At 39.1% G+C, this 72,089-nt stretch overlaps 2 long non-coding RNA genes across 2 annotated transcripts; both read left to right on the top strand.

Annotated features, from left to right (window-relative positions):
* Positions 1 to 49,599: 49,599 nt before the first annotated feature.
* Positions 49,600 to 50,863, top strand: LOC110729240. The gene is made up of 2 exons (XR_002512866.1): positions 49,600 to 50,096; positions 50,650 to 50,863. It is a non-coding gene; the product is annotated as an uncharacterized LOC110729240 (long non-coding RNA).
* Positions 50,864 to 52,295: 1,432 nt separating this feature from the next.
* Positions 52,296 to 54,871, top strand: LOC110729239. Its single transcript, XR_002512865.1, has 5 exons — positions 52,296 to 53,491; positions 53,565 to 53,871; positions 53,951 to 54,088; positions 54,156 to 54,266; positions 54,341 to 54,871. It is a non-coding gene; the product is annotated as an uncharacterized LOC110729239 (long non-coding RNA).
* Positions 54,872 to 72,089: the final 17,218 nt, after the last annotated feature.

Below are 72,089 nucleotides of genomic sequence, written 5' to 3'. Positions count from 1 at the left end.
CCTCTAAGAACTTACCAAATTGTTTATCAAACTTACTCTTCAGTTGTCTATTAGGGAATGGTAGTTTAATAAACGGGCTCTGCACATCTCCTCCCTTATTCTGAGATTTACCCTACATAGAAACATTAGTAGAGTTAGTATCTATTTGTAGCCTTGCAGGGTTAGTAGGATTAGCATTTGGTATAGAGGAATCTAGATCAGGAACTGGTCCATCTTCCTTTGGCATAGGAGGTCCATCATAATGTGAACCACTCCTTAGAGTGATTGCATTGACATAATCTGTAGGATGGATAGGTTGTGATGGTAGAGCTCCCTGCTGACGGGATTGTAGGGTAGATGAAAGTTGTGCAATTTGATTATCCATGATTTTATTGTGGGCTAAAATAGAATCAATTTGCGCATCCCTACTCTCCATATGCTTTTGCAAATTGGCAAGCATTGCTCTAATTTCTGTCATGGCAGGGTCGGAAGATGATGAGGGTGATGTTGGCTTTTCTGGCCGGAATTGGGGTGGTAATATTTTTGCCGTGATGGGGGTTGCTGTTGAGGTTGTTGTGGAGGTGGAGGGTTTTGTAAATTGGTACTCCGGTGCGAAAGATATGGATGGTTCCGGTAACCGGCATTGTAAGAGTTGGAATATGGGTTATTCTGCCTATAAGTTTGAAAGCCATTAACTTGTCCTATGGAGCTCCTACAATCTTGCTCCCAATGCCCTACAATTCCACAATTTTCACAAAAAGTTTCATTGTTAGCAACAGTAGAAACATTAGCTACAAAGTTAGGATTAGCAGTAAGATTATCTAATTTTTGACAAATAGACGTTAATTGAGCTTGCAAAAAGGATACGGAATCGACATTATATTTTCCTTTATTTTCAAACCCTTTTAGATTCTCGTATTGGGAATTGTGTATTTCCATGTCATCGATAACTTGTCCTGCATCGTCCACATTTAAATTCATGAACCTCCCACTAGCTGTAGAATCTAGAACTAATCTAGAAGAATTTCCAAGTCCGTTGTAGAATGCTTGGATCAATTGCCATTGTGCTAGATTGTGGTGGGGGTATTCTCTTTGTAGATCCTTGAACCTCTCCCAAGCCTCATATAGCGTTTCGTCGGCCTCTTGAGCGAAATTCTGAATAGCACTCCTTAATACCGTTGTTCTCTCTGCAGGATAATATTTATTATAGAAATTCAAAGCAAGAGTTTCCCAGTCAGTAATACCAAGTGCAGTTCTATTCAAACCATTAAACCATAATTTAGCTTTGCCACATAATGAAAGGGAAAAAGAATCTCCATGATTTGGTCCTGCGTGACACCGACTTGTCTAATGGAGTTACAATACTGGCAGAAATCTGCGATGTGAAGATTAGGATCTTCGCCCTTAGCTCCACAGAATTGCTTCCTCTCTATCATAGTGATAAATTGGGGCTTGATTTCAAACTGAACTCTATCTAGTGCCGGAGTGGGATTAAGGTGCGGGAAATCTGTCAGCTTTGGCTGCGAGTAGTCACTGAGTTTCTTCTGGGCCGTCATCTCTGATTCTGAATCTGAAGGAATTTCTGTGTCACTAGAATTAGAGGGAGGATCACTTCGGCTGTTGTCATCCTCAAGACCCGCCAGAATTTGTCTATAGATTTTCCTTTGCCTATGAAACGAGCGCTCGATCTTAGGATCGAATGGGATGTAACCTGATCTGGAACAGCTGGGCATAAGCAAGGAACTAAAAGACAAATATGAGAATTACCTCAAAGAACTAACGTTTCCCCGGCAACGGCGCCAAATTTTGACAGGGTAAAGTCGTATCCCCCAATCAAAAGTAATTACTAAGTCCTCTAACTAAAGTAGATAGGGAAGTAGGGTCGAATCCACAGGGAAACAAGCCTTTCTACTCCTAATTAATTATTATAATCTAAATTATCAAGGTAACCAATATTGTTGTAAATAAAGACTATACTACGAAGAATAAGATCGCAGGAAATAAAGTAGGGAGAAATTAAACATTAAAAGACCTAGGGCATAGGTTCACTAATAAACAATAATCCAAGGCAAATCTTAATAAGCAATCGCAATCATTAAGCATTGATTAATCAGATTATAAAGGGCTTTCGCTACGTATTATAATCACAGAGTTAATTTACCGGTATTAAATCTCATCTGTCGAATCTCGACTTAACCATATATAAATTAGTCCGCCTATTGAAACTAAGCCTAAACATAAATTCTCATCTGTCGAATCTCGAATTAATATTGCTAAACTCATACAATTAAATCTGGCCAAACTTAATTGCATAGAATTAAATCAATCAATAGGAAATTAACCAAGCATTGATAATCAACAATCACAAATTTACCCCTTCATAATATTTATTAGATCCCCATAAACCCGAGAAATAAAACTTCTCAAGCATCAACATATCTAAACTAATCAAATAAATAAAGCAAGACATAATCAAAGAAGTAAATAAAATAACTGAAATTAAAAGAGAAGAAATTGTTACCAAAAGAAATCTGGATTAATGAAAGTAATTAAGAACAAAGTTGAGGGAGAATTTAAGAGAGAGAAAAAATCCTAAGTAGAGAGAGAAAATCTAAAAGAGAAGATAATCCAAAATTACGTACATAATTCGTACTTAAACACTCCTAAAACAAAAAATAAAACAAAACTAATCAGCTACTTAGAAAAACACGCGCCTGATTGGGCCCGCCTTTTTACAACGCCCATTGCTGGTATGTTGCGCCCGATTGAGTCTACACTCACCCGATCGGACGCGGCTCCTTCTTTGAGGCTGCATTGCGCGCACTCGCCCGATCGGGCGTATGCTTGCCCGATCGGGCCCGGCTTTTTCTTCGAGGCTTGGATTTCGATTGGGCTCGATTCCTCGACCCAATCCGAATTTCCTCATTGGGTCTTGATTGCTTGATCCAATAGCCCCAGTATCACATACTGAGCCCTTAATCACCGGCTCTCATTGATCCTGGGCTTCAAGAATGGTTGTGTCCTTCTAACTTCTATAGTTGATCCATGAAAACCCGGGAAAATGCTCCAAAAGTGCAATTTTCTGTAAAACTCAACCAAAACTAAGAAAACACTAGAAAACACAAATTAGTAATAAAAGTGGCCCTAAAGAGCCAAAAACACTACTAATTATGACCACGGGACGGGGGTAAAACACTATATAAATTGGACATATCATTTGTCTAAAACTAATGTATGTGGAATTTCTGAGAGGGAAGGTTTAGAAAAAGAATAGAGAGAGAAAGCTTCTAGATTTTAGAAAGAGAATAGAGAGAGAGAGAGAGAATATGGTTTCCAATTATGATTGTTAATGATGACTGTGAATGAATAAAAACAGGGAAATACGACCAACGACAAGAATTAGCACCAGACGACAAGCTTAGCACCATGCGACAACTGTCAGCGTCAGACAACATATATTAGCGCAAGGCGACAACTTTGTCGACTTGCACTGAGTCAAAAATACAACGTGCTTTGTACGTGGAATCATCTTCTCAATACGATTAAGAAGCTAATTCCGCGTTTATCAAATTAAAATCATGTTTGTGATAAATCACATATTTTGTTCAAAATAAAACTCTTTAAAATATAATTATCAATCATAATCTCATTAGAATTTAAAATAACCTTCTAGATTATTCTAGAATATTAAAATCAATCCTAATAAATTTAGGAATAATAATTAATAGGCCATCCACTAGATCATTGGGCCACATATAAAATCCATTTTAGGCCATATTTAATTTAATCCATAACTTCATCATTATTCATCGAAATTGGGCTTATAATATATCGTTTGAAAGCTCTTTTTGAACCCAATCCAACTACTATATTATTAGAACCTTATCATGGACCAAACACAATTGGATTGACTATTTTCATAAATAGAGTGTAAAAAGAAATATTTTCGAAAATAGTAGAAGAGATATAAAAACATCCACATCACTAGATTTTTCACACTTTCACTTCGTTCGATAATCAAATGACGTGAAAAATATTCATCATTGGGTTTTTTTTTGGGAGACACTTTTGTTGGGGTTTGGCGAGTCCGACTCACCGCGGAAACAACCCCGACCCAAGGAACCATTCGTAATTAAAAAAACAATAAAGCATCAATAAATAAACACAAGGAAAGGAAGAACGAATCATACTCTTGAAGAGAGCTTCGCCCTCTCAAAACGGGTTGTTACTTGAAAGCCTTGAGCACCGCAAATGTCGTGCCTCCAATGGTATCCACCCACAAAGGACGAACACGACTTTTTAGGTCCGCTACCTTGGAGTTAGCAAGGTCCGACCAAAACCCAAGTGATAATTGAGTTTAAGAGTTTTTCCCAAAATATGGAATGCTCTTTCTAACTCCCACTCAATCACTTTACTCCAAATCCCAAGGTTGGTATTTATAGAGGAAAGTATGAGTGGGAATTTCTATCCCATCAATGTGGGATCATGAAATTCCACAAATTAATTTAAAGCTAAATTAAATTAAAATTGCAAACTAATAATAAATCTACAAGTGGCATTACCATGTGAAATGGGTTGGTGAGGACCACATGGAGAGTAGGGGACCATACTTGCTCCCCACTCAATACTCTCCTTGTGCCACATGTCCTTATCCACTTGCTCCCATATTCCTCAAGCTTCCCCATAGTGACCGGTCCTATGGCCTAGCCATGAGCCAAGCCTCACACCAAGATGCGGGCTGCTGCTGTGCGCGCAAGCCACGCACTTGGTGCGGGCTTGCTGTTGAGCGTGGCTGCTAGTGCGCGCGCTGCTAGCACGCCTAGCTTGCGGCAGCTAGCTGCTGCACGCACCACGTGCACGCGGCTGCTAGTTGATGCTGTGCATGGCTGCTAGCATGGTGCGCTAGCACACACCTAGCCAGCCATGCTAGGCTCGGCTTGGTGCGCTTGCTAGCCACCTATGCTTGGACATTTTTGCCCCTATCATTCGGATGCTCGGGGCACTCCGATGCTAGGGGTATTTTGGAAATATGGTCGATTTAATATTATTTTGCGCGTCTCGTCTTTTTATTATTTTTTACCTCGACTTCCGACGATCGGTTTCAACGCTCCAAGCTCGAATTACCGACGTCTAAATATTTAACACTCGGGCGACGAATTATTTTCTTCCGAATTAATTCGTCGAGTCGGTTCGTATATTTTGCTTGGGTGTGTCCCGAAGGGTTCAGTCAAGATTAAACTGTAATATTAATTATATTAATATTACTGATCGGAAGCGACCTCCACCCAGGCATTCCGATCACTTGACCTTACTGAATATATTAGTTTTCTAATAAGTCCGAACCTGCGATTAGAATAATACACTTGTTCGAAGGACACCATTCCTTTCAATCTCCCACTTGTCCTTCCGGACAAGATTGCATTTAGTGTATAGCCCCTTTCCTATGTCTTCTCATGTCTCTTCATGAACTATAGAGTAAGATTACTCGTCATCTCTGTTACGTCCAGAAGTGTTTTTCGAAATCCGAGTTTGACTGTCAATAAGAAGATGATTTCTAAAATCCATCTGAGCACGGCCATGCATTTTCACAGTCTCGCTCTTCGAGAGGCCTTGTAAACAACAAGACATGTTCCCTATTGTTAGTAGGGGGACATTTCCAGTCTTGTAATGTAGCTTCTCTTACTAAGAGGACCTAGCCGCCCGATATCTGTCGTTATAATCCCCAGTTACGACAGACGTTTGGCGGATACCAAAGCGGACTAGTACTCAAACAAGAGACCTCCCACTACTCATGGTCAAGGAAAAGAGTTCCGATAGTAATAATGTGAAAAATACTTATGACGAATTTAAATCTCTTAAAGTATTCTCATAGGTCGATCTAGTATGGTTCTAAACAAATACCTGTGCAAATGATTTATATCCTCATAGCACAAGAAACGGTGCTATAAATCATACTACACACTAATCTCCAATGGTCATTAATCGTCCACAAAAATATGACCTTGATTAGGGATAATTTTCGATTAAAATATTCAATGTTCACTTAATAGGTGTTTCTTTATCCAAGCCATTGACTTGATACCCTATTTTGAATATTTATTAAAATCGAATAGACTCATTACTTAATTCTAAACCACAATTAAATAGAGACGGAGTGAATTAAATTGCATGAAAAATTTTAATTACTCCAAAAACTGAATGGTTCATCATAGTGCTTTACATTAACATTGTCCAAAATTTAATTAAAACACTATAATATGGAAATCAAAGCCAGTTCGCGACATGCTTGATTCCCATTGCCTCAATGTGTTTGTTGTGCTTCACTCGAGACAAGGGTTTAGTAAGTGGATCGGCTACATTGTTATCTGTTCCCACTTTGCCAATTCTGATTTCACCCTCTGTCTTCCATTCTCGAATCATGTAAAATCGCCTCTTGACATGTTAGACCTTCTGATGTTCTCATGGCTCTCTAGCCTGAGCAATAGCTCCATTGTTGTCACAATGGAGGTCTATTGGACCCTTGATGGAGGGTACAACACCAAGTTTACCAAGTTCCCACTTTGCAAATTCTGATTTCACCCTCTGTCTTCCATTCTCGAATCATGTGAAATCGCCTCTTGACATGTTAGACCTTCTGATGTTCTCATGGCTCTCTAGCCTGAGCAATAGCTCTATTGTTGTCACAATGGAGGTCTATTGGACCCTTGATGGAGGGTACAACACCAAGTTCATCAATGAACTTGCGATCTAAACTGCCTCCTTGGCTGCCTCAGACGCTGCCAATTACTCGGCTTCAGTTGTAGAATCAGCGGTTGTGCTTTGCTTTGCACTCTTCCAACTAAACGCTCCTCCAATGAGACAGAATATGTATCCGGATTGTGACTTGGAGTCGTCTCTGTCTGTCTAGAAGCTTGCGTCGGTATATCCCTCAACAACCAATTCATCTTTACCGCCATAGACCAGGAATTTATCCTTGTTCCTTTTCAGGTACTTCAGAATATTCTTGGCCACAGTCCAATGCGCCTCTCCTGGGTCTGATTGGTATCGGCTCGTAGCACTCAAGGCATACGATACATCCGGCCTAGTACATATCATGGCATACATGATCGATCCAATAAGCGAAGAATATGGAATACGACTCATCCTTTCTCGCTCATCAGGTGTCTTTGGATACTACTTCTTGCTTAAGGTTATGCCATGTGACATGGGTAGGTGCCCTCTCTTGGCTCCTTCCATTTGGAATTGAGCTAGTACCTTATCGATGTAAGTACTTTGACTCATTCCTATCATCCTCTTTGATCTACCCCTATAGATCTTGATGCCTAGTATGTACTGAGCCTCTCCCAAGTCTTTCATTGAAAAACATTTCCCGAGCCAAGCCTTTATAGACTCTAATAACGGAATGCTATTTCCAATGAGCAAAATGTCATCGACATATAAGACTAGGAAGGCGATGTCACTCCCACTGAGCTTCCTGTAAACACAAGACTCATCTGGATTCTTGATAAAACCAAACTTACTGATGGCTTCATTAAATTGCAGATTCCAACTTCTGCTTGCTTGCTTTAATCCATAAATGGACTTCTTAAGCTTGCATACCTTCTTAGGATTGTTCTGGTCGACAAAACCTTTAGGTTGTGTCATGTACACAGTTTCTTCCAAAATTCCATTGAGGAAGGCGGTTTTGACGTCCATCTGCCATATTTCATAATTGTAATATGCAGCACTCGCTAGAAGAATTCGAACGGACTTAAGCATAGCTACTGGAGAAAAGGTTTCATCATAATCAACGTCGTGAATTTGCCTGTAACCTTTTGCTACCAGCCTTGCTTTATAAATGAATACATTTCCATCTTTGTCGGTTTTCATCTTGAAAATCCATTTACATCCGATAGATGTGTAACCTACGGGTAAATCAACCAAGTCCCATACTTTATTTTCAAACATGGAGTCTATTTCGGATTTCATGGCCTCTTGTCATTTTGCAGAGTCGGGGCTCGTCATAGCTTGCTTGTAGGTTGCCGCCTCATCTCCATCCACTACTAGGATGTCCTGATCTTCGGTTAATACAACACCGAGATATCTGTTAGGTTGAGATCTTGGCCGAGTTGACCTACGTAGGGTGATGGACTGAGCATTTCATTGTCGGTTTGACTTTGCATATTTTGACTTTGACCAATGTCAACAGATGCTACGTGAGCACTTTGATTGTCAACTTGTCCTTGTTGCTCGTCCTCTCGAACTTCATTGAGTTCGATTTTCCTCCCACTTGTCATTTTGGAGAGATGCTCCTTCTCCAAAAAGACACCTTCACAAGCAACAAACACTTTGTTCTCGGATTTGTTGTAGAAGTAATACCCTTTGGTTTCTTTTGGATAACCCACAAAGTAAACCTTGTCAAATTTCGGATGAAGTTTGACAGAAATGAGTTTCTTGACATATGCTTCGCATCTCCAAATCTTGAGAAAAGACAACCTTGGAGGTTTATTTGTCCATAATTCATATGGAGTCTTTTCCACCGCCTTTGACGGAGCACGATTCAGTGTAAGTGTCGCAGTTAAAAGTGCATGTCCCCAGAAAGAGATTGGAAGTTCACTAAGAGCCATAGTCGATCGGACCATGTCTAACAGGGTTCGATTCCTCCTTTCAGATACTCCATTCCATTGAGGAGTTCCCAGAGGTGTCAACTTTGAAAGTATTCCATGTTCTTTCAGATGGTCATCGAATTCTTGGCTCAAATATTCGCCACCTCGATCCGATCGAAGCGCTTTGATTTTCTTGTGGAGTTGGTTTTCAACTTCGTTCTGAAATTCCTTGAATTTATCAAACGATTCAGATTTGTGCGAAATTAGATAGACATAACCATATCTACTATAGTCGTCCTTGAAGGTTATGAAATACCGATAACCACTCCTTGCGGGTGTACTCATTGGCCCACATACATCGGTGTGTATTAGTTCCAACAAGTCACCGGCCCTTTCTCCCAACTTAGAGAATGGTTGCTTTATCATCTTGCCTAATAAACATCCTTCGCAATTCTCAAAGGATTCTAAATCAAATGAGTCAAGAATACCTTCTTGAAGAAGCTTATTGATGCGTTTGATGTTAATGTGGCCAAGACGACAGTGCCACAAGTAAGTTTGACTAGACGGTGTAGTCTTAGCTTTCTTTGCATTGGTATCAAACATTTTGTCTAAAAACACGTGAAAGTGTCATTCCATAAATATATTCAAGACATTAAAACAAAAGTCTTGGTTGATGAAAACGACGTACAACGTCGGAAATACATCAAAAGTATGGTGCATAAAACTAAATAAGTTCTACTTCTTTAGACAAAACATGAGATTACAAGTTTTCTTGGATAGATCACCTTCATCCTATTTGTGTACTCATTTCCACATGAAAAAGAACCGCTCACTTGGTTCCTGAAAAAGGAGTGTATTGTGAGTCAATTTTCCATAATCTAATACCTTTTAAAATTGCTTATATTCAAGTGTTTCAGATGATACATGAGGTTGAGGTTAATTTTCCTTTCGCCTCATCATCCAGATACTTGCTGCATTCTCTTTTGTAGTGTCCGGGGTTACCACAATAGAAGCAGCGCATCTTCCTCTTGTCTTTGAACTCCTTTTTCCTTGGTCTAAGGGAAAAGTCAGCCTTCTTGCAAGAATAGGTCTTTTAGAGCTCTTGGATGACTTCCCTTAAGAACAGTGTATCCCTATTGGCGCTGAGACGCATTTTAAGCCCTACATATCCCGAGTGAATAGAGCTAAGAAGCATGTGAGCCGCTTTCTCGTCTTCCACTGGTTTGCCAATTAGCTCCAGATGGTTGAATACCCTTGTCATGTTAATTACATGAGCTTGAAGTGGCATTCCGGGCTTAAGTCTCGCATTGTAGACTTTTCCCCACACCTCTTGTCTTTCTTTCGAGAGACAACCATCTTGCGGTGGCTTGATCCTTATTTTGGAGAGTGACCTAGTCACATCCTCCACATGACCATCATAATTGCCCCTAGCACTTTTGGTGACCCTCAAATTGACTACATCCTCAAGAGCTTTGAGCATCATGTCCGGAAAATATCCGGAGAAAATCTCCTTCCATTGAACCGGGATGGAGTTTTCCATGAGTTTCGAAACTCTCTTGCAATCCATGCTCCATTCTTCATGAGCTTCATCACTCATGATCTCTTTCAAGTAGAAACTGGGGATCGGAGTGTCAAAGATATGCTCTAGGTAGCAATTTCTGAGTGTCTTTCGGAGTTCATCTTCCCATTCCTTAACGTTCACCAAATTGAGCAAAAATGGTAACTTTTAGGGAAGTTCCGGGTACATAAGGTCGTTGTCATTAGTTGAAGACATGATTCTACAATTGAAAGAATTTTAATGAAAAACCATTCAAAATTACTTAAATAGGATTGAATTTTATTCATGCAAATTTTCAATACTTATTTAGCGTCTTATTTACACGTAAAATTGTCCCTATTTTGTGAAAATAAGGCGATTCCAAGATCCGAAGAAACAAAGAGTAGTTAAGCATGCTTTGGCTTGTCTTAACACTCAATCTTCTAGGGTACGCATTACCTTTCTAATGGCTCTAAGCCACTCTTGGTTAGACAATCGTCGCATCTAATGCATATTTGACGATGTATCTCTTTTGCCATGGTATGTGAGGACTCCTCACTCATACCGATGAGTTAAACCAAAACCAACGTGCACACCCGGTGTGCCTTATGAGCCTTGGAGAAGTGATGGCACCTCACTTTGGCGTAGCCTACCATCACCCTCGTTCGGTTGGTAAGTGTTGTTTTGGAAAGGAAAGTTTGACTCAATATTATTAGGGACCTAGGATTTCTATGTTGGTTGATTTAAGTGAACTTAACTAATCATCGCAACATAAAGAAAACCTAAACATGCATCTAACGAATAATTCACATGTATATAAGCATAAAATATAAAGAGAAATTATAGATGCATATTGGCAACTAGCATGACCCCTTGAATTCTTCAAATCTTCAAAAGGTCTTCATTTGCAATTCAAGGCTTTGTCTTCCAAGATACGCCGTCTTCAAGACTTAACCAAACTATGCAAATACTTGTGTCTACGACTAGGAATAATCTAAATATTAAGGTACAAAAACACTTAACGGTGCGTAGACCGTATTTAGATTTACAAAAATACATAACGACACGTAGTCCGTATTTTCTATCCTAATCGGGTCCCACTAGTTGCCATTTCATAAAACTTGTGTGAGAGAATATATATTCCATTCATCCATTCACTATTTGTGAATGGCCCATGCAATTTACAATATCAAACAAGTAAAATGCATTAAAACAACGCGCGCACTAGTAACTAATTTAGGTGGTTAATCCGATTAACACGCCTAATTAAAACTAGTCAAATTTGTTTAACCGATTATGTAATTGACGTCATTAATAATTGAAGCTCCCACTAAATTCCTTATTTCCCTTAATTAATCAAATTAATTAAGTCGGTAGCACCCAAACTTGTCAAAATAAAATTTTTCCAATGCCGCTCAAAACCGAGGCCTAGCCTCCCAAAATTTTAATTAAAATAAACAAAATTAATTAAAATAAATAAAACGGCAAAATAAGCAATATTAAGCCAACCGCATTTCAAGTGGCTTTCGCTTTAAACGTTTTGCCAAGGAAACTCGAATAATCGCACGTAAAATAAGCAATATTAAGCCACTGCCGCACGCACGCGCACGCACAACCTTGGCTTCTGGTGCGTGGCTGCTGCGGCCATGTGCTGCTGCCGCGCATGTGGCCGCACGCAAGGCGGGGAAGCCACCTTGGCAGCCACATGCGGGCTGCTATGCAGCCCGACTAGCCAAGGGTGGTTCTTTTCCTCGTTTTGCATGCCATGGCCTCGGGATTTGATCCCATTTCACGAGACATAATTAATTAATTCTAAATTAATTTTAGAACTAACTTAATGAGCAAAAAATAAAAATTTTAAACAAGTCTAACTTAATAAAATTTCAATAGTGCAAATAACCAAATTAATTCCAAGAACCATTCTTAATTAAATTGGTTTAGCTTGGTGCAATAACAAAGTTGAGGCAATTTCTCCCTTTTAATTTAATCAATTTAAATTAAACTTGAGAATTTGACAAAGTAAGTGGAAGTTGGAAGAATATGAACTTTAATGTTCAACTGAAAATTCCAACATCTAAATTTTGTGAATCCTTGAAAATTATATCTTCCAACATGAAGATAACCAAATTTCTATCACAAAAATTGAAACTTTATGTTTCCAATCAACTCAAAATGATTAAAACAACAAAGTTTAACACAAAATAACATGAAATTTAGTGGTTTTTAAAGTTTCAATCACTTATCACAAATAAAGATTGAATCTTTAACACTTAAGAAGCCTCAAAACAAAAAATTTCACACTAAAAAACAATTAGTTTGCAATTATGTGAAAATAAATCAACCTTTAAGCATCAAATACTACCAAGTAAGTGTGCTTTAAGGGGACTTAAAAATGCAGAAAATAATGCAAATAATCAACCACATAATCAACAAGTTATGCCATTAATTTCAAGGTTAGAAAAGACTTAAAATTTTTCGTCAAAAACGAAAAATCCCTCGAAAAATGCATTTCTGGTCAGAATTTGGCTAAAATCACAGATCCTTTGAGAGAAAAACCTTTCCAGAACACCTTTTCCACCTAAAATTCACTATTTTTGGGCGAAAATCTAGGTTTTGGGCCAAATTCGACATTAAAAACGGGATTAAAATAAATAAAACCGAGCTACTAATCTAATTAGCAACTTAAACCAGAAAAATAAGCCAAAATAAACCTTGAAAAACATGATTATAAAAATAAACAAGCGGGGCTCCGATACCGCTGTTGGGGTTTGGTGAGTCCGACTCACCGCGGAAACAACCCCGACCCAAGGAACCATAAAGCATAAATAAATAAACACAAGAAAAGGAAGAACGAATCATACCCTTGAAGCGAGCTTCGCCCTCTCAAAACGGGCTCTTACTTGAAAGCCTTGAGCACCGCAAATGCCGTGCCTCCAACGGTATCCACCCACAAAGGACGAACACAACTTTTAGGTCCGCTACCTTGGAGTTAGCAAGGTCCGACCAAAACCCAAGTGTTAATGGAATTTAAGAGTTATTCCCAAAATATGGAATGTTCTTTCTAACTCCCACTCAAGCACTTTACTCCAAATCCCAAGGTTGGTATTTATAGAGGAAAGTATGAGTGGGAATTTCTATCCCATCAATGTGGGATCATGAAATTCCACAAATTAATTTAAAGCTAAATTAAATTAAAATTGCAAACTAATAATAAATCTACAAGTGGCATTACCATGTGAAATGGGTTGGTGAGGACCACATGGAGAGTAGGGGACCATACTTGCTCCCCACTCAATACTCTCCTTGTGCCACATGTCCTTACCCACTTGCTCCCATATTCCTCAAGCTTCCCCATAGTGACCGGCCCTATGGCCCAGCCACGAGCCCAGCCCGAGCCCAGATGCGGGCTGCTGCTGTGCGCGCAAGCCACACACTTGGTGTGGGCTTGCTGCTGAGTGTGGCTGCTAGTGCGTGCGCTGCTAGCATGCCTAGCTTGCGGCAGCTAGCTGCTGCTGTGCGTGGCTGCTAGCACGCACCTAGCCAGCCATGCTAGGCTCGGCTTGGTGCGCTTGCTAGCCACCTATTCTTGGACATTTTTGCCCCTATCATTCGGATGCTCGGGGCACTCCAATGCTAGGGGTATTTTGGGAATATGGTCGATTTATTATTATTTTGCGCGTCTCGTCTTTTTATTATTTTTTACTCGACTTCCGACGATCGGTTTCAACGCTCCAAGCTCGAATTACCGACGTCTAAATATTTAACACTCGGGCGACGAATTAATTTCTTCCGAATTAATTCGTTGAGTCGGTTCGTATATTTTGCTTGGGTGTGTCCCAAAGGGTTCAGTCAAGATTAAACTGTAATATTAATTATATTAATATTACTGATCGGAAGCGACCTCCACCCAGGCATTCCGATCACTTGACCTTACTGAATATATTTGCTTTCTAATAATTCTGAACCCGCTATCAGAATAATACACTTGTTCGAAGGACACCATTCCTTTCAACTTTTGGGTTTTTACAGAAGCCCCCACTTTGACTGAGTTTGGAGAAACGCAAGTTTCAAAAACAAAAGTGAAAGTAGCAATAGGGACGGATAATGATTCAGAACGTTCTGCAATCCTAAATCATTCTTGTAACGCTGATACCTTCAAACTAGCGTTAGTTAAACAGATAAAAGAGTTGAGAAATGCGTATCTTACACTGTCGAGCACACGTCTCTGAAGTAACCAATTTTTGTTTGACAATCTTCTTCAAGATAGGGGATATCGCTTGAAAACTGCTCCGCTTGTAGCTTCCTCCAAAATCTATTGTGATAGTCTTCCACATCTTAGGGAACACCATCAAATTGCTTCGCTTGTAGCGATATTCTACCGTTTATGACCATCTTCCACAACCTAGGGAATAAGATTGAAGATAACTCCGCTTGTAGTCACCTTCCGTTTTCTGAAAACCTTACACATTCTAGGGAACATCGTCGAAGACTGTTGCTTGCAGCTATCATCAATTTCATAGTGACAATCTTCCACATCTTAGGGAACACCGCATATCAATGCTGCTACATCTTGAGCTATTTCCTTGAATCATGGCGACAACCTTCCCAATCATAGAGAATGTTGTCGAAGACCGCCCATCTCGTTCTATCTTCTTAAATGTAGGTGACAACCTCCTCAATCTTAGCGAACGTCGTCGAAGACCGCCTATCTCGTGTCGTCTTCTCAAATCTAGGTAACAACCTACATAATATTAGCAAACGTCGCCAAAGACCGCCCATTTTGTGTCATTTTCTAAAATCTGGGTGACAACCTTCACAATCTTAACAAACGTCGTCGAAGACTGCCCATATCGTGCCATCTTCTCATATCCATATGATAATTTCCACCATCTTAGCGAAAGCTATCAAAAACTGCTTCATCTCGATTCGTTCTTTTCTCAAATCAAATAATAACCTCCCCAATCATATTGAAAGCAATCAAAGGTTGTTTCATCTCGAACCATCCTTCTTAAATCCAAGAAAGAGACTCTTTTAATCTTAAAACCTCCTGTTGAAACCTTCTTGTTCTTGAATCTTCAAATCTTCATGTCCTTACTTTTAGGAGTAATCAACCTTTGTAGATTTGGGAAGAACTTTATCTTAAGATTCTTCGATCTTCAAGTTAACCTCTGTAGAAATCTCCATCCTAGGAATCTTTTGTGATTATAATCAATCACTAATCAAATGAGTTTTAAAATTTTCTTAATCAATATGCAAACGATAATTTGATCGTCATTAGGTCGATCATCAATCAAGAACGTAATTGTGTCGACTACTAATCAAAGGTGTCAAAATCTGTTCATTCGATATGATCGTCATCGGGCCGATCTTCAATTAAGGTGCAATCGGGCCGATTACCAATCATGTCAATTTTCTTATAGGGGCAACCTGGCGTACCAAGGAACCTAAAATTGCTGCATGACGTCCACATAATCTAACATGGGGGCCACACATCTTGTCTCTGTACCAGCGCGCGTCAGTGCATACCGTCGCTAGTATTTTTCTTTGTCTCTAGGAGACAAGCTTTAGCGCCTGACGAAAACCTTGTCGTCTAGCGCTGGAGTCGCTGGTGCTGCTGTTCATTGCTTCGTTTCACTACGAACCTTTAAATTGTTCGTTTCCTTTCAACTAAATCCGCTCAAGTCTTTTGCAAATTAAAGCTCTTCATCTTGAATTTACAGATCCATGTAAGTTTTGCTCAAACTCCTCTTATCTTGGAGAATTCCATGTGTTTATATTCGCGATTTTTTTTACAAAATCCGGGAATGTTCTTGCTCGCTTGTTCTTTGAAGTGATAGCTTCCCATGCCTTGAAACTCTGTCGAAAACCCTATCCTTCAAGATTTTACCAAGACCAAGTAAATTTTCGTAGAGATCTTTCATCTTGGGATATTCGTGATTATGACAAATTACTATTCCAAATGAGGTGCTTGATCAAAATCCGGATGTGCTCAATCAATTAGGTTGATCTTCAATCTAACTGCGATCAGGCCGACTCTAGTTGATTTGATAAGCCATTTGCGTCCTTTTGCATCAAATCTTTTGTAAAGGTTGCTCGTACCTATATTTATATTTTGGACTATAGGACTTTGCTCATCTCTTTTTAGGGTTGACCTAAGACTTAGTGTTGCTTGATTCATTGCATAATTCTTGATGTGCTTTTAACACATATGACTTGACATGACTCGTCTCAAAGCGTTTTTACATACATGGCTTGACATGACTCAAGGTATAAACTTGAATTAAAGTGATTGACCGACTCGAGGTCGACTCAACTCGATGTGACTCGTGTGTGCAGAATGTCGACTTATGACTCAATGTGTATATGAGTTGTATGACTTGAAAAACAAAAAATTTCCGTCATTTTTGTGGAGGGTACCGACTTTCTCCCGAAAAAGAACGTCGCAAAAAAGAAGAAGTGATGTTTTTGAAGGTGCATGTTGAATTAACTTTAACAAATGTATGTGTCAATGTCCTATCTTAGGGTGTGTAACATCCTAGGCTATATCCATGGTTGATTTTGGATGAAAGTTTTTAGGTAACTTAGTCATGGAGGCTAAGGAATTCATACTTCGTGATGCAATTATGACAAGGTATGCTTCCACGTTATGTTAAGATTTCGTGACAAAAGGTTCCTAAGGGAAGTACTATTTGGTCATGTATCTGTGATGTGTGTTAAAGTGATACTAAAGTTAGGCTGCAAAGGCTAACGGTATGGAAAAATATTATTTCAAGAAGAGTCAAATGGTGTTGACTCTCAGGCTAGGTAAGCTAATGATGTAGGGATCAACCCCCCAAGTCTAGCTCTAAATGGAAAGGGATGAGCATTGAAAATTCCTTGATACGATCTTGGTGTAAGTGCGTGAATATGAATATGAATGCATTTTTATTACGGTCGCACCCCAATGTGAGGTTGCCTATGTATCCATTAGGAATAAGGCCGAACGTAGCTCTAGCCGAACCTCGCACAAGTGTGTATATACCTCAAAGAGGTCTTTGAAGGGTTGTAACGTGGTTAGGATAAAGGTAAGAAGAAGGGGATAAAGGATCAAGACCCTAGATATGCCCCTAAGGTGTGCAACCTTGCTTCTGAAATCTTTATATTTTTATGCTTGAGGTTTCCTCACTTTTTTAACTCTCTTTCTTTTGTTTTTTGCTCTCTTTTTTTTTTTGCTTTTGCATTTTTTGGTAAGCGTGGGCAATCCCGATCATACGGTCTATCACTCGGCATTCATGTTTCTCAGGAACGGTACCAAGCACTCGACAAGAGACGCAATATGAGAGTCTAGACGTTTTCTTATCAAAGATATATTCATATCAAAGACATTGGAACACTTGCCCTTTTACACACTTTTATATTGTTTGCCTTTTGCTATTTTAATCTTTTAAAATCACTCAAGCTTTTTTATTTAGAACTTGCATAAGTTGCACACCATATCTTCCCAAGGTTAGGTATATATGGGTCGAAGAAAGAAAGATCTATCGTTAGGCAAGGCTCAAAGTGGTTTATCAAGAAATGATTGTATATTTGAAAGGTGAAAGGTGATATGATAGGCTACAAGGGGTGCCTCTAATCATAGGTATACCTTTTTCTTAGTTCAACATATATTTTATTATTATTATTATTAATTTTTTTTATGCAATGCAATGCGATAATCATATGCAAGAAAAGAAATACTCATTTTATTAAAAGGTAAAAAGGAAAAAAAACCTACAAAATAAGATCTAAGGAAAATAAAAGGTGCCTATGCAAGACTTATTGGGGAAAGGATGAATAAAAGAAATAGAAAAAGAGGTCACGAAATCTCGTCATTAAAGCTCGCCTCTTGTCTTATGCTTTATCATCACTCGCTTTTCTTGCGAGCTGGAGGTATGGGAAGCTTGTTATTATCGATCAAATATTGGATGGCCACTTTTAGCTTCCAACATCTCTCAGTAGTTTGACCCCTACCTTGATGGTACTTGTAATGTGCATCTGGGTTCCAACTAGGAAATCTCTTCTTAGGCGCGGGATCTTGAATAGGTTCATTAAGAGTAATAAGTCCCTTGTCATGGAGTCGATTGAAGGCAGTATCATAGCTCATCCCAATAGGAGTGAACTCTTTCCTTAATAGCTTTTTAGATCCTTGATTATCTATGGCTAAGACGTCATTAAGATCAAAGGTACTAACATTGTTACCAGAGTAGGCGTATTCGGAAGAAGAAGGATTGTCGTTCTTCTTTCCTTTGCAGCCATTGTTGTTGCTATTGTTAGTAGCTTTTTGCTTTGCAATGTCATCTTTGATTTCAATACCTATGTCATAGATGGCTTTGAAAGTATTCAAGTTATGTTGATATTTCAAATGCTTTGAATACTTGTCTTGAAGGTTCTTGATGAACATCCTTACAGACTCCTTTTAAGTAGGAACCTTGACCATATTAGTGGAAGTTTCCCTCCACTTGTTAAAGAAAGAAGTGAACCCTTCGTTTTCATTTTGCTTTAGCATCTCAAGTTGTCTATGGTCTGTTTCAACTTGAATGTTGCTCTTATATCTATCAATGAATGCATTTATTATTCCATCCCAAGTAGAGGTCTTCTCTTTATTAAGAGAAAAGAACCAATGTTGACAAACGATTTCAAGAAATAGTGAGAACAAAGAGTGAAAAATATTCCTATCAATCCCCTTAATGTTAATTATAGTTTCAAAAGCCCTTAAGTGAAAATAAGGATTGTCCGTTTGCTTGAACCTAGGGATGTCATTGGCATTGAAATTCTATAGAAGAAGCTCCTTGTCCACCGACACCCCTTGTGAGCTAATGCCCTGGAATCTATAGTCATTGGATAGTTTTCTCAAGCTTTCTTGCATGAGCTCCATTTGTTGTTGCTTCACAGGGTCATTGATTTGAAGGGCCATAGCCTTCATTAATTCAGTTACGTTAGCCACGTCCTTCCTAAGTTCATTGACTTCTTCTTGAGTTGTCATTATCTTCTTCTCTTTTCTTTTCCGACTAATTGGTTTGTCAAAAAGTAGTACTTGAACAAAGGGGTTATCCTTGATTAATCTCCCTTCTCTTCTTAACCAAGTGTCGTGGTGAGGAAATTGGGGAAATCTATAGTTAATTATTTGACTCAAACTCTATTCTACATGCAATAGATGGAAGGAGGTTGGAAGAATGAAGATTGTGATATGGAGAAAGCATGTAGAGAATTTAAAGATGATATAGATGGGGATATATAGAAGAATTTAGGAATAAAGTGGACCCTCAACTCAAATGACGGAAAGAACTACTCGTGCATGAACCTAAGACATGGTCATGGTTACATGTACACAATGTGTGTGCAAAGGCTAGTGAGTGCAAGTGACATGCTTTGACTCTTGTGTGAGACCATGGCACTATGTGCTTAGACTTAATTAAATACTTGACTAATGTCATTAATAAACTGATTAGGCCGATTAAAAAAACTAATTAATTAAACTCGTCGTGAGGACTCGAGCAAAAATATGGACTATCGCCGGAGCAACATGACTATCGCCAAATGCTAAGGACCAGCGCCAGACGACAACAGTGTCACCTGGCGCTAATCACTAGCACGTGGCGCTACAATCCAAACCTCGGCGCCGTTGTTGGAACATTGGCCTGGGACTGTTTCTAGTATTTTTACTTTAAAGGGACAAGCCTAAAGTCGTACTAGGTCAAGTTTGATAAATTTTTTTTACACTTTAATCATTCATATTAATTAATTTAGGAAATTCCTTTAGTCATTAATTAATTCATTTAAATTCATTCACAAGTCAAACAAACGATTAGTGGTAACACATATAGGTTATTCACAATCAAATAATGCACAAGTAGTCAAATAGTCACACTATGATGCAATGAGTTTGCAACCTAACCTGGCTCTAGTTTTCTAAAGTTCAGGATATGGGTTAGTCAAAGAGGGTCCATGGTTATGAGACCGGATGCACCCCGCAAGTTACACTCGCTTCCATGGTTTGGTGAATTAAACAAACTCAGATGTACCCTTCGTTGCCAGGAGCGTTCAATTGGGTAGATGGAGCGTGAATTCCCAGATGGTTATGGCCATGTGTAGTACACATATGGGTTTCAGAAAAAGGGAAAAAACTCAATAGGGAAGTAAAACCGAGCAAACAGTAATAAAAACTAGTCGAAACAAGAAGGTAGATTTCTGGCTTGGTAAAGGAAGAATTTGGTGCGAGACAACAGTGCTTGTCATCAGATGACGGCAATTAATATCGCCCAGCCACAGAGCCATCGCTTGGTCATGGCGCTGTTTTCTCAACGCTAATTCCTACATGCCTCGGGATCTTTTTGTTCTTGAATCTTCCAATTTTTCGTAGCGTTATTTCAATTTTATTTGTGAAAGATATTTTCCTAATTTCTTACGTGTAAAAATCCTATGTTTTTGACGCATTACAGATGGTCTTTCCAATGCGAACTCTTTTATGCTTATGTCAATGCTGTTAATCAAAATTACGCACATGAAATACTTAGAACTTTTTGAGTCTCATTCACTCATTCTAAATTATTGCCAAAATAAATTTTTAAAATTAAAATAGAAATCCTCCATAGTGGAGTCGCCAAAAAACAGTAGGGAATATTTCAATCATCCCAAACTTGAGCCCCACTGTGATCATACACTTAAGCTGGTGGCGTCCAAAGGGAAGGAAGCTAGAGTAAAAGAGTCCCCAACAAGTTTTAGGAATTCGTAAATCGTTCACAGGGTGAAGGTTACACCCCTTCACGGTCCAGGAGATCGCTAACTTCATAGGCATGGAACCATGACTGGATATTCGGGGATGAAGGTACAAATCCAACCTAAAACAAATTGAACTTGCCCTAATAATAGGCCTCTAATTTATTCTTCTCATATTCATGTGTGCTTTCTGACTAACATACAATCAATATATTAACCCTAAACCTGTTTAATCTATGTTGGTTGAATATTAATGCACAAACAAAACTATTATTGGCGATCACTTGAATTATAATCATATTAACCTAAACAAGATTATTAATTTTCTTATTGAGTGTGATTACAAGTACAAATTTCCTTTAAACATGCATAAAAGGTATGATCAAGCAATAACAATAACGATAATATAATATCAAGCAACATAACAATCATCATCATCATAATAAAGCATAATAATGTTAGCAAGATCTTAGGCATGATACTAACAAAATTAATAACAAACCCTAGCATATCACTAAACATTAAAAATCAAGCTTTATCCCTAACATGATACTAAAATAATATCAGAAATATTAGTTAATACCCTAAACATGATACTAGGAAGCAATAAAAACATCCTAACATGATACTAGGAAGCAACAAAATAATCTAAGCATGATTTCTATATCAAAAGATCAATAAATTAATTAAATTACTTACTTCGATACCTCATATCTCTTTCTAATAACAAAATACACACGTTAGTAACTTCAAGGAAAATATTATGTCAAACAGTCAAATTAAATAATTGAAATAGAGATTTGGGACCAAACCCTCAGAAATTATCAACCTTTCACGTCTAGGGCGAAGGCAACTTTGAACTTGGCTAGGTGTGTCTACAACTAATGTATGTGAAATTTATGGGAGGGAAGGTTTAGAATAAGAATAGAGAGAGAAAGCTTTTAGCTTTTGAAAAAGAACAACAAGAGAGAGAGATGATGGTTGTGAATTATGATTGTGGATGATGATTGTGAATGAATAAAAAAAGGGAAATACGACCTTATTTATAGAAAAATAGCCCAAAACCCAAAATAAGTCCCATTCGGAATAAAATACCTCTTGTCGCCAACGACACGAATTAGCACCAACGACAGGAATTAGCGCCAGGCGACAGTTAGTAGCGCCAGGCGATAGCTATTAGCGCCAGGCGACAGCTTTGTCGTCTTGCGCTGAGTCAACAATCCAACGCGCTTTGTACACGGAATCATCTTCTTAATACGATTAAGCAGCTAATTCCGCGTTTATCAAATTAAAATCATGTTTGTAATAAATCACATATTTTATTCAAAATAAAACTCTTTGAAATATAATTATCAATCATAATCTCATTAGAATTTAAAAGAACCTTCTAGATTATTCTAGAAAGATTAAAATCAATCCTAATAACTTTAGGAATAATAATTAATAGGCCCTCCTCTAAATCATTGGGCCACATATAAAATCCATTTTAGTCCATATTTAATTTAATCCATAACTTCTTCATTATTCATCGGAATTGGGCTTATAATATATCGTTGGAAAGCTATTTTCGGCCCCAATCCAACTACACTATTATTTGACCCTTATCATGGACCAAACAAAATTGGACTGACTATTTTCATAAATAGAGTGCAAAAAGAAATATTTTTGAAAACAGAAAGAGATATATAAAAACATCCACATCACTAGACTTTTTACACTTTCACTTCGTTCGATAATCAAGTGACGTTAAAGATATTCATTACTGGGTTTGGGTTTGGGGAGACACTTTTGGGTGTCTACAATGGACTAATGAGCTAATTCATGTCCTATGGGTCATCCGAACAACTAGAAAGGGGCAACTCGTGAAACCTCATTTCTCATGGTTTACGTATTAGGTTTTGGTAAGTCCGACACACTACGGAAGGAAACCCGAGCCAAGACCACACTCACAATAATTATAACCATAAAGCATAATTAACTGAAATACAAGACTAAGAAAGAGATTAATACCTTTGTAGCGTGCTTCACTCACTTAACTGAGCTCTTACTTCTAAAGCTCTTAGCCCTGTTTACACGAGGACCTCCAATGATGTCCACCCGTAACCCGAGCACTGAAAAATGGTCTATTGCTTAGGAGTTAGCTAAGCCCAACCTAAACCCGAGTAATTATTTGAGTTCAAAGATTTTCACAGTGGTGATGCCTTTTTCAACACTTATTCAAGTGAATAATCCTAACTCCCAAGGATGGCATTTATAGGCAAAGGCTCTCAAAAATTCCCATCATATAGCTTTCCATGTGGGAAAAATGATAGAGTGAGAAAAAAATGATTTAATTTAATTTAAATTAAATTAAATATTCATGCAACTAGCTAACAACAAGTGGCACATGAACAAGGAGGACAGGTGGGAGGACCACCAAGCCTTAGGGACCAAGGTTGGTTCTCCACCCACCTTGCGCCACATGGCAGCAGCCACCTTAGGAAACAAGGTGTGCTGAAACGGCAGCCTTGTGCTCTAAGGCTGTGTTGCTGTTGGGCCTCGTTGCAAGGCCTGGCTAGCTGCCAGCCTTGCTGCTGGGCCTCGCTGCTCTATGCGGGCTATTGATAGGTCTTGCCGCAAGGCTCGGCTAGCAGCTAGCTTTGCTAGGCGTTGCGCCCAGATCGTTTTTGGAAGAGTGCCCGAGGACGAATAGAACTTAGATTCCAGCCCACAATAAGGCCAGCCATCGTGCTGAGCCTAGTATTGGGCGACATGGAAGCTTTCTTGGCCTAGCATGCTAGCTAGGCCCTTGTGCTACAACCATCATCTAGCATACACAAGGTCACCTAGCATGCTAGGCCCGAGTGGTGTGATTGTTATACTTGTTACACGTTCTTGTCCGAAGTCTTATTCTACCTTTGAGGTATATCAAGACCTTTACGCTAAGAATCAAGGCCTGGGTAAATATATTGTTTAACAAATTAAGACAATTTGCTTAACTTTCGATGCTCGGTTTTGACACTCCAAGCTCGAATTTCCGAATTAATTCATCGCGTCGGTTCGTTAGTGAAAGGAATGGTGTCCTTCGAACAAGTGTATTATTCCGATATAGGGTCGGAATTATTTGAATGCTAATTATTAAGTCAGGTCAAGTGATCGGAATGCCTTGGTGGAGGACGCTTCTGATAAATAATATTAATGTATAATTAATATTACATCTTAATCTTGACTGAACCCTTTGGGCCACACCAAAGCAACTAGCGAACCGAAGCGACGAATTAATTCGGAAGGAATTAATGAGTTGCCCAAGTAATTAATATTTAGACGTCAGAAATTCGAGCTTGGAGCGTCAAAGCCGAGCATTGAAAGTCAAGTCGAAAATAATAAAAAGACAAGACGAGAAAAATACTAATAAATCAACAAAATTACCAAAATACCCCTAGAATCGGAATGCCCCGAGCAAACCGAATGTTAGGGGCATATGGCCTAGCATGGTAGCTAGCATGCGCACGCAGCCGAGCCTAGGCTGGCTGGTGCGTGTTAGCGCACTTGTGCTAGCATGGCTGGCCGTAGTCATGTGCGCGCATGGGCTAGCAGCCAGCCGCAAGGGTCAGCATGCATGGTGCGCCAGCTCGCAACTGTTAGCAGCATCATGGCCACACCTTGCGTGCTTGCTAGCACCGGACCTTGGTCAAGCAGCCCGCATGCAAATGCGTTGCCTGCTGGGCCAAGTGTGCGGCAGCAACAATGCTGCCCACACTTGTCAGGCTTGATGCCCAAGTGTGGCTACCACATGTCGCAATTTGAGAGGTGGGCTTATGTGTGTAGGTGGCAATTTTTGAGGAGTGCTTGGGGAGCAAGATTGGTCCCCCCCCCTCTCCAAATGGTCCTCACCTAACCTCTCATGTGAGCTTGACACTTGTTGATTTATTAGTAGCTTGCATATTTATTTTATTTTAGATTTAAACTAAAATAGAAAAATAAAAATCCCCCACATGGAAAGATGATGGGAATTTTGTGAGCCTTTGCCTATAAATACAAACCTAGGGAGTTGGGAATTCTTTATTTGAGTAAGTGTTGAAAAAGGCATCATAGTGTGAAAACCATTGAACACTAATTATTGGGGTTTTAAGGTCAGGCCTTGCCAACTCCAATGCAATAGACCGAGTTCGGTGCTCGCTTTGCGGGAGGACTTCGAAGGAGGTCGCCGTGTGAGGGGGGCTAAAGGGATTTCAAGTAAGAGCTCATTTTGGTGAGCGAAGCACGCTACAATGGTAATAATCTCTTACTTAGCCTTGTTTTTATGTTAATTATGCTTATGGTTATAATTATTGTGAGTTTGGTTTTGAGGTCCGGTTTCGTTCCGCGGTGGGTTGGACTCACGGAAACCCAATAGTGGTATTAGAGCCAGGTGCATTTATTTTTATAATCATATTTTTGGTGTTTTTATGGCCTAGTTTTTCTGGTTTTAAGTTGCTACTAAGATTAGTAGCTCGGTTTTATTAATTTTAAGCCCGTATTAGAGCTTATATCAGCCCCGAACCAAGATTTTCGCCCAAAAATAGTTAATTTTGGGTGGAAAAGGCATTTTGGAGATGGTTTATAGGGTGAGTTTTAGCAAAAAAGCGATCAGAAATGCACTTTTTGAGGGATTTTTCGTTTTGACGAAAATTTTTAAGTTTTTCTAACCTTGAAAATTCATTGCATATTTATGGTGGTTATGTATTTTGTTCTTTCTTTAATTTATATGCAATTTTAAACATCTTTAAGCATGATTTCTTGGTAGTAATTGATGCTTGAAAGTTTTGTTTTATTTTTCACATAATTGCAAATTAATTGCATTAAGTGTGAAATGTTTGTTCTTTGTTGCTTCAAAGTACTAAAGATTCAATCTTTAATTATTTTAAGTGATTGAAACTTTGAGATACTAAATTCCATGAATTTTTTGTTGAACTTTTGATTTAATCATGTATTAAGTTGATTGGAATCATAAAGTTTCAAACTTGTGATAGGAATTTCATTTATCTTCATATTGGAATATATAAATTTTCAAGGATTCACAAGTCTTAAAGTTGGAATTTTTATTGATATTGTGTTCATGTTTCCAACTCCCTTTTTAATTTGTCAAAATTTCATGATTAATTTAAATTAATTAAATTAATAGTGATTGATTGCCTTGATCATTTTATTACACCAAGTTAAACCAATTTTATTAAAGAATGGTTCTTGGAAATAGTTTTGGTTGTCTGCACTTTTATGAATTTTAATTAAAGTTAACTTGTTTAATTTTTCATTTTTCTCAATAAATTGGTCCTAGAATTAATTATTTATTCGCGCAAAAACTCGGATTGTAAATCCCGAGAGTGTGGCACGCAAACCAAGGTAACACCCCTCGGCTAGCCGAGATGCTATGCAGCCCGCATGTGGCTGCCAAAGTGGGTGCTGCCTAGTGCGCACCACACAAGGGCAACGTGGCTAAGTGCCTAGCCATAGTAGTCGCACAAGAGCACCAGCCAAGCAGCACCGCGCTGCGACTGTGAATGCGTGCGTGCGTGCTGTTGCGTTGCGAGGGTTCGTGGACAGCTGTGCGAGCTTGGTGCGAAGGGGCAAGCAGCCGTGGGGCATGTTCCTAGTACTAGGTAACCTGTAGCAAACGCTACTAGGCTGGACCTAGCTAGTGCTATGTGGGGTGGTGGAGGCACATGCGACAAGCCGCATTGCATATGGTACGCAAGTAGTGTGTGAGACACTTGAGTGTGGTTGGCTTCGTGTTTGCTTATTTTACAGTTTTAATTATTTTATTAATTTAATTTGGTTTTAATTATTTTAATAAATGTTGGAGGCCATGCCTCGGTTTTTAGCGGCATTTGCAAAATTTAATTTTGGAAAATAATTGGGTTTAGCAGCTTAATTAATTGGATCAATTAAAATGGATGCAGAATTTAGTGGGAGCTTCAATAATTAATTGCTCTAAATTACATAATAATTTAAAAAACTTTGACTAGTTTTAATTAGGCATGTTAATTGGATTAACAACCTAAATTAGTTACTAGTTTACGCGCGTTTTATGCTTGTTACTTGTTTTATCGTTGTAAAATGAATGGGCCATTCAAAAATAGTGAATGGATGAATGGATTGTATATTTTCTCATAGGTTTTATAAAACTGCAACTAGTGGGGCTCGATTAGGATAGAAAATACGGACTGCGATCCGTGATGTATTTTTGTAAATGTAAATACGGTCTGCGAACCATTGAGTATTTTTGTACCTTAATATTTAGATTAGTCCTAATAGTAGATACTAGTATTTGCATAATTATTGTCATGTCTTGAAGACGGAGGTTCTTGGAAGACGAAGCCATGAAGTTGCAAAAGCCATCCCTTGAAGACTTGAAGATTCAAGGGGTCATGCTAGTTGCCAAATGCATATTTGTTTCTGTTTTTGATATATATTTATGAGCATATATATATGAATTATATGTTAGATGCATGTTTAGGATTTCGAATATTGTGATGATTAATTAAGTTCACTTAAATCAACCAACAGGAAAACCCTAGGTCCCTAAAACATAGAGTAAAATTGCCATTCCTAAACAACACTTATCGACCTATTGAGAGTAGTGATGGGCTACGCCAAAGTAAGGCATCACTATTACTCCCTAGGATTCATAAGGCATCTCTGGTATGCAAGTTAGTTTTGGTTATACTCAACGATATGAGTGATGGAGTCCTACAAGTCGTGGCAAAGTGGATAAATTGTTGAGAGAGCATTAGATGCGACGATTTATTCAACTAAGAGTGGCTTGGACCCATTATCAAAGTGTTTCTTACCTTAGGAGATTGAGTGTTAAGACAAGCCAAAGCATGCTTAACAACTCTTTGTTTCTTTGGATCTTGGAATTGACTTATTCTCACCAAAATGGAGACAATTTTAATGTGTGAATAAGACGATTATATAAGTTTTATTAAAATGCATGATTTCAATCTTATTTAAAATATTATGAATGGTTTTCCAGTTAAAATTCTTTTAAATTTTAGAATCATGTCTTCAACTATCTACAACAATCTAATGTTCCCAGAACTTCCCGAGAAGTTACCATTTAGCTTGACTTTGGTAAACTTCAAAGAATGGGAGGAAGAACTCCGTATGACCCTCCGTAATTGCTAACTAGAGCATATCTTGGATACTACCATCTCGAGTTTTTACTCAAAAGGGATTATGAGCGATGAAGAGCACGAGGAGTGGAGTTATGATTGCAAGAGAGTCTCGCAACTTATGGCAAATTCCATTTCGGAACAGTGAAAGAAGAAATTCTCCAACTACCTTCCGGATGTGCTCCTCAAAGCTCTAGAAGATATGGTCAATCTAAGGGTCACAAAGAGTGTCAGGGGAAACTATGACGACCTTGTGGAGGAAGTGCATAGGTCAGTGTCTAACATGAGGATCAAGCTACCGCAAGATGGGTGTCTTAGCAAAGAGAGGCAAGAAGCATGGGCTAGGGTCTATAGTGCAAGACTTAGGCCTGGGATGCCACTTCTAGCCCATGTTCTCAAGATGACAGTGTTATTCAATCACTTGGAGCTTATTGGTAGACCGATGAAGGATGATCAAGCGGCTCATATGCTTTTAAGCTCACTCCACTCGGAGTATGTTGCAATTAAGATGCGACTTACCAACAATCGAAACAAACTATCCCACAAGGAAGTTATCCAAGAGCTGCAGAAAACCTATTCTTGAAAGGCGGATATGTTTTCTCTGAGGCCCAAGAAAAAGGAGTTCAAGAACAAGGCAAAGATGCGCTGCTTCTATTGTAGTAAGCAAGGTAACTACAAAAGAGAATGTAGCGAGTATCTGGAAGTTAAGGTAAGAGGAAAAGGAGCCTCAATCTCAGGTATAATCTTTACACTTGAATATAATTAATTTATAAGGTATTAGATACCGGAAAATTAACTCACTTTATGCTCCTATTTCTGGAAAAAAGTGAGTGACGCTTTTCAAGTGGACATGAGTACATAAGTGGAAGATGAAGATAATTTATCAAAAGAAAGCTTGTAATCTCATGTTTTTTTTTTCCTAGATTTAAAACTTGTTTAGTTTTATCTACCATACTTTGATCTCATGATGTTGGACGTCATTTTAAATTTGATCACAAGACTTTTGTTTCATGTCTTATTTACATTTATGTAATGAAACTTTTGTGTGTTCAGTCAAAATTATTTATAATAATACCAAAAGAGCTAAGACCATGGGGTTAAATAAGGCTTACTTGTGGCATTGCCGTCTTGGCCACATAAACATCAAACACATTAAGAAGCTTCTACAGGAAGGTGTTCTTAACTCTTTCGATTTAGAATCGTTTGAGAATTGCGAGGGATGTTTATTAGGCAAGATGATCAAACAACCATTCTCCAAGTTGGGAGAAAGAGCAGGAGACTTATTAGGTCTAATACACATCGATGTATGTGGACCAATGAGCTCTGCCACAAGAAATTTGCAAAGTTGGAATGGAACGGATGAGAATATAGCCGATCCACTTACCTTCTGATTTCATCTTTGCAAATTCTGATTTCACCTTTGCATCATCCCTTCCAACTTTGCAAATTCTAATTTCACCTTCTAATTTCCATTCTCAAATCAAGTGAAACCGCCGCTTGACATGTTTGACCTTTTGATGTTCCCTTGGATCTCTAGATTGAGGGTACAACATCAAGTTCACCAATGAACTTACGAATCCAAACAACCTCCTTAGCCGGTTCAGCTTCTGCGAAGTATACGGCTTTAGTTGAAGAATCTACAGCTGTGCTCTGCTTGGCACTCTTCCAACTAAACGCTCCTCCATTTAGACAGAACACATATCCAGATTACGATTTGAAATCGACTCTATCGGTTTGGAAGCTCGCGTGGTATAACCTTCAACAACTAATTCCTCTGAACCACCATACACCAAGAATTTATCCTTATTCCTGTTCAGGTACTTTAGAATATTCTTGGCTGCAAACCAATGGGCCTATCCTGGGTCTGATTGGTAACGGCTTGTAGCACCCAAGGTGTACAATACATCTGGCCTAGTACATATCATGGCATACATGATCGATCTAATAAGCGAAGCATATGAAATCTGATTCATCCTTACCCGCTCATCAGGTGTTTGTGGACACTACTTCTGGCTTAGGGTTATGCCATATGACATGGGTAGGTGACCTCTCTTAGCCTCCTCCATGCCCAATCAAGCCAATACTTTATCAATATAAGTGCTTTGGCTCAATCCAATCATCCTTTTCAATATATCCTTATAGATCTTGATGCCTAGTATGTACTGAGTCTCTCCTAAGTCTTTCATTGAGAAACACTTTCCGAGCCAGGCCTTTACAGACTCTAACAATGGAATGTTGTTTCAATTGAGGAATATGTCATCGACATACACTAGGTGAAAAAACGTAATTGGCACTGGTTCAAACCCCCTCAATGCCATCAGTTTGAACCAGTGCCAATGTGGGGGTGTAGACGCCCATTTGTGTCTCCCCAAAACCAAACCCGGCGATGAGTGCCTTTCACGTCAAATCATAATCGAATGAAACGAAAGTGTGGAAAGGTTAGTGTTGCGGAAAGTTTTATTTCTTTTCTCTTCTTCCTGTTTTTGAAAACTTTATTTTAAGAAAACAGTCAATCCAGTTTGGTTGGTCCATGATATGGGTCCAGTAGTGGTGTAGTTGGATGGGGCTTCCAAAGACCTTTTCAACGATATATTATAAGCCCAATTCCGATGAATATTGAGGAAGTTATGGCCAATTTACCGAACTGGGCCCGGTTTAAGCTTTAAGTACGGCCTAATGATCTAGGGGAGGGCCTAATATAATTTATCATTCCTAATGTAATTAGGAATGGTTTTAGTCTTCTAGAAGGTTCTTTTCATTCCTAATTCAATTAGGACTCTTCAGAGTTTTAATCAAGATCAAATAGCATTTTCGATGGAATTGTATTATTTTATCTTCCAGTACAGGAAATTTATCAGATTTTCGAAAACGCGTTGAAAACCACTTTGGCGTCCAACCCCAAGCCTTGGCGCCTGGAACCAGGCTTGGCGCCAGACGCTAGCCATTGGCGCCAGACGCTAGCCATTGGCGCCTGGCGCTAGCCACTGGTGCCTGGCGCCAGTTAGCCAGGGTTGGCGCCAATGCTTTTTTGTGATCTTCAGACTCTGTTTTGTTAAATTATCTTTTTTGGATGATTTTCTCTATAAATATCGTATCAAAAACTCCGTTTTCAATCATCATCTACATCTATCATTCACCAATTCTCTTTATTCTTAAGTTTTAATCAACTCTCTTCATTCACCAACTATCTTCATCATTCATCAACAAGCATCAATCATTCCTCAAATTCTATTAATTCATTCTTCATTCATTCTTCATCTTTCTTTCATCAACTTTTAATAATACTAATTCTTTAGTATTCTTTTCTAAACTTTGCTTTTTAATACAAAATTCCGCATTCGCAAGATCTTGATACACCTAGCCATATTCGAAGTTGTCTTCGCCCTAGACGTGAAAGGTTTAATTTCTGAGGGTTTGGTCCCAAATCTCTATTTCAATTATTTAATTTAATTGTTTTGATTATTATTTTCCTTGAAGTTACTAGCGTGTGTATTTTGTTATTAGAAAGAGGTACAAGGCATCAAAGTAAGTACTTTAATTGATTAATTGATATTATGATGTAGAAATCATGTTTATATTGTTATTATGATATTCCTAGTATCATGTCTAGGGTAATTTTAATATTAAATATGATTGTTGTGATACTTCCTATGCTCTTCCTAATATTTATGATTGCTAGTATCATTTTAGGGTTAAAGATTTGATTTTTATTGTTTAGTGACATGCTAGGGTTTGTTATTAATCTTGTTAGTATCATGCCTAGGATCTTGCTATTTTTATTATGCTTTAATATTAACATGAACATGATTATGATTATAATTGTTATAATTTATTATTATTTTGATGATGATTATTTTATTTATGATTATTATTATTATTATGATATGATTATTATTATTCTTCATGATTATTATTGATTATGTTGCTTGATACATTATTTATTCTTTATTGCTTGATCACGCTTTTTATGCATGTTAAAGGGAATTGGTACTTGTAATCATGCTTAATAAGATAATTAATAATCTTGTTTAGGGTTAATTGTGATTATAATTCAAGTGATCGCCAATAATAGTTTATTTGTGCATTAAATTCAACCAACATAGATTAAACAGGTTTAGGGTTAATCCTATTGATTGCATGTTAATCAGAAAGTGCACATGAATACGAGCAGAATAAAGTAGAGGCCTATTATTAGGGCAGGTTCAATCTCTTTTAGTTTGGATTTGTACCATCATCCCCGAACCCTTATTTCGTTCATGACCTTATGGAGTTGACGATCTCTTGGATCGTTAAGGGGTGTAACCTTCACCTCGTGAACGGTTTACAAGTTCCTTAAAAACTTGTTGGCGACTCTTTTGCTCTATCTTCTTTCCTTTTGGACGCCACCGTACTTTAGTGTATGATCACAGTGGGGTTCAAGCTAGTGGGATTTTAAAGGCTTGAAATTATTCCCTACAGGGGGGTGCCAATTACTTGGGTGAAAAGCCACCGGTTCAAACCGGTGGTAAAAATAGTTATTGGCACCGGTTAACTGGTGCCAAAAATAAATCCAAATTTTTTTTAATTACATTTGGCACCAGTTAACCGTTGCCAAAAATCCCCAAAATATTAACTTTTTATTTATTTATTTATTTTTTAACATTATTGGTCTTTTGTTACACATAAATTTATTTGGGTATTTAGTATTAAAGTATATGAATCTAGTAATTTTATTGTAGAGATTAACATACATAGAACACAAAATGTAATTCGAACAAAAAATGTAAATCGAATATCAATCAATATAGATCAATTACAACATATAAATTAAAAAAAATTACAATATAAATCCAAAAAAAAAATTACAGTATAAATAAAAAAAATTACAGTATAAATAAAAAAAAAAAGTACAACATCACAATAAAACTTGCATCTTGATTCTTGCATCAATATACCTGCACGAATTACAACCAAAAAAAGAACGATTAAAATAATTACTCAAAACACCCAGAATCCCTCAAAAAAACCAAAAAAAAAGAAACACCCAGAAAAAAAAATCAAACACCCAAAAAATAAAATTAAAAATCGATTAAAAAAAGAAAAAAGAAAAACAAGAACAAAAACCCAGATTTTAAAGAAATCGTGTAAAATAAAGAAAAAAACCCAGAAAATAAAAAACAAAAATCGATTAAAATAAAACAAAACCCAGAAAATATAAAAAATAAAAAAAATTAAAATCACTTTAAAAAAAACCCAGAAAATAAAAAAAACGAATTAAAATCACTTAAAAAAAAAGATTAAAAAATCGATTAAGACAAAAACCCAGAAAATAAAAAACAAAAACGAAATAAAATCGATTAACATAAGAAAACATCGATTAAACTAATAAAAAACTAGAAAATAAAAAAAAACGAATTAATATGTATTAACATAAAAAAATCGATTAAAACAAAAACCCTGAAAAAATAAAAAAGAAAACCGAATAAAATCGATTAAACCTCGAATTGGTGGTGGTCTTCGATTAAAATGGTGTTGCATGTGGTGGTATTCGATTAAAATGAACTTCGTGGTGGTGAAAGTTTTGGTCTTCGAATCAAAGAAAGAAGGAGCACTTCGTGGTGGTGAAAGTGTTGTTCTTAGCTTCGTGGTGGAGAAGGAGATCGAGAAAGAGAAAGATAGAGAAAGAGAAGAAGGAGTACCGTTAGGGGAGAAGGAAGGAGGAGAAGAGGAGAGAGAAACGGCGAGAGAAAGAGGAAGAGAGGAGAGAGAAACGGCGAGAGAAAGGGAATGAAGAATTTGGGTTGGGGAAGGAGGAGAAGGAGAGCCGCTGTTTTTTTTTTAATAAATATAAGGGCCGGTTCACAAGGGCACCGGTTAAAACCGGTGGCCTTTATGTTTTTGCCACAAGTTTAATGGGAACCGGTGCCTTTTACTCCGCTTGAGCTTCCCTCCAATTTTATAGCCCATTTTTGCCACCGGTTTGGACTAAACCGGTGACAATTAGGGGGTGCCTTTTTGATATTTTCTACTAGTGATATAAGACTAGGAAAGTGATGTCACTCCTACTAATCTTCCTGTAAAACGAAGATTCATCTTGATTCTTAATAAAACCAAACTTACTGATGGCTTCGTCGAATCGCAGATTCCAACTCCTGCTTGCTTGCTTTAGCCCATAAATGGAATTTTTAAGCTTACAAATTTTCCCAGCATTGTTTTGGTCGACAAAACCTTCAGGTTGTTTCATATACACAGTTTCTTCCAAAATACCATTGAGGAAGGCGGTTTTGACGTCCATCTGCCATATTTCATATTTGTAATAAGCAGCAATCGCTAGGAGGATCCAAACGGATTTAAGCATTGCGACTGGAGAATAGGTTTCATCATAATCAATACCAAGAACTTGTCAACCAAGTACCTGACTTTATTTTCAAACAAAGAATCCATTTCAGATCTCATGTCCTCTTGCCATCGCTTGCTTGTTGTTTGCTGGTTCATCTCCATCCATGATCAAGATGTTCTGATTCTCGGTTAATACTATACCAATATGTCTATCTGGTTGAGATCTCGACCTCTAAGACCTACGTAGGGTAACGGATTGAACATTTGCATTGTCGGTTAGACTTTGGACATTTTGATCATTTTGACCTTCGTCAACAGATGCTGTTTGAGCACTTTGACTGTCATTTTGATTTTGTTGCTCATCTCTCGAACTTCATCAAGTTCGATTTTCCTCTCACTTGTCATTTTGGAAAGGTGCTCATTCTCAAAAAAGACACCATCGTGATCAACAAAAACTTTGTTCTGCGATTTATTATAGAGGTAATACCCTTTGGTTTCTTTTGGGTAGCCGACAAAGTAAACCTTGTAAGATTTGGGAGGAAGTTTGTCAGAAATGATGTTTTTGGTAATGTTGGGAATATAATAACAATTTTCAAGTTCCAAAACAAGCCCAACGGGAAAAGACAAACTAAGAGTTCCTACGGATACGGTTGCAATTCTGGCTCCATTGTCGACCCGGAGGTCAACCTCTCTCTTCGCTAGCTTCCTAATTTTCCTGAGACCTTGAGAATTGGAACAAAGCTGTGAGCCACATCTGGTATCTAATATCCATGATGTTGAGCATGTGAAGTTTAAGTCTATAATGAATATACCTGAACCAGAAGTGGCGAGGGTCGAGACTAGGTCGTTGAAACTAACCCCTACCGAAGGCCAAACAAAATTTGTAATCTCTCAACACACCCTTATACAAGTATAATGGTAAGTCGAGGGTCGAACCACTAAGGAATGGAGAGAGATCTTATATTTCCAAGTCAAGTTATTCCGGAAAGGTTAGGTAAGGGTGTGAATGCTAAACAACTAGACAAGCAAGGTTTGGACAAATGTAATAAACACTAGGGCTCGAGATCCACATATACTTGTAACGGATTCCGCTAATTGGAAAAGACTTAACTAAGTCGAGTGATGCGAGGGAAAACCAATCATGCAACCAAAAGAGCATATCAAGCTATTTTCCTAGAGATCTAACTAGCGTCAACTACGATAAACTCTAGCTAGGAACGTCACAAGACACCTCAATCGTTAAATGCAAGCCACAAATCAATGGTCCGTATCAATGTGAACCTACAATGCAATCTAGTGTGAATAACTGGGGTGATCAAGCCTAAATCAAACACACACATGCACATAATCAATTAACCAATTTAATCACATCATCAACTCCATCAATTTCCCCAAATTAACATCATTCCATTACTCATATATGCTTCACCATTACCCTAGCTATCAAACTACTCACTAGCCATTGAAATCAAGATCAAAACAAGGCTAAACAACAACAAATTCATCATGATCAAATTAAACAAGCTAAAATCAAATCACAAATTAATCAAACTTCAATCAAACTTGAACATTGAACAAAACAATTGAAATCAAACTAAAGATCAAACTAAAGATTGCATTAAAGAAAAGGAATCCTTAAAAACTTGATCAAAGATCAAAGGAAATGGAGAAATCCTCAATCAATAACAATCCACCATGAAATTTTCTCTCTAAAAATCTAGTTACTCTTTCTCTAAAAATCTAAAACTAACTCTAAATTTTTTTGATCTAAAACTGATTCTAATTCTCTTCTAATTCACTTCTCCTAAAATAGAAGGAAAAACTATATATAAGAAAGATACAAAAGAAGAGTTAGTTAGATCGTCCCAAAAGAAACCTCGGAAGGCGCGGTCGCAACAGAGGAGAGGCGCGGCCGCGAGAAAAAGGGTACAGAACAGGGGTCCTGGCAGGCGCGCCCGCGCCACCCAGGTGCGCGGCCGCACCTGGCAGCAGGGGAGCCCCCCTCTTCTTCGTACAAGCTCATCCTCGTGCGCTCGTCTTTATGATGATGATGAACACCAAGTTAGGCAGTCTTGAAAGGGCCATTTTTGTGGTTTCATGGCAAAGATGACTCCCCCACCGCATACGTGCACCGATCTCTTGACTTGCTCTTTGCGTTCCTTCAAACTTGAAGTTCCAAAAGGCGAACATGAGGCACCCAAATTGATGAGAAATATGAGAGGAAGGCTTGGGAATCCTTAGAATACGATCATAACCTAAAAACAAACGAAAACAAACAAATAAAAGGGAAAAAGAACAAATAAACAAAGAAATGCACAAAACAAGGAAACTAACTATGGAAAGCACAAACTAACGAAATAAATAACAAAACTAGGGAAAAACTAGAGAAAAGGGCTATAAAATAGCATGAAAATCATCCTAAAAGAGCCTAAATGAGTGCCATAAATGACACTCATCAAGAAGCAACGGTTTCGTTCTTCTTATCTTCCTTGAACTTGAGGTAATCTTTCTTCCAATTTCCTTTATTCTTTCAATAGAAGCATTTGAAATCAAATGTAAAAGATGCTACCTTCTTCTCTTTGTTATCCTTGGTAGCTTTCGACTTAGGCGGAAAGGTCTTCTTCTTACCCTTCCCCTTAGAGCCTTTTTCTTGCTTAAGAATTTGAACAGCTTGACCTTTTTTATCATGAGAATATCATGCTTCCCCTCATCCTTGATCATTTCCTCGGCTTGCTTCAACATACCATGAAGCTCGATAAGGGTTTCCTCCATGATGTGAAAATTATAGTTCATCTTGAACTGATCATAGCCTTTGTGCAGCGAGAAGAGAATGATATCAGTTGCCATCTTAGTTGAATACCCTACATCAAGCCTTCCCATGTTCTCAAACAATCATATCATTTTGAGTACATGTGGGCTGACTAACTCCCTTTTCTTGAGCTTGCTCTCAAGGAGCTGCTAGTGGGTTTCAAACCTCTCAATTTGAGCATGCTCTTAGAACATATTCTGCATCTCATATATGATGTCAAAAGCTATCTACTTTTCAAAGAAAGTCTTTAGAAGCTCGGGAGACATTGTGACCAACATGATGCATTTGACATCTCGATTGGCACTTTGCCATCAGTTTAGGGCAGCATGAGTCACCTCCTCATTGGGAGCCTTAGGCGTTTCCTCATCAAGGATATATTCCTTTTGCTCTTGCTTGAAAACTATATACGCAAGTTCCTTTACCAATCAAGAAAACTTAGCCCACTCAACTTCTCCTTATCGAGAATTGAGCTTAACGAGAATTGGTTGTTTGAGTTATTTGAAGACATGATTCTATAATTGAAAGAATTTGAAATGAAAAACCATTCATAAAACTTAAATAAGATTGAAATCATGCATTTTAATCAAAATTATTTAAACGTCTTATTCAGACTTTAAAATTTTCCCCATTTTGGTGAGAATAAGTCGATTCCAAGATTAAAAGATACAAAGAGTGGTTATGCATGCTTTGGCTTGTCTTAACACTCAATCTCCTAAGGTAAGCGACACTTTACTAATGGCTCCAAGCCACTCTTGGTTGAATAAATCGTCGCATCTAATGCTCTTTCAACAACTTATCCACTTTTCCACGACATGTTAGGACTCCATCACTCATATCGTTGAGTATAACAAAAACAAACTTGCATACCCGGTATGCCTTATGTATCATCGGGAGTAATAGTGATGCCTCGCTTTGGAGTAGCCCATCACTACTCTCAGTATGTCGATAAGTGTTGTTTTGGAATGGCAATTTTACTCAATATTTTAGGGACCTAGGGTTTCTATGTTGGTTGATTTAAGTGAACTTAATTAATCATCACAACATTTGAAATCCTAAACATGCATCTAACATATAATTCATATATAAATACACATAAATATATATCGAAAACATTAATAAAGATACATTTGGCAAATAGCGTGACCCCTTGAGTCTTGAAGGGACGGCTTTTGCAAGTTCATCTCTTCGTCTTCCAAGAACCTCCGTCTTCATGACATGACCATAATTATGCAAATACTAGTATCTACGATTAGGACTAATCTAAATATTAAGGTACCAAAATACTCAACGGTTCGCAAACCGTATTTAGATTTACAAAAATACATCACGAATCGCAATTCATATTTTCTATCCTAATCGGGCCCCACTAGTTGCCATTTTATAAAACCTGTGATAGAATATACATTCTATTCACCCATTCACTCTTTGTGAATGTCCCATGCATTTTACAACGACAAAACAAGTAACAATGCATAGAACACGCAAACTAGTAACTAATTTAGTTCGTTAATCCAATTAACATGCCTAATTAAAACTAGTCAAAATTGTTTAATTGCTTAACTAATTTAAAGCAATTAATAATTGAAGCTCCCACAAAATTCCGCATCCATCTTCATTAATCCTATTAATTAAGCCGGTAAACCCAAATATTTGCCAAAATTAAATTTTGCAAATGTCACTCAAAAAACCGAGGCCTAGCCTCCAACATTTATTAAAATAATTAAAACCAAATTAAATTACTAAAATAATTAAAACAACAAATTAATATAGCCTTAAAACAAGGCATAAGTGTTAAGTGAGGGGTTACGCACACAGCCGTGACTCATGCCAAGCGTCACATCCATAGCCTAGAATACTGCATACGCATTGACTCTTCTACGGAGCGTGCTCGCGGCATAAGCCACGAAGGTCGCGTAAGCTTGCTGGTGTGTGCATCGTGCCACAAGCACGTAGCACTCCCACACACGCACACTCAAGCCGCACCAAGCATCACACAATCACACTCCAAGCTTAAATTCATGCACCGGCCTATGGCTGCCGCACCATGCCATGGTGACGGCACAAGCAGCAGCCATGCAACACAGCAGCACCAAGCTTCGGGCAGCCCACTTCACAGCCACATATGGGCTTCTATGCAGCCCGGGTAGCCATGGGAGTCTCTTGCCTCGGCTTGCGTGCCATAGCTTCGGGTTTCCAACCCTATTTTTGCGTGGCATGTAATTAATTCTAAATTAGTTTTAGAACTAATTTAATGAGAAAAAATGAAAAATTAAACAAGTCTAACTTTATTTAAAAAAATCGTAAAGGTGCATACAACCAAAATTATTTCCAAGAACAATTCTTTAATGAAATTGGTTTAACTTGGTGCAATAAAAAATTAAGGCCAATTACACACTATTAATATAAATTAATCATGAGATTTTGACAAAATAAAAGGGAGTTGTAAATATGAAGACAAAGTTCAATATAAAAATTCCAACGTTAACACTTGTGAATCCTTGAAAAATTATATCTTTCAATATGAAGATAAATGAAATTTCCATCACAAGATTAAAACTTTATGATTCTAATCAAATTAATGCATGATTAAATCAAAAGTTCAACCAAAGAATTCATGGAATTTAGTAACTCAAAGTTTGAATCACTTAAAACAATTAAAGATTGAATCTTTGGTACTAGGAAGCAACAAAGAACAAATTTTTCATAGTTAATGCAATGAAGTTGCAATTGTGTGAAATATAAAACCAAACTTCACCAATTACTACCAGGTAACCATGCTTAAAGAGGTTTAAAATTGCATTAAAATTAAGGAAAGAACCAAATACATAACCACCATAAATATGCCATAAAGATTCAAGGTTAGAAAGACTTAAAATTTTTCATCAAAACGAAAAATCCCTCGAAATATGCATTTCTGGTCGTTTTTTTGGCTAAAAACACAATCCTTAAATGATATAAACATCTTGGGAACGCCTTTTCCAAAAAAAACTCACTATTTTTGGGTGAAAATCTAGGTTCGGGGCTGAAATCAGCTATAATACAGGTTTAAAAATATAAAAACCGAGCTACTAATCTAATTAGCAACTTAAAGCCAAAAAAATCAAGCCATAAAAACACCTTGAAAAATATGGTTATAAAAATAAATGAGCAAGGCTCCAATACCGCTGTTAGGTTTCAGTGAGTCCGACCCACCGCGGAAGGAAACTCGAGCCAAGACCACACTCATAATAATTATAACCATAAAGCATAATTAACTTAAACACAATATAAAGATAGAGATTAATACCTTTGTGGCGTGCTTCACTCACTTAATTGAACTCTTACTTCTAAAGCTCTTAGCCCCGCTCACACGAGGACTTGCAATGAAGTCCTTCTGCAACCCGAGCACCAAAAAAGGTCTATTGCTTAGGAGTTAGCTAATCGCGACCTAAACCCGAGTATTTAATTGTGTTCAAAGGTTTTCACAATGGAGATTTCTTTTTCAACACTTACTCAAGTGAATAATCCCAACTCCCAAGGTTGGTATTTATAGGAAAAGGCTCTTCAAAATTCCCATCATCTTTTCATGTGGGTGAAATGATAGAGTTAGAAAAAGACTGATTTAATTTAATTCTAAATTAAATTAAATATTCATTCAACAAGAAAATGACAAGTGGCATATGAAAAAGGAGGGTAGGTGGGAGGACAACCAAGCCTTGGGTACCAAGGTTGGTTGTCCGCCCACCTTGCGCCACATGGAAGCAACCACTTTGGCAACAAGGTGTGCCGAAGCAACAACCTTGTGCTCCAAGGCTGTGTTGTTGTTAGGCCTCGTTGCAGGGCCTGGCTGGCTGCCAGCCTCGCTGTTCTATGCGAGCTTCTACTAGGCCTTGCTGCAAGTGTCGGCTAGCAGCTAGCCTTGCTAGGCGCTGCGCCCAGCCCACACTAAGGCCAGCCATCGTGCTGAGCCTAGTGTTGGGCGGCTTGGCAGCCAGCTTGGCCTAGCATGCTAGCTAGGCCCTTGTGCTACGACCATCATCCAGCACGCAGAAGGGCACTTAACACGCTAGGCCCGAGTGGTGCGGCTGGTTTCCTTGGCACACGTTCTTGTCCAAAGTCTTGTTCTACCTTCGAGGTATATAAAGAACTTTACGCTAAGAATCCAGGTCTAGGTAAATATGTCGTTTGACAAATTAAGACAATTCACTTAAATTTTGACGCACCATGATATGTTTATTTTATATAATGTTTTACCCCCGTCCCTTGGTCGTAATTGGTAGTGTTTTTGGCTCTATAGAGCCACTTTTACTAATAATTGGTGTTCTCTAGTGTTTTCGTAGTTTTGATTGAGTTTCGTAGGGAATTGCACATTTGGAGTATTTTTCCGGGATTTTTACGAAGCGACTACGAGCATTGGAGTAGAACGAGTGATATACCAAGGCAATTAGAACAAGTAGTCAAGCCCCAAGGAGGAAATCCGGATTGGGCCAAATGATCGGGGCCTAATCGAAGTCCAAGGCTTGCCTAAAGTGGGCTAGAGTGCCCAATATGGCCTTGCCCTGCCATGCAAAAGCAAAAGAAAAAAAAAAGAAGAAAGAGAACAAAAAATAAAAAAAAGAAAAATGCATTTATCCCCTTGTTCTTCAACCTTTAGCCTTACCACGTTACAAAGCTTCAAAGACCTCTTTTGAGGTATACACATACTTGTGCGAGGTTTGCTTAAAGCTACGTTCAGCCTGATTCCTAACGGATACGTAGGCAACCTCACATCGAGATGCGGCCGTAATAAAAATGTATTCATATTTTCATTCATACATGATTATATCGAGGGATTACAATGCTCATCCCTATCAACTTTAAGCTAGACTTGGGGGATTGATCCCTACATTATTAGCTTACCTAGCTTAAGGAGTCACCATTATTTAACTCTTTTAAAAATTAAAAATATTTTTGCATACACTTAGCCTTTGTATCCTAGCTTTAGTTTCATTTTCACACACATCACAGATACATAGACAAATAATTATCCTCTTAGGAACCTTTTGTCATGAAATCTTGATAAACCATTGAAGTACGCTTTGTCATATCAAAATCACTTATAATTGCATCACAAAGTATGTAGTGCTTAGCCTCCGTGCCTAAGTTACCCAAATACTTTTATCATCGAGTAAACAATCGAGATGGTCTAGGATGTTATAATCCTTCTGTTTAGGGTAAAAATACCCCAAGTACGTGGACCAATCTCGTAGCGACACGTGGCCCAATTAAAGGGAGACACGTGTCACTATGGGAAGGCGATGTTTGTCTAAGGCTCAAAAGATCACCTGTAATCAGCATTAAAAAGGGGCCTTCTTACATCATGGCCCAAATCCTGAGAGATATTCATGAAAGCCGCAAAACGACGCCCCCGTACCACACGTGGCACCTTCTGATTGTGCAGCCAATCACGTCATGGAAAATTAGGGTATAAACCCGATAGGGGCACAAACTCCCACCCCTATAAATACCCCCATCATTTATGATGGGAGGGGTGGATTACGACATTAGAAACAAGAGCATTAAATAGCTCCAACGTCTCTCTACTTTCTCTCTCTAGCCTTTTTCGTTTCAGATCTCTAACTTGATCATTTTGCAGGTTTCCGAGTCTCTTTGCAAGGAGAGCGCGACCAGTATCCGAGTAAATCCAAAAAATGCCCTAAACATTTGAAGTCCGTTGTAAGGAATATTTCAAGCATTACCCCAAACTTGAACCCCACTGTGATCATACAGTTAAGCACGGTGGCGTCCAAAGGGAAAGAAGATAGAGCAAAAGAGTCGCCAATAAGTTTAAGGAACTTGTAAACCGTTCACGAGGTGAAGGTTACACCCCTTAACGATACAGGAGATCGTTAACTCTAATAGGTCTGGAACCATGACTGGTAGTTCGGGGATGAAGGTAAAAATCTAACCTAAAAGAGATTGAACCTGCCCTAATAATAGGCCTCTACTTTATCCTGATCGTATTCATGTGTGCTTTCTGACTAACATGCAATCAGTAGGTTTAACTCTAAACCTGTTTATCTATGTTGGTTGAATATTAATGCACAAATAAATCTATTATTGGCGATCACTTGAATTATAATCAAATTAACCCTAAACAAGATTAGTAATTATCTTATTAAGCATGATTACAAATACCAATTCCCTTTAAACATGCATAAAAGGTGTGATCAAGCAATAACAATAAATATAAAGCAACATAATAATAATCATAAATAAATATTTATAATCAAAATAATAACTATAATAATTAAAATAATCATGTTAAAGCATAATAATAGCAAGATCCTATGCATGATACTAACAAGATGAATAACAAACCCTAGCATGTCACTAAGCAATAAAGATCAAATATATAGCTCTAACATGATACTAACATGAATATTAGGAAAGAAAATAGAAAGCATAATTTTAATCATACTTGATATTAGGAATTTTTTGTTGTTATCCTAAACATGATACTAGGAAGATCAAAACACCCTAACATGACATTAGGAATCATAATAACAACCTAGACATGATTTCTACATCATAATATCAATAAATCAATTAAAGCACTTACTTGAATGCCTCGTATCTCTTTCTAATAACAAAATACACGCGTTAGTAACTTCAAGGAAAATAATAAATCAAAGAATTAAATTAAATAATTGAAAGAGAGATTTGGGACCAAACCCTCAGATTTTAAAACCTTTCACGTCTAGGGCGAAGGCAACTTCGAATTTGGTAGGTGTTTCTTGATCTTGTGAATGCGGAATTTTGTTTGTAAAAGGTTAGGCTAGAAAGAGGGAGAGAGAATCAAGAAATTCTTTATGAGAGTTGGTGATTGAAAAAGAGGAGATATAACCTCTATTTATAGAGAAAAAAGAGAGTCGAAGATTAAGAAAAGAATCCGAATTCGAATCGAAATAAAACTCGATGGACAACAGTTTTTGCGGATTTTGTTTTTATCATATCTTTTGATCCAAAAATCCAAATAAGGCATATAATATGTCATTGGAAAGCTCTTGAAGTCTAATTTCCAACCCAATTAGAATCAGATTAAAATATTCTATAGATAAAAAGATATGGCCGAAATAGTGGGACGGTGTCAGTTTGTGATAGAGTTTTATATCTAATTCAAATATTTTTCGTTATAGCTCGGAATAATATTATAATATATCATTGGAAACATAGTTTCAAGATTTATCCAACCATATAAAATTTGGATAAAAATTATGAGGAACTAAAATAAAATATGACTGTCTTTAAACATCTTTAAATTCGAATACAATTAGGATTTAAGAAAAAGGAAAGTTTTAAAAAAGGAAAGTTTTTATTTAACTCAAATTCTTTAATCATATCTTTTCAAAAAGGATAATTAAGATCTTTTAAAAACTTATAAGAGCTTCTAATTAATCCTAATTAGTTTAGGAATAGGATTAGACCTTTGGACCCTCCACATGATCATTGGGTCGTAGGTAAGATCCGGTTCGAGCCCAGTTTAGTATTTCTGCCACAACTTCCACATTATTCATCGCAATTGGGATTATAATATATCGTTGGAAAGATCTTTTTAAGACCCATCCAACTACACTATTATTGAACCCATATCATGGACCAAACTAAAATGAAATGCATGTTTTTCATAAATAAGGTAAGAAAAGAAATATTTTTAAAAACAGAAAGAAGAGATATTTGAATAAAAACATCCTCATCACTAGACTTTTCACATTTTCGCTTTGTTCGATAATCAAATGACGTAAAAGGTATTCATCATTGGGTTTGGTTTTGGGGAGACACATTTGGGTGTCTACACCCATCTACGGGGATACTCGTCCGTTATGGCAATAGATGGTCAGACACCTAATATCAGCCCTCGTCCAGGCGAGAACGGTCATGTAGAGGACATAGTCCCTCTAATTCTTTCCAGTGATCCATTGAAAACCTCATTTCATGAGGCCGATGATCCTTCTTTTACTACTGCTTCTTTGCAGACCACACTCAAAAAACTTCGGAAGGAGTTTGAGAGCAACCGAGCTTCCACCTCTAGGCAGCCGCCCGGAAAAGAGGGAGAAAGAGCTCCAAAGAAAACTCAGAACAGAGCAACCAATGCAACGGATGCTGGGAACACCCCATTTCGTAGACCGAATGGAAGGTCTCTGATGGTGCCACGGAAGAATTTGTCTAAGCTATTGGCGAAAACCTTGTCGGCTGGGGGAGGGGCAAACAGCCTTGAAGGGAGGAGACAGAGTCGTCTCGACGCTGGAAGGACGCAAGAGACTACCTTCGGCATAAACTACGGGAACATGCCACTTACTCGGAGACGGCTTCAACTCCTACAATGCCGGATGAATTTTCTTACTACTCTCTTTCCCAGCATAGCAATTTGGCCATCTCCAGCAGGAGTCAAGCTGTCCATACTCCAACCCCTATTCTAGTACAACCGCTTCAGTATCAATCCCCTGAGGGTTTCAACGACATTTTGCAGCCGAGCCCCCAGGTCTTCGGAGAATATGGGTCTTTCGGCCAGACGTTTGGCCAAAGTCCCTATTTGGACGGATAACGTGTGCAACCCCAGCCAATTGATTGGTAGATGTGCTTACTCACTCTTGGAGATAAGCCGCCTCCGTTTTCGCAAGAAATTTTAACTGCTCCTTAGCCGCCGAAGGTGAAAAGTGTACTCGTGGGCGCCTTTGATGTTACGGGAAACCCCGAGGAACATATCACTTCGTACAGAAACCTGATGTACTTACAAAGCGTAGATGATGCTACTTGGCAAGTGATTCCTGGCCACTTTGAAGGGTGTGGTGCAGGATTAGTTCAGTAGCCTTCCGACCGAGTGTATCAATTGCTTCACTACCCTCAGTTTGTTGTTTGTGGGGAACTTCTCTTACAACATACAACCTCGAAAGACAAGTCTTAATTTGGCAACAATTGTTCAAGGAAAAAATTAAATGAGGGACTACATTCGTACGTCTAAAGATTTAACCAAGAAAAAGCCCAAATTCATAATCTACCGGATGAAATGGCTTACTCTGAATTTCTCCGGGGATTAAGGCATAATAGTTTTAAGTTTGATTTGGTAAGAAAAACGGTTCGAACATACGCAGGCGTTCTGCGGGAAGCCGAAGCCTACATTGAAGCGGCCGACTTTTGTTCACTTACAAAAGCAGAGGCACTAGCCAAGGGGGTTGAGAAGAAACAATCTACTCAGCAAGACTCGGCCGGAAAAAAGAAAGAAGGAAACTAAAGGAAAGAAGTCTGGGTGGCTGACGGCCATCAACCAAAATAAAAGAAAGTCAAGACGTACGAGCCCAAGTATTAGTTCAACAAGGATTGTTACTCCATCCTGATGGAAATAAAGGATAAGTTCAAGTTTGAAAAGCCCCAACCGTTAAGAGGCTCGGCTTAATACAGGAACAAAAACAAGTACTGCCACTACCACAAACATGCGGGGCATGACACAAACGATTGCATTAATCTGAAGAAACTGTTGGACAAGCTAGCCGAGAACGGCATGCTGAATTCTTATGTGATGAAGTCCAAGTTCACATATACACGGACAAACAACACGTCCGAAAAGAAAAAGAATAATGATAAAGAAGATGGTAAGAACATTTCCGATTCGGGTTTTGTGGCTGTCATATCGGGGGGATTCCCCTTAGGCGGCCCCGCCATGAAGGGTTTTAAGCAGAACACCTAGAACTTGGGAAAGGTGATGTAGGCGGACGCTGTGAAGGCCGAACCTTTCCCCAAAGTAACCGTGTCCAAAGCTGACCGGGGGGAGGTCAAAGCCCTGCACGACGACCTTATGGTGTATATCATGAAGATAGACAACTTAAAAGTGGGTCGAATACTGATAGATACGGGAAGCTCATCTGATATCATCAGTCTGGCCGCCCTGAAGAATTTAAAGTTCCCAGAAGATGCTCTGAAAGACATCACTCACCCCTTGCTGGGAGTTGGGGGAAACATCATTCACCTAGTCGGAAAGATAGATCTACCAGTTCGTTCAGGGCAAAAAGAGAAGGGAGGGTGTAGGGAATATTTCAAGCATTACCCAAAACTTGAACCCAACTGTGATCATACACTTAAGCATGGTGGCGTCCAAAGGGAAGGAAGCTAGAGCAAAAGAGTCGCCAACAAGTTTTAGGAACTTGTAAACCGTTCACAGGGTGAAGATTACACCCCTTCACAATCCAGGAGATCGTTAACTCCAATAGGTCTGGAACCATGACTGGAAGTTCGGGGATTAAGGTACAAATCCAATCTAAAAGAGAAAAAACCTGCCCTAATAATAAGCCTGTACTTTATTCTTCTCGTATTCATGTGCGCTTTCTGACTAACATGCAATCATTAGGTTTACCCTAAACCTGTTTATCTATGTTGGTTAAATATTAATGCACAAATAAAACTATTATTAGCGATCACTTGAATTATAATAAAATTAACCCTAAACAAGATTATTAATTATCTGATTAAGCGTGATTACAAGTACAAATTCCCCTAAACATGTATAAAAGGCGTGATCAAGAAATAAATAAATATATATCAAGCAACATAATAATAATCATCATAATCATAATAATCATGTTAAATCATAACAATAGCAAGATCCTAGGCATGATACTAACAAGATTAATAACAAACACTAGCATGCCACTAACAATAAAAATCAAAGCTTTAGCCCTAACATGATACTAACATGGATATAAGGAAAGACAATAGGAAGCATCGCAGGAATCATAATAAGCATATTTAATATTATAACCCTTTACCCTAAACATGATACTAGGAATCATTGTTATCATTCAAAACATCGAATTATGGAAAACACCCTAACATGATACTAGGAATCAACAACCTAGACACGATTTCTATATTATAATATCAAATAAAACAATTAAAGCACTTACTTGGATGCCTCGTATCTCTTTCTAATAACAAAATACGCACGTTAGTAACTTCAAGGAAAATAATAAAAAAAAAAGAATTAAACTAAATAATTGTAAGAGAGAATTGGGACCAAACCCTAAGAAATCAAAACCTTTCACGTCTAGGGCGAAGGCAACTTCAAACTTGGCTAGGTGTATCTAGATCTTGTGAATGCGGGATTTTGTTTGAGAAAAGGCTAGTTTAGAAGAGAGAGAGAGAGTATCAAGAATTTCTTGATGAGAGTTGGTGATTGAAAACAGAGGTTTTAGGAGGCTATTTATAGAGAAAATCAGCCAAATATGATAAAAAACGAATCAGAGTTTCGAAAAGAATAAAACACGACGCTGTCGCCAAACACGTGCCTGTCGCCAGACGAAAGGGCTATCGCCAAACGCCAGGTCTGTCGCCAGGCGACAGACGTGTCGTTCGGTGCTGCAATCATTTTTCCACGCGTTTTCTTATTTTGATAAAATTTAAGCGTACGAGAGGGTAAAACTGTAATTTCCTTAAAACACTTCTTTTACTCTAAATAAAACTCTTAAAAGTCAATTTATCAATGCTAATCAAATTAGGATTTAATTATGATTTTAGACGACTATAATCAATCTTAATCGCATTAGGAATGATAAATCAATATTAGGCCCTCCTTTAGATCATTGGGCCGCATATAAAGATCAAACCGGGCCCAATTTAGTAATTTGGCCATAACTTCCTCATTATGCATCCGAATTGGGCTTATAATTTATCGTTGGAAAACTCTTCTTGAACCCGACCCAACTACACCATTATTGGACCCTTGCCATGCACCAAACTAAACTGGCTTAGCTATTTTCTTAAAATAGGTTTGCAAAAAAGGGAGAAAGAAAAGAATTAAAAACTAACCGCATCACTAGACTTTCCACACTTTCACCTCATTCAATTATGATTCGACGTGAAAGGTACTCATCACTGGGTTTGGTTTTGGGGAGACACAAATAATGGGTGTCTATAGAAGCCCCCACTTTGACTGAGTTTGAAGAAACGCAAGTTTCAAAAACAAAAGTCAAAGTAGCGATAGGGACGGAGAATGATTCAAAACGTTCTGCAATCCTAAATCATTCTTGTAACGCCATTACCTGCAAACTAGCGTTAGTTAAAACAGATGAGAGAGTTAAGAAACGCGTATCTTGCACCGTCGAGCACACATCTCTGGAGGTAACCGATTTGTGTTGCATTGCTGTTGTGACAACCTTCCACAAGCTAGTGAACGCCGTCTTGCTGTTGTTTTGACGATCTTCCGCAAGCTAGAGAATACTGCCTGAAGACTGCTACGCTTGTAACTGCCTCCAATTCTGCCGTGATAGACTTCTGCAAGCCAGAGAATCCCATCGAAGATTGCTTCGCCTGAAACAACCTTCTAGCGCTTTGTGACCATCTTCCGCAAGCCAGCACTACCACAAAAAGTGAAAAAAGGAACGCTTAATACACAACTGTTAAGATGGATATGCGATCTCTAGGATTTTATAGTAATGCCTAGGTAAGATGACCGTTTTGTATGTTGAATCTTATATAACGCCTTTCTAATCCTCCGCTCTATTTGATTTTTAATTATATGTTTTAAAAAATATAAATTTACATAAAGAACGCCTTTCTTGGCTAACAGTTCTGTTTGATTTAAACATAATAAAAAAACAATAATAAATCGGATAATATTAGATTATAACTAACCCTAGGACAACTCTCCTCCTTATTTCTTTACTCTTAACTTTTCAACAACCGTTCTTTCTCATCCATCTCATAGATTTCCTCTTTCTCTTTTCCTCAGATCCGTTTCGAGTTCTTCCCTCAATGAATTTGATTCTAATTGATCGGGTCGTTGATAGAGAAAGAGATGCTTGATCTACCTTAGAGAAGCTTGACCATGGCGAGCGATGCGGACACTGATGATGAAACTCCTCTGTTGATTTCGCCGCAATTTCCCATTGTTCCAATGGACACGGTCGATAATTTTAAGTTGGTTCTTTACTCCTATTGAACTATCTCAAAGCCGTATCAGTAGATCGAAGTCAATGAGATCCAATTTAAAGGTAAATCATTCATCTTTATTTTGTTAAATTTCATTTAAATTTGGCTTCAGATCTTGTATGGCTTATTTATTTTTCATCCATTTCAAATATATGATTATTTAAACTCTTTTTTTTTTTACAGATATATGATTGAGATTTGAAAAGTTCTTTTTTTTTTTTTTTTTTTTTTTTCTCATGTTAGTGCCAAATTAGATTTTAAATTAATCATGTCTTTTTGGTTGAACACTTCTGCAAAAACCCAGCAGCGTTTGGTATATGATTGAAAAATTTGTATTGATATCAACATACCTTTATATCCAAATTCTAATGATTTCAATTTTTAATGCTGGATTTTGCTTGATTCTTAATCAAATCTTAATTTTGGTGTTATTTTGAAATTATATTTCTCGCATTCGTAGAGTTTTGATTGGAATTTCTTAGATTTTTTTTCACCGCCAATTGTTTTAACAGTCTAGGAGTTTTGTTTTAATTGCTGGACGTGTTTTATGGATTTAAGCTTTTTTTTTTTTGTTTTGATAGTTGTGTAATAATGGTATTTTTTATGTTAATGCAGAGAAGATCAAGTATTGTCTTCAAAAAAAAAAAAAAAAATCAAGTACTGTATATATGATTCGTTGTGGGACAGCAACATACAACTTTGAAAGAATAAGAGATTCTTGTAGTTTTTTTTATTTTTTATCTTGTTATTTATTTTTCATTTACATTTAAGTTGTATAAAAAAATTATTAATTTAATAGAAGTTTCTATAACCTTTTGGATTTCCACTATTTATTTATTAAGTTTTTTAGTTTGCAAATTAGATGCGTAAGTGCCTAGTATCTGGCAAATGATTTTGTTTTTGTTTTTTTTTTTAAAGGAGGAATAGAGAACTGTTGGCATACCAAACAGTTCTTTATGGTAAAGGAAAACAAAGCGGCTAAGTGTCATGACCGTTCTCGTTTTCTTCATTTTTATCACATTTTAGGAAGGGAATAGAGAACTGTGATCGGACACAACCGTTCTTTATAGTTGAGTATGCAAAACGCTAATTCAAACCATTATATAAACTTTATACATCGCTTAGCAGAAGAACGGTCCTCAGGCGATCTATAAGGCCTATTTCAACCGTTTTCTAAGCCCTTTTTTGTAGTAGTGTTGGGAACATGACCAAAGATTGCTTCGCCTGAAGCTATCTTCATTTGTTGCGACAATAACCTGAAGAGTATCACCAAAGACCAATGCCTTTCGATCCTTTTCTTTTGCTATGCCAATGCGTCGGCGCTTTGCTGCTTTTGAACCAGTATTTCGGTGCTTCTGTATATTGAACCAGTATGTCGGTGCTTTTGTGTTGTGAACCATTATGTCGGTGCCTTGTTTATAACCATTATGTTGGTGTCTTTGTAGTGAGCCAATGTTTAGGCGCTTTAAGCTAAGTGAGACGATCATTTATCAGGTCGATCACTTAATGTGATTGTAATCGAGTCGATTACTTAATCATGTCAAATTGCTTATTGGGGCTAATTGGCGTACCAAGGAACCCAAAATTGCTGCACGAGACCGAAATAACCATTCTGAGAGGTTTCGAGCTCTGTTGCCGATGGCGCATCGATTTTGCTTTATCGCCATACACTGCACTCTGTTGCCAGGCAACAGAGCTGTCGTTTGACGCTAGAATTGGGATTTTCATATAAATCCCTTTTCTTCCTCATTTCGCTGCTACTGCTCTTCTTTCTTCGAGTTTTGCCATAAAAGTTCGAATTGCTTGTTCTCGCTCGTTTCTCAACCAAGTTCGCTCAAATTTGTTGCAAATTAAAGCTTTGTTCATCTAGTTTCGTGATCTAAATAAGTGTTTTCCAAACTCACTCGAATTTTGATGAATTTCGCATATGTTTGTTCACGAATTTAATGATTATTCAAAACTTATATTGCTTAATTTGCTTGATTATGTTTGCATATTGCCTTGGGAGTATTTTGAGACTTGTTTGACTCAATTTGGTGAAGAAACGAACAATTCACCATTGTTGACCCTCTTAAGGTCGGGAAAACAATGTGGCTCGTTCTTGATGTTCTTGCTAGCAATTCTTGTCCAATTTTCCACAATAATTATCATAATATTGCAAGAAATCATTTTGGTGCTTGAAAAATGCCATATATACTTGAATTGAAATTGTGCTCTGTTTTAGTACTACGTACTCAGTTTTTTTGCGAACATAGTATCATGCGGCTAGGTGAACCTTAGATATTATAGAACCTTAATTTTTGTTAATTTTGCACAATGTAGTATGGCTAGACAACGAGGTTTGTGTTCACGGTCCCGAGAAACGTGACGGGAGCATGAACCCGTTGAGGAGGATGTCGACCTGTCCACTTCTCTTGGTCCCTTCCCCGACCTGTCCACTTCTCTTGGTCCCTTGCCCGAACTGTCCACTTCTCTTGGTCCCTTCCCCGAATAGGATGAGCGGACATTGTACTTTGCCCCAGACCACCACATTTCTGAGAGGGTGCGTCGCGGGATTACTATTGGTAGGATGCGCTGCCACGGCTCAGGTAACGACACCCTGGGCAAGCTGTACATCACGTACTTCAGCGTCGATGAGGGTTTGCGACTTCTCTGGGAGTCTTGTGGGCTGACTACCCTGTTTTTGGGCCACGCAGGCTATTTACTCTTTTGACGGGAGTCACCGCGTGGTTCGTGCTCTGGTGGAGTTCTTTTGGGACACCACCAACACTTTTCACTTCCCTTGGGGTGAGATGATGGTTAACCCATCCGAGTTCAGTCTCATCTCGGGACTGGAGTTTAGTTCGACTGCACTACCATTCGACAGCTCATCAGCGTCAACCCTCCAGAGGTTGATGAGCTATTGGGTCTGATTGCTGTTCAAGCCCGTGCTGAGATGGAGCCATCACGATTCAGCTCCAAGTGCATTCTCCGGTCTACTATGTCGATAGCTTTTAAGGACAATGCGACCACCCGAGAGCAGCGGGTGCGCATCTTTGCGCTTATTTTGCTGTTAAAGACGTTTTCCCCTGACAAGGGTAGTAGGCTGCTACTTTACTACCTTCTTGTTGTCCGCGATCTTCAGCTGATCGGGACTTATGACTGGGCCAGCTTGGCCTACGCTGACTTTCTGCGCGCATTGCAAGACTCCTGTCGACACTGGTTCCACACGGGAGACATCGCTCTTTTCGGCTTCTAGAGAGTCGTACAGGTATACTTCGTCTTTTACAAAGTTAGCTCTAAGCTCTTGTTAGCACTTGCAAATATATTTTTATCTTTTGTAGATTTGGTTCTACGAGTACCTTCCTTCACTCGCTCCGGCGTGGTCGTCACCACGCGAGAATTTGTTGGTGCCTGTTGGGGAGGCCGCTACAACAACCGGGCGACTACCGCCCATGTTCGAGAGCTGATCCTTTCGGTATGATTTTTTCATAGTTATCATCTTTGAATTGCTTTTTGGTAGATCTTTACCTCATAGGCATTCTTTGCAGGAGCCTGAGGTGTTATACCGGCCACGGGGCAGTTTGGTTGTTCATGTGCTGACTGCGCAGTGCACTGCTGAGCGTCGCTACTTCCTATGGACATATGGGGCGGCGCCATACCAAGGAGAGAGAGTTGCTATTCAGCACTCGGAGATTCCTGTTGTCCCTGCTCTTCCGCCACGTGAGGCTACTTAGCATGTCGAAGAGGTCGCCTGCTGGAACCCCTTGGTGATCTCATGCGATCCTAGGGCGGTGCTATACGGAGGAGTTGCTACCATTGTTAGCTCCGGCCCCTGTTCTGTCAGCGGAGGCGGCGGTATGATTTTTATCTTTTATCTTTTTCGCTAAGTAGCCCCCAAGCGATATTTTATTCACCTTGGTTTTCTTTTTGCCAGACCGAGCCTACTGAGTTTGTGCCCCCTCGTACCTCCATCCACTATCAGGGGACATACGGGCCTATCGAGGAGATGATTCCTTCGGCTCCTGAGGGTCAGCGCTTTGTTGAGCGTTTTATTCCTCGTCACCAAACTCAGGTGAGTTTTTTACTTGCTATTTGTTCATATCTATCTTGTATTGTTACTGATTTTATTTCTTTGACAGTTCTCGCACGAGGTGGTTACGACGATGTCGAGGTGCATAGAAGCCTTTCGGAGCCAGCTCGTGCGGATGAGGAACGTGGCTTCCCGTCATCGCGACGAAGTTGTTTAGGAGGTAGCTTTTTCTCTTTATTTCTGCATTGTTTATATTTCTATTTTCATTTCTTCTGATTTGATTTCTTCTTGCAGGGACAACCTATTCCTTCCTGTACTCCGACGAGACCTAAGGTTCGGAGAGAGCCGACTAGGTCTAGCTCGAGGCGTCGCCACACTAATTCTAGTGGTCTGGGTGGCCGATCTAACAATGCCCGGACCGAGGCGGTGGAGGGCTCGGACTCTTTATCTGAGAGTGCGCATGCTGGGCCGACAGGCCAAAGAGAAGCGACTTCGGCTCTGAGAGGTGGTGGGACATACGAGGTCGACTCATCGTCACAGCAGCCTCCACAGCCTCAGCCTCTGCTGATTCATCACCAAGACGACCTTGGGTGGACGGGTCCTGAGTTGAGTTTCCCTCCTCCTGGAGAGACTGGTGCTGGTGGGGAGCATACTCCTCGTTCTGCGCAGTTCTTTGATATGGTGAACATTCTTCATCATCTGTGTCCTCTAGCACCGTAGTTGTACCTGTGTTGTTTATTTATTTTGACTTTTATAGGACTTTGCCAGATTGACTCATTTGTTAGAAATATTTGTATATATAGACTATTATTTGTTATGACTGTATTATTTTTGCATTTATTTTTTCATTTTTATGTGCATATGTGTGTGCAAAAATTGTAATAAAATTGTGATTAATTTTGCGCAAAAATTTTCGTCATTTTTATTACTAATGGAGGGTATCCGACTTTCTCCCCCAAAAAGAAAAAATGAAAAATAGATTGGATTTAAAAAAAACTTAAAATTAAATTAAGTCTGAATAAATCAAAAAATAAAAATGGAAGGAAAATATATGAAATTAATATGTATGGGTTTTTGTAGAAAGGGGTAAAATCGTAAAGTCATTGTACGAATTCAAATCTTAGCCTAAAAAACGCGGTTTGTATAGTACGTTTAGGAAACGCTGCAGCGCCACATGTCGCCACGCGTTTTGCGCTGTCACCGAGCGTTGCTGCTGTCGCCAGGCGACGGGTTTGTTGTTTGGCGCTGCAGTGTGCTGATAATGAGTCCTTTCCGAGGTAAAACTGTATCGATTTTGTGCATAAAAAGCCTTCTAATCTTCCGAATTTATGTATAATTCTAACAGATTAATAATAATCTTAGCTTCTCAACAAATAATCATGTCTTTAGTTACTAAGAGTTTTAGAAATTTCACGAGTGAATGGTGTCGGTCTTTAACTGCTATAGAGAGAAAAGAACTTGACTTTTTTCACATGGGAGGTATTTATGGTGTTAAGGGGGTAGATCTTGATATAGACTTTATTCATACCGCCTTAGAATATTGGGACACATATACTCATTGTTTTAGACTAGGGTGTGATGAAATTAGCCCTTTATCGGAAGAATTTGGTGCCATCTTAGGCTTCCCTTCATTTGATCTTGCGGTAATCCCTGGAATAAATGAATATTATTATAAAGATTTAAAGAGCTTCTTTAATTTAAGAGATAGAGATCTAAAAAATATTGTAGATGGTAGTGTAGTTAATCTAAAAGAATTTGCATGCCATTATTTTGATGGACCTTATTCTGAATCTTTTCATGTTTATGGAAGAAGGGCTTTTCTCTTTTGCATGCTTAACCAATATCTTCTCACCGGTGGTAGAGCTAATTAAGGTCAAACAATTATATTAACTGTTTTGGAGCAAATTGAGTTTAGAAGAAATCCAATGCCATTAATTGTTGGAGAGTCTATGCTTTGTCTTGAGGAACTGAAGAGAAATCCAAAAGCACCTTTTCGGGGCTCTCCAATTTTATTACAGGTAGAAAAATAATATTTTTAATTACAGAAATCAAAAACATATTTTTGTATAGTAATATTAATTTATTTGCATTGAATTTTTTGCGTATATGGTTAATGGATAGACTAGAATTAATTAGCCCTTCTGACAATGTTGAAAAATACACTCCAGATTGCTTTGTGAGGCGAAAGAAACGCTTCTCTAAGATGGGACGCCATGAGTGGAATAAAGTCTTTGCCTCTTGCAACTTTGCTATCAAGTGGGTCATCCCTTGGTGGAAAATAGAGAAGATGGTGTCAACAAGCAACCTTTCAGTCGTCTTCCAAGCTTAACCAAGATGACATTTTATTATCTCTGCAGAGTAAAAAGACAATACGACCTACTTCAAATAACTCCTTATGGGGATCTTCCTCGTCCATATGAATTCTCTGTTTCATAAGATGTAGAGAAATTTGACGCATATTGTAGCTCTAGACCTTTATGGGAAGTAATTACCCAAAAGGTTCCTCCTTCCTTGCTCAATGATGTGAAGAGATGGCTTCTTAAAAAGCCTTCAAAGGACATGAAGAAAAATCAGAGTAGAACCAATGTGAAGAATAATCTAGGTGACAAAGTGATTACTGTTAAGGAACGCTTGGGTGAAAAGATTGAATTCAAAACACCTATGATGCCTAAGAAGAAAGACTCTACAAAGGATAAAGGGAAACGAAAAGCTGACACTTCAGAAAAGAAGGTTTAGGTAGAAAAGAAACATGGAGTCCTAGCTAAGGGAGAAACCATTTATTCTAAAATTGAATGTAGGTCCTCTAAAGGATACCTACTAGCCAAAGTCCTGGATGATGAAGATGATTTAGATAAGAATTGGAAAAGAGCAAAGAAAGAAAAGAAAGATTGAAGCATTGCTTAACTTCCAATTTATTAGACTTAGTTTTAAAGTTAATTTGTTTTATTATGCTTTCATTTAAATTCCATCAATATTGTAATGTTTATTTTATTTTATTAATGAAATTTTAGCCTTTTAATTGAATCAACTTCTTTGAATTTAATTTATTAAAGCAATAAAAACAGAAAATTTTATTTTCCATAACTTGTTTTGAGTACAGAAGTCGAAAATTTTCCGAAAAACACCGAAATTTGCCCATAAAATCCTAAATGAGCGGCGCCACCGTTTTGTGTCTATCCCCAGACGTTTCCATCTGTCGGACGGCGACAGGAGCTGTCGTCTTGCGCTGCATTCTATCGGCCGGCGACAAACTTCTTTCTGTGGCGCTACTGTTTTGTCGAATTTCTTTTTATTTCTGGGATGCGAGGTTTGCAAAAATTAAAGTGGCCGCACCCTGTAAAGGGTTGCCTACGTATCCTTTCCTAAGGAATCTGGCCAAACGTAGCTCTCTTGAGTATCTTGCTCAAGTAATTATGGGCAGTACTTTTTAAGTTGGTCAAATTTCGTCATGTTTGAGAACACATTGCCATCCACGTCAGTTAGTTTTGCTGCACCTCCTGATAGGATTATTTTGACAATATAGGGTCCGGACCAATTAGCCAAAATTTGCCTCTTGGATCCAAAACATTTTTCCTTAATTCTTTTAACACCAAGTCTCCTACATTGATGTTTCTTATCTTGATCTTCTTATTAAAATGTCTAGCCATACGGGTTTGATAGCATTGGGTATGATGCAGATCTTCTAGTCGCTTTTCATCAAGTAGAGTTAACTCTTCATACCTTGCTCTAGTCCATTCGACTTCATCGAGTTTACTGTTTAATGCAATGCGTAGAGATGGTATCTCTAGCTCCACAGGTTGTACGACATCCATTCCATAAACCAAGGAGAATGGCTTATTTCCTGTTGATGTGCGAATTGACGTGCGATAACCCCAAAGTGCGAAATGGAGTTGGTCAGGCCAATCGTTTTAATTTTCTGTTATTTTCTCGATGATAGTCTTCCTCTCTAGGTGGATAAGTGTATTCTACCTTTTCCAACTGATTGGTGAGAGTTTCCAGATAATTTTGGTAACGGGCTAGACTTTCACTCCTTACTTTACATCTTTTAGAAATCTTGTTGATGATCAATGAAGAGTCTTCGAATATTCGTAATTTCTTTACTCCCAATGCCAAAGCTGTTTCAAGGCCTACCACGCATGCTTTGTATTTAGCAGTGTTGTTGGTAACGTCGAAATCTAGCTTTATGGAGATTGGAACATGCTCTTCTTTAGGTGATACTAATAATACTCCAACGCCACATCTCTTTTGGTTTGAGGCTCCATCGAAGTATAAAGTCCAAGTATCATATAATGTGACCATCGAGTTCTTCGTTAGGATATTCATTCTCATGTATCGGCGTCGAATCTTCTATTGGGAAATCCGCTATGAAATCCGAGACCACAGATCCTTTGATAGCCTTTTGAGGCATGAATCTTACATCGAACTGTTGGGGTTTGGTGAGTCCGACTCACCGCGGAAATAACCCCGACCCAAAAAACCACTCGTAATTTATAAAACCATTAAGCATAACAAATAAACATAAAAGGATAAAATTGGAATTTACCTTTGAAGCGTGCTTCGCCCTTAAAGTCAGGCTCTTACTTGAAAGCTTAAGCATCGAAAATACGCGAGTCTCCTACAGAAATTCACCCGCAAAAACTACTAGCGACTTTTAGGTCCGTTACCTTGAGGTTAGCGAGGTCCGACCAAAACTCGATTCTTATATGAGTTTAAGAGTTTTTGCTAATGAAATGCTCTATTGAACTCCTACTCAAGAAAAGAATTCTCTAGCCATGCTTTTGCTATTTATAAGGAAGGATAGCTTGTGAATTCCACTCATCTTTCAATGTGGGACTTTTCACAAAAAGATCCCACATGAAAAGATTGATGAATTCAATCCATAGTTAAAAAAACAAAGGAACAAGTAACAAGTGTCACATGGTTAGGTGAGGACCACTTTCCCACTTGGTCCCCAAGGCAATTCACATGCAATGTGAACTAATTATGTGTCACCCAACCTTGAGCTCCAAGTTGGGTTCGGTTGGGCCATTTTATTTTGGCCCGTGTCCATGACCCATCGCCCCGGGTCCACGGCCCTTGCCACATGTGTCTCCACAGTGGCGCGCTGCCACGTGGCATAATGCCTACGTGGCACGCTACCTACAAGGCATGCTGCCACGTGGCACGATGCCACTTGGCAGCTTCCAACGTGGCTACCACGTGTGCTGCCACATGCCGTTTTGCCATGTGTGCTGCCACGTGGCACACTCCTATTGGGCACGCTTTCCTAGACTTTCGCGTGGCTAGGATTTTACTTGTTACTTGAAGATTTTCTAGTCTCGCCAAATCCTAAATTTTGGCTCCACATTTGAGATTCTCCGACGCTCGGTTTCGACGCTCCAAGCTCGAATTTGCGACGTCTTAATATTTAATACTCGGGCGACGAATTAATTTCTTCCTAATTAATTCGCCGAGTCGGTTCATTTACTGCTATGGGTGTGACCCGAAGGGTTCAGTCAAAATTAAGCTGTAATATTAGTTATGCATTAATATTACTGATTGGAAGCGGCCTCCACCTAGGAATTCCGATCACTTGACCTTACTGAATATATTAGCTTTCTAATAATTCTGAACCCACTATTTGAATAATACACTTGTTCGAAGGACACCATCCCTTTCAATCTCCTACTTGTCCTTCTGGACAAGTGTGCTTTTAGTGTATAGCCCTTTTCCTATGTCGCTTAATGTCTCTTCATTAACCATAAGGTAAGATTATTTTGTCATCCTTATTACGTCCAGAAGTGTTTCTCGATTCCGAGTCTGACTGTCAAAAAACAGATGATTTCTAAAATCCATCCGAGCATGTCCATGCATTTTTACAGTCTCGCTCTACGAGAGGCCTTGTAAACAACAAAAACATCTTCCTTAATTTTAATAGGGGGACATTTCTAGTCTTGTAATGTAGCTTCTCTTACTAAGAGGACTTAGTCGCCCGAGTGATGCCGTTATAATCCTATATTATGACAGACGTTTGATAATCATCAAAGCGGGCTAGTACTCAAACAAGAAAGCTAAAAATACTCATGGTCAAGGAAAAAGGTTCCGATAGCAATAATGAGAAGTATACTTATGACGATTTTTAATCTCTTAAAGTATTCTCATAGGTCAATCCAGTATGGTTCTAAACCAATACCTGTCCAAATGATTCATGACAATTATGTCCTTGTAGCACATGAAACGGTGCTATAAATGAAACTACACATTAATCTCAACTGGTCATTAATCGTCCATCGTTTAAATGACCTCGATTAGGGATAATTTTCGATTATAATATTCAATGTTCACTTAATAGGTGTTTCCTTACCAAGACTGGTCTTGATACCCTATTTTTTATATTCCAAGAATCGAATGGACTCATTATTTAATTCTAAATCACAATTAAATAGCAAACGGAGTGATAAAAAAAATTGCATGAAATTTTAAATTACTCCAAAACCTAAATGGTTCATCTTACGATAAATGGTTTTTTCGAATGTTTTAAGAGTATCACTCTTTATAAAACATCTATAGAAATCACACCCATATCTAATATGCTTGATTTCTTTCATGCAATTCAAAGGAATGGTGTCCTTCGAACAAGTGTATTATTCTGATAGCGGGTTCAAAATTATTAGAAACCTAATATATTCAGTAAGGTCAAGTGATCGGAATGCCTGGGTGGAGGTCGCTTCCGATCAGTAATATTAATATAATTAATATTACAGCTTAATCTTGACTGAACCCTTCGGGTCACACCCAAGCAAAATATACGAACCAACTCGACGAATTAATTCGGAAGAAATTAATTCGTCGCCCGAGTGTTAAATATTTAGACGTCGGTAATTCGAGCTTAGAGCGTCGAAACCGATCGTCGGAAGTCGAGTCAAAGATAATTACTAATAAATCAACAAAATTACCAAAATACCCCTAGCATCGAGAAAACCGAGTGCTAAGAATATATGGCCTAGCAAGGTGGCTAGCAAGCGCACCAAGTCGAGCCTAGGCTGGCTGGTGCGTGCTAGCACGCCTTGGCTAGCTAGGCTGGCCAGCAGCCCGCACATGTGTGCAGTGGCGGATCCAGGATTTCCGAGATAGTGTGTCACCATCAATTATTGATCATTTGTGAAAGTACAATTTTTTTTCCATGTCTTGTTCATAATTAATTTCAATCCAAAACTTATATATATAAAATATATATATATATGTATATATACATACATATACATGTACAGTGGCAGATCCAGGATTTCCGAGATAGTGTGTCACCATCAATTATTGATCATTTGTGAAAGTACAATTTTTTTTTCCATGTCTTGTTCATAATTAATTTCAATCCAAAACTTATATATATAATATATATATATGTATATATACATACATATATATGTATATATACATACATATATATGTATATATACATGTACCAAATTGATTACAATCCAAAAATAGGACACAAAAATTCATATCACAACCAAATACAGTACTTAAGAATTCAATTTTACAAGTCGAAAATACTACAAATAACATGTTATAAACCAATGGTACAATAAAATTATTATATTGAATTAACTTTATGATTTTTTAGTTAATTGATAAGCTTTATGGGGAAATATTAAAATTGGTTGTACAAATATAAGATATAAAAAGGGAAAAAAAATTATTAAAAACTTATACAAAAAAAAGTGAGATAACTTAAAAGACCAGTTATTAAATATAACCGGTCTCTTTAATGAAAAAGAAAGTAACGCAAAAAAATTGTGAAATGCAATAGAAGCATCAAAGAGACCTCTTATATAAATAACAGGTCTCTTTAATATATAAAAAAAACACACCAAGTCTTTTGTAGCAATAGCAGCATCAAAGAGATCTCCTATCCTAATAAGCGGTCTCTTTGATATTGTTTGTTGTTACCACTAGCAGCATCAAAGAGACCCCCTATCTATAATAAGTGGTCTCTTTGATATTTTATTTTTTTTAAAAAAATACTGTGTCACCGGACCCACTATGACTAAAGGTGGGTCCGCCCCTGCATGTGTGCGTGGCATGCTAGCAGGCCTTGGCCAGCAGCCAGCACAAATGTGCGTGGCGTGCTAGCAGCCTCGGCCAGCAGCCCGCACTAGCATGGGTGGCTTGCTAGCAGCAGGCCTGGCCAGCAGCCCGCACAAATGTGCGAGGCATGCTAGCAGGCCATGGCCAGCAGCCCGCTTGTTGGTGCGTGGCTTGCTAGCAGCAGGCCTCGACCAAGCAGCCAACACACATGTGCGTGGCCTGTTGGGCCGTAGGTGTGGCAGCAGCGAGCAGCCCACACTTGGGGTGCCTTAGTGCCCAAGTAGGGGTTTCCATGTGGCGCAAGGTGAGGGAGAGAGTGGGGAGCAAGTTTGGTCCCCATCTCCAAGTGGTCCTCACCTACTCTCTCATGTATGCTTGACACTTGTTGATTTATTACTAGTTTGCTTAATAATTTTATTTTAGCTTTAAAATAAAATGTGAAAATCTCATTGTCCCACATTGATGGGAGAGATTTTCATACTCCCATCATTCCCTATAAATACCCAACTTGGGGCATTGGAAATGATGCTTGAGTGGGAGTTAAAAAGAGCATTCCATAATTTTGGGAAAACTCTTAAACTCATATAACACTCGGGTTTTGGTCGGACCTCGCTAACCCCCAGGTAGTAGACCTTAATGTTGTGTTCGCCTTTTTGTGGGTGGATACCGTCGGAGGCGCGGCGCTTGACGTGCTCGTAGCTTTCAAGTAAGAGCCCCAGTTTTTGGGCGAAGCTCGCTTCGAGGGTAAGATTCGTTATCTTTTCTTTGTGATTATTTATTTATGCTTTATGATTTTAATTATTGCGAGTGGTTCCTCGGGTAGGGGTTTGTTTCCGCGGTGAGTCGAACTCACCAAACCCCAACAGCGGTATCGGAGCCCCGCTCGTTTATTTTTATAATCATGTTTTTCAAGGTTTATTTTGGCTTAATTTTCTGGTTTAAGTTGCTAATTAGATTAGTAGCTCGGTTTTATTATTTTAATCCCGTTTTTAATGTCGAGTTTGGCCCAGAACCCAGATTTTCGGCCAAGACTAGTGAATTTTGGGTGGAAAACGTGTTCTGGAAAGGTTTTTTTCCCCAAGGGCCCTGTGATTTTAGCCAAATTCTGACCAGAATGCCTTTTTCGAGGGGTTTTTTGTTTTTGACGAAAATTTTTAAGACTTTTCTAACCTTGAAATTAATGGCATAAATTGTTGATTATATGGTTGATTATTTGCATTATTTTCTGCATTTTTATGTCCCCTTAAAGCACACTTACTTGGTAGTATTTGATGCTTAAAGGTTGATTTATTTTCACATAATTGCAAACTAATTGCTTTTTAGTGTGAAAGTTTTATTTTTGAGGCTTCCTAAGTGTTAAAGATTCAATCTTTATTTGTGATAAGTGATTGAAACTTTAAAAACCACTAAATTCCACATTGTTTTGTGTTAAACTTTGATGTTTTAATCATTTTGAGTTGATTGGAAACATAAAGTTTCGATTTTTGTGATAGAAATTTGGTTATCTTCATGTTGGAAGATATAATTTTCAAGGATTTACAAAATTTAGATGTTGGAATTTTCATTATGAACATTAAAGTTCATATTTTTCCAATTTCCTTTTACTTTGTCAAATTCTCAAGTTTAATTTAAAGTGATTAAATTGAAAGTGAGAAATTGCCTCAATTTTATGTTGCACCAAGCTAAACCAATTTAATTAAGAATGGTTCTTGGAATTATTTTGATTATTTGCACTATGAAAATTTTATTAAGTTAGACTTGTTTAAAATTTTATTTTGCTCTCTAAATTAGTTCTAAAATTAATTTAGAATTAATTATTGTTATCTCGCGAAAAGGGATCAAATCCCGAGGCCGTGGCACGCAAAACGAGGCAATGCATCACCTTGGCGAGCCGGGCTGCATAGCAGCCCATATGTGACTGCCAAGGTGGCAGCGCCGCCTTGCTTGCAGCCACACGCGCGGCAGCAGCAGCACACGCGCGGCAGCTGCACGCGGGCTGCAGCAGCCACGCGCGGCTGTGCCGTGGCAGCAGCTCGCGGCCGTGTGCCGTGGGCCGTGTGTTCGTGGTCTTGGCGTGTGCGTATGCTTGGTGCGGTGAGGTGGCTAGCCGTAGTAGGCTTGATGTTGCTTATTTTGCCGTTTTATTTATTTTAATTAATTTTGTTTATTTTAATTAAAATTTTGGGAGGCTAGGCCTCGGTTTTGAGCGGCATTGGCAAAACTTCATTTTGACAAGTTTGGGTGCTACCGACTTAATTAATTAGATTAATTAAGGAAATGCGGAATTTAGTGGGAGCTTCAATTATTAATGACGTAAATTATATAATCGGTTAAACAACTTTGACTAGTTTTAATTAGGCGTGTTAATCGGATTAACCACCTAGATTAGTTACTAGTGCGCGCATTGTTTAAATGCATTTTACTTTGTTTTAATTTGTAAATTGCATGGGCCATTCACAAATAGTGAATGGATGAATGGAATATATATATTCTCTCTCACAGGTTTTATGAAATGGCAGCTAGTGGGACCCGACTAGGATAGAAAATACGGACTACGTGCCGTTATGTATTTTTGTAAATCTAAATACGGTCTACGCACCATTAAGTATTTTTGTACTTTAATATTTAGATCATTCCTAGTTGTAGACACTAGTTTTTGCATAGTTTGGTGAAGTCTTGAAGACGGCGTATCTTGGAAGACAAAGCCTTGAATTGCAAATGAAGACCTTTTGAAGATATGAAGATCTCAAGAGGTCATGCTAGTTGCCAATATGCATCTATAATTTCGCTTTATATTTTATGCTTATATATATATGTGTGAATTATTCGTTAGATGCATGTTTAGGTTTTCTTGATGTTGCGATGATTAGTTAAGTTCACTTAAATCAACCAACATAGAAATCCTAGGTCCCTAATAATATTGAGTCAAACTTGCCTTTCCAAAACAACACTTACTAACCGAACGAGAGTGATGGTAGGCTACGCCAAAGCGAGGTGCCATCACTTCTCCAAGGGGCATAGGGCACACCGGGTGTGCACGTTGGTTTTTGTTTAACTCATCGGTATGAGTGAGGAGTCCTCACATACCGTGGAAAAAGAGATACATCGTCAAAGATGCATTAGATACGACGATTATCTAACCAAGAGTGGCTTAGAGCCATTAGAAAGGCAATGCTTACCCAAGAAGATTGAGTGTTTAAGACAAGACAAAGCATACTTAACCACTCTTTGTTTCTTCGGATCTTGGAATCGCCTTATTTTCACAAAATAGGGACAAATTTTACGTGTGAATAAGACGTTAAATAAGTATTGAAAATTTGCATGAATAAAATTCAATCTTATTTAAGTATTTTTGAATGGTTTTTCATTAAAATTCTTTCAATTGTAGAATCATGTCTTCAACCCCAAACAATCAGTTTTCATTGCGCTCAATTCTCGACAAGGAGAAGTTAAGTGGTACCAATTTCCTTGATTGGCAAAGGAATTTGCGCATCGTTCTTATGCAAGAACAGAAAGAGTATGTCCTTGATGAGGAAATGCCCGACGCTCCCAATGAGGATGTAACTCAAGCGGCCCTTAACCGATGGCAAGTAGCCGATCGGGATGTCAAGTGCGTAATGCTAGCCACTATGTCTCCTGAATTTCAGAAAACCTTCTTCGAGAAGGAATCGGCCTATGAGATCATTTATGAGTTACAGAATATGTTTCAAGAGCAGGCTCGAACTGAAAGGTTTGAAACCCACAGGCAGATCCTTGAGACTAAGCTCAAGAAAGGAGAGTCAGTCAGCCCACACGTGCTCAAAATGATCGGATTATTTGAGAACATGGGAAGGCTTGATGCAGGGTATTCAACTGAAATGGCTATTGACATCATTCTCCATTCCCTTCACAAAGGCTATGACCAGTTCAAGATGAACTACAACATGCATAGCATGGAGAAAACCCTCACCGAGCTTCATGGGATGTTGAAGCAAGCTGAGCAGACGCTCAAGGATGAGGGAAAGCATGATATGCTCATGGTTAAGAAGGGTAAGCCGTTTAAAAGGGCAGGCAAAAGGAAGAAGGGCTTTAAGGGGAAAGGGAAGAAGAACTTTCCGCCTAAGCCGAAAGCTACCAAAGACAACAAGGAGAAAAAGGTAGCATCTTCTAAGTCTGATTCCGAATGCTTCTATTGCAAGAAGAAGGGACATTGGAAGAGAGACTGCCTCAAATTCAAGGAAGATAAGAAGAACGGAACCGTTGCTTCTACATCAGGTATTTACGTTATAGACTTTAACTTCACTAGCTCGGCTTCATGGGTATTAGATACCGGATGTGGCTCACACCTTTGTTCCAATTCACAGGCACTAAGGAACACTAGGAAGCTAGCGAAGGGAGAGATCGAGCTCCGGGTAGGAAATGGAGCAAGGATTGGTGCTATTTCCATAGGAAATGTTTATTGTGTTCCCAACATTACCAAAAACATCATTTCAATTTCGGCGTTGGACGCCAAAGGTTTTGAATTTCGAGTTAAAGACCAATCATATTCATTTTATCTCGATAATGTTTTATATGGTACGACACATTCAGAAAATGTTCTTTATGTGTTATCACTAGACAAGGAAATTTATAACGTTAATAATCCTGCAAAGAAAGCTAAGACTACACAGTCTAGTCAAACTTACTTGTGGCATTGTCGCCTTGGCCACATTAACATCAAACGCATCAAGAAACTTCTACAAGAAGGTATTCTTGACTCATTTGATTTAGAATCCTTTGAAAATTGCGAAGGATGTTTATTAGGCAAGATGATAAAGCAACCATTCTCCAAGTTAGGAGAAAGGGCCGGTGACATGTTGGGACTAATACACACCGATGTATGTGGACCAATGAGTACACCCGCAAGGAGTGGTTATCGGTATTTCATAACCTTCACGGACGACTTTAGTAGATATGGTTATGTCTATCTAATGTCACACAAATCTGAATCGTTTGATAAATTCAAAGAATTTCAGAAAGAAGTTGAAAACTGTTTCGAGGGTTTTTGTCCCTCGGGAGAGTTACAACACTGAAACTGGATTCAACTGAGGATGCCTGTACCTGCAAAGCAAACGGACCGCTGGATGGTCGGTGGTCCACCTCCGAAGATTAAGTCAGTAAACGTTCGGAGATAAAACATGCGGAAGTAAAGTTATCTGCTTGGATTCCAAGCTCAGGTAAAGTGCTGTGTGTTCCTTGAAAACGACAGCTCTGTGGTAAGTGACGTATTGTCTTGTATTGCGTGTCAAAAAATTCTCCCTGTCATAAATGACATAATGTCCCTATTTATAGGGTCCTTTTGAGAAGTGTGCCTTCCTAGGATCTGGTGACCTAGGAATTAGGTCACGCCGTTTTGCGGCGCCTCGGGATTTGGGCCTTAGAAGACCGCCATCCCAGGGCCAATGCCAGAGTGACACGTGTCACTGTGCCCAAAGGGTTTTGAAGCACTTTTTGTGTGACACGTGTTGCCACCTGAATGGTCCCTGCTGGACCTTCAATCCATGTAGGACGGAGAAGAGTCCACCCTCCACGTGTCATCATTCCATAGGTCCAAATGGCACCTATACGGAGGACACGTGGCACTTTCTGATTGGGCCACCTGGCCGCGTATAAAATACCCAAATCATTTGCCCCTCACAGGGGTCACGTGCTTTGCACGTGACTCCTGTGACAGGTGTCAGTATCTGAGTGGTCAGATTCAAAAATTACTGGAGGGAAAAAATTAGGGTTTTACCCCCCTATAAATAGTAAGGTTTGACCCCCCTTTGGATTCACACCTTGGCGAATCTCTGGAGAATCTTGGACTTTTTGACTTAAAGAATCTCAAAATTCCCTAAGCGTTTTTCAAGCATCCGACACTCGACCAACAGTCCGACCGTTCTTTTAGCCAACCAGGCGTCTTTCTCCCTTCTTCTAAAGGTAACACCTGTATTTTCTTTTTACTCTTCATTTTTTCTTTGTTTTCGAAAAAAATGGCTCCCCAATTGCATGCGGCACGGCGTAGGATAATGATCAGCCGGTCACCGGGGACGGCTGAATCTAGAACTAGCAGTGCCGAATGCTTGGCCAAAGACCCTGCTTTGCGAACTTCTCCGAATCCGACCGTTTCCGTGTCTGTGCAGGACACTATGGCCAGGACCAAAAGAACAACAAGGTAGTGTAGCTCCGATGGAGTTTTCTACCATTCGGACGGGTCGACTGTTTATTCAGACGGCTCAATAAGAGTGCCTCAAAGTGAGCTTTCAGAACACCCTGACAGCCCTCCCTATCTTCCTCCAACCCCCACCTATTACCATTCGCCCACATCTAGTGGAACTCCCAGTGATGGAATCCTGGGGGAGGCGGATGAAGAATATAAACCCGGGCCTTCTGGACAGGCGCCGGAAGAGAGTATAGGGGAGGACCCCGCTGGCACCAGTCGGCGGTCCCCTAGCTCTAATGAGAGCTCTGATGACGAGTCATCTTCTTCAGAGAATGCCTCCGTAACTTCAGAGGAGGCTAGATCAAACATATATTCTACCAGAGAGTCCCTGGCAGTGGATAGGGGGGAAAGCTGGGCCGATCCGAGTGCTTCCAGGCGCTTGGAGAGAGCCCCCTACGATCAGCATGTTCCGCCAGGGAGGCGGAGCACTATGGCATCCGGCCTTGCCAATTTTAGGCGCAAGGTCGTCCTAGGCTATGGCTACAATTTGTCGGTCCCTAATGAGGGCGACACCATAACTTGGCCGAGCCTGGCCAACTATCAAGACAAAGCATTCGGGTGCTATGAAGCGGCCTTCCAGGCTGGCCTTCGCTTCCCTCTCCATCCGGCTGTGGAAAGGATCTTGGACGGATACCAAATGGGTATCTGACAACTTGTACCCAACTCCTGGATCAATATTCTGGGGTACGTTGCCGCCTGTGAGATGCTGCAGGTGGAGGCGAGCTTTGAAGCGTTCGCCCACATGCACTATCTGAGCAGGGCGCCTGCTAGGGGTGGTGAAGGCTAGTACACCTTGACCACTTGCAAGGGGTACATTGATGGCTGTTGGCAAAGAGAACAAGTGGAAAGACTGGAGGACTAAGTTTTACATAGTCAAGTCTGCCTACAGCCGCCTGAACCTAAAGTATAACAGGTGGAGTAAGGATCCACCTCTCCTAGCAGGCAGGAGTGCATTGCCGCCTATTCCCAGGCAGGCAAAGGAGGAGATCATGGACGCGGGGTTGTTTACCGTGTCCGTGTGGACGAATGACGAGGGGGACAAGGAGGTCACCCCTCAATGCTATCTGCCTTTGTACAAGTGGTTTGAAGAAGGGACATTTTTAGCCGTCTGTGGGTTAAGTTTTGAGATGCCGAGAGGTAGTCGGCCGTCTGTTTTATATGCAATTTACTTTTTCTTTTCAGTACTTGTTTAATGATGCTAATCACTTGTTCATTTTTGCAGACAAAGCAATGGAAAAGCTCTCGGCCACAAGGAAGCCGGATGTATCTGCTGCTCGATACAGGTCGAATGTACTAAACAGGGCAGAAGTAACCACTCACACCAAAGTGGACGAGCAGAAAACTGGCGGCACCTCCAAGGTAGAAAATTGTTATACTTTCATTTCCGACCAATATTAAATTTGCCCGAATGATTTCTAACTTGCGTTTATCTTGTGTTGATGTAGGGTACGCCTTCCAAATCTCCTTCAAAACCATCCGACCCTAAAATCCAAAAGACTAGGGTGGGTGATGTGAGCGCATCCGGCAAGGGCAGCCGGAAGCACATTGCTCATAGGCCCAAGAAGGGCCCAGACGCCTCTTCTCCCGAAGCTGAAAAGGAGATCAGCAAACCGGATGCCCAGAGGGCATCGAAGGGTGGATTTAAGGAACCCACCACTCTTGTCGGCTCAGCAGGAGAGAAGAGGAGCCTGGGGAGAGAGGAGGAACAGAAGGACGACGGTAAAATCCATTCGCCTCTATTGTTCTTCCATTTAGATGTACTTGAGTTAGTTTTCTAACTTTCTCTCCTTCTCAGTTCCTGTGTAGAGGCCGACTGTAGTCCAGATGGCTAAGTCCATGCTGAGGGCGGTTGATCCTGACGACAAGGCGTCTGTCAGAGGAGTCGGCACCCTTGACTTGGATGGCATCTTGGGGAACCTTTGCGAGGTATGAGTCTTAGCTCAAGCAATTTTTTTTTTACTAAGTATTATTTCTTTTTCCGCCTGGTTTTAACCATTCGACTCTTTTGCAGGCCATGGTGCGCGTCCAAGGGCTCAGGCAACCCCTCAAGGAGAAATCCAAAGAGGTAACAGCCGCTAAAGCTCGGGCCAAGTCCGCCTTGGATCGAGCTCAATTTGATATTGCTCATAATGAGTATCTGACGCTTGATATGATGTATTCGCAGGCGGAAGCCAATATGCAGGTGAAGAAGGACCTGGACTCGGCCCGCCTGCGCATCACTTCCCTTAAGAAAGAGTATCAACTCTTAAGGAGAAGCTCGAGCCTCTTCAAGATGCCAAAGAAGAGGCCGAGAGAGCCAAGCAGAAGGTGGGCCGCTTGGAGCAGCGCCTCAGCAACCAGGAGCATCAGCTGAAGTCCAAGTTTGAGTCCGTGGCTGATGAAGAGAGAGAGGCTCTTGTTAAGCAAATGATGAGTGATTACGAAGCCATCATGCGGGGCACTTAGGCGGCTGTACAGCCGGACTTGGACTATCAGATTTGGAAATCCAAATTTAACGAAGCCAGCGAAGCATTCGACGCTCGCCTTATTGAAGAGGCTGAGAATGCTGAGGCCGAGGAAAGTTCTAGGTCCAACTCTTCTGGGGAGTCGTCCTCTGGTGGCGAGGAGGAGGATCAGGCGGAGGAGCAAGAGAAAAAGGATGAAGAGTAGCCGAAGGATGACAGGTCGGCTGCCACTGAAGAGGCTCTCCCCTGATTACTTAAGATTTTATGCTTTTCTGCGGCCGAATGACCATGTACTTTTCTTTTCCGGCCTGCGGGGCGAGTATTTGTATCTTTACCGACCAAGGGGTCAGGTAATTTGACAATCTTTCTGGCTTTGCCAGATAACAATCTTAACCAATCGTCTAGTGACGATTGGTCTTTTTAATTTGAATCATTCGGCCATTTGGCTGGAGTTATCCATATTGTTGTCCTTTGCATTTTTAATTTTTAATTGCATGTTTTTGGCTAAGTATTATAACCTGTTTACCATGCGAATGTTCTTGCCCCTGGACGGATGTCGAGTGGTTTCGGTTTATTGGATTGATTGACTTAGAAATTTTTGATACTTAGAAGAGTATGCATGGTTTCTAAGTCAATCAATCAGTATGGTGATTGCCCCAAACCATGCGGCAGACGTCCATCCAGAATTGGCAAACATAAGTGTTCCTTCAGCCATTGGCTCGAACTAACTCAGATTTCCAACTTAGCTAATTTTTTTAAGGGTAAACCTCCGCCTGTTCTTCCCCATAAGCAAAAACAAGCGCCTCCGGCCATAGGCCTCTTTGAGATAAAATGCTAAGTTTGTATCTTAACCAATTTTCTTTAAGAATAATTGTCCGCCTGTCTTGCCCCATAGGCAAGGATCAGGAGTCATCCGGCTAACAGCCTCATTAAGTGCTAAGTAGTTAACTTAACTTGTATATTAATCAAATATTCCGCTTTTTTTGCCCCTGAGCAATAACAGGCGCATCCGGCTTTATGCCTCGCTTAGCCTCTACTTATGAAACAGTGACCATTTCTGAACTGCGCTAGAGAGAAATTTCAGGTCTTTTAGATTTCACTTTTGATTAAAACAAACGACTGCGAATGCTGCCTTAGCATTCGGTAGGGCCGCTTGATGTATTCGTAGAGCAATGTGCCACCCAAATGGGAGATGCTTCTCCTCGACGAATTCGCCCAAATGGACGTCGCCGGTTATCTGACTCATGTTGGAGCAGACTGTGACCATTCGGTCTCTTTTTGTTTATTAACATCCGGCCATGGGCCTCATCAT

The sequence above is a fragment of the Chenopodium quinoa genome, unplaced genomic scaffold (assembly GCF_001683475.1).
Source record: "Chenopodium quinoa cultivar QQ74 unplaced genomic scaffold, ASM168347v1, whole genome shotgun sequence".
NCBI classification, from domain to species: Eukaryota; Viridiplantae; Streptophyta; class Magnoliopsida; order Caryophyllales; family Amaranthaceae; genus Chenopodium; species Chenopodium quinoa.
Note: the sequence above shows the minus strand (reverse complement) of the source record. Positions and strands in the feature narration are given on the sequence as shown.